This window comes from Alosa pseudoharengus, unplaced genomic scaffold (assembly GCF_046254945.1).
Source record: "Alosa pseudoharengus isolate Yale_2024_CS ecotype anadromous, Long Island Sound unplaced genomic scaffold, YU_APseudo_1.1 YU_APseudo_1.1_scf_19, whole genome shotgun sequence".
Classification (NCBI taxonomy): Eukaryota; Metazoa; Chordata; class Actinopteri; order Clupeiformes; family Clupeidae; genus Alosa; species Alosa pseudoharengus.
Window position 1 is genome coordinate 24,137,460 of NW_027468657.1, and position 68,928 is coordinate 24,206,387.

The 68,928-nt window shown below is 41.9% G+C and overlaps 2 protein-coding genes and 1 pseudogene across 4 annotated transcripts in view; 2 read left to right on the forward strand and 1 right to left on the reverse strand.

Annotated features, from left to right (window-relative positions):
- Window positions 1–8,380: 8,380 nt before the first annotated feature.
- LOC143132900 (E3 SUMO-protein ligase KIAA1586-like) lies at window positions 8,381–10,311 on the reverse strand (annotated as a pseudogene).
- A 23,753-nt stretch (window positions 10,312–34,064) lies between these two features.
- Window positions 34,065–60,631, forward strand: LOC143132510 (cysteinyl leukotriene receptor 1-like). 3 transcript variants are annotated; one of them, XR_012988323.1, is made up of 3 exons: window positions 37,817–38,609; window positions 41,398–42,510; window positions 43,205–43,632. XR_012988323.1 is itself a non-coding variant. In XM_076292073.1 (2 exons), the coding sequence occupies exons 1-2, from the start codon at window positions 34,473–34,475 to the stop codon at window positions 59,418–59,420; spliced, it is 1,221 nt and encodes a 406-aa protein (XP_076148188.1). In that variant the 5' UTR covers window positions 34,065–34,472; the 3' UTR covers window positions 59,421–60,631. The 3 variants fall into 3 exon arrangements, 2 of the variants coding, with proteins under 2 accessions (XP_076148188.1, XP_076148189.1); XM_076292073.1 differs by lacking the exons at window positions 37,817–38,609; window positions 41,398–42,510; window positions 43,205–43,632 and adding exons at window positions 34,065–34,619; window positions 58,347–60,631; XM_076292074.1 differs by lacking the exons at window positions 41,398–42,510; window positions 43,205–43,632 and adding an exon at window positions 58,347–60,631.
- A 1,757-nt stretch (window positions 60,632–62,388) lies between these two features.
- LOC143132511 (fibronectin type-III domain-containing protein 3A-like) overlaps window positions 62,389–68,928 on the forward strand; it is a 30,859-nt gene continuing 24,319 nt past the window's right edge. The window contains exons 1-2 of the mRNA XM_076292076.1: window positions 62,389–63,089; window positions 67,758–67,863. Coding sequence (XP_076148191.1) covers window positions 67,777–67,863 — 87 coding nt within the window. The 5' untranslated portion in view covers window positions 62,389–63,089; window positions 67,758–67,776. The remainder of the gene's footprint in view (window positions 63,090–67,757; window positions 67,864–68,928) is intronic.

Consider the following 68,928-nt stretch of genomic DNA (forward strand, 5'->3'; position numbering starts at 1 on the left):
CCCAATTATTGCACCCCAGAAGAACTTCCCCCTAGGAGAGATCTTATTTCTTTCCTGAAGCACAACTCGAATAGGTTTGTTGGTATCTAGCTTTCTAATATCTATGGCGCCAGCGAATTCTACGTCATTTTGACGTCACATTGTTGCGCTACCGGTCGGGAATGTTGAGTATGTAAGGGTGCATTCAGAGCACCTCGGAATGACAAGGACCGCCCCCATGGCTAGTTTGTTTTTCCGACAGCAAGTGTTCATGTGCTTTGCCAACGGAATGTGTGACAAACACGGATGCCACAACAAAGGTTAAAACATACACTCACTAATCCTAAACAAACAACTGTATTTGCTTCAACTATAGTGTAAGATGCTCGTGAAAGAAAGATATGCAGCTTTCAAGTGATAAAAAGGGCAAATTCCCAAGTTCACATTAAAACTGTTGGACATGAAAGGCCACATGGACTACAAACGAACTACAACGTGACGACAAAAGTGATGACGAGCCCCTAACTGGGCAACTCTGTTAGCAAAATCTAGCCCCAGTTTCCGACCTCTGACTCACACATTAAGTGACGTGAATGACGCGGAATGATGATGTTTTCACTCGGAGAAAGGTTTTTACGAAGCCCATGAACGCTAGGTAAGACACATAAAGCCAGGGCTCGAATTGTTTGTCTTTAAGGGGATCTCACAATCTCATAAAAAAAGTTGCCACACCCTGCATATTAAATAGCCTGGGCGCAAGTGGCGCTTTTGCACCATATACGCGCACGATAGGCCTAGGCTATGACTTGACCCACGAACACAACAGACATGAAAGAAAAGAAATGGATTCCTTTGAATTGATTCAACATATTATTGTTTGTAATAGTCAATATTTCATTTCAGTGTCATTCTCAATTTCACAATGAAATAAAGTGTAACTCTTTTTAACCAGACCACCGTCTCAGATATCCTCAGTGTCAAACACAATAATGATGTAGCCTAGTCTTTTCACGAAAAACTGGCAGAAATGAATAAAGCCATGCACAGCCAAACTATGTTCTAGTCTAATAATGTATACGTGATAACAACAACGCCCAGTCGTCTGGTGTTTTGAACTGTGGAAATATACGAACAATTTTGAAATTTGCACGTCTGTGCTGGGCTTTACGGAGACAAAACAGACCAAACTGCCCTGCTATCAGCTGGCTGGGGCCTGCATCCAGGAATCCATGACGCTGATGTCCAATGTCCACTCTTAATCCATGACTGAACAGACGGCACAGGGTTAAATTTTACAGGGTTAGATGATACATCCAGTACGCCTCCCTCTGAAGAAGCTTCCTGTCTATATCTCCTCCTCTACGTGTTCTATACCAGTGCATGCAACCATGTTCTATGCCAGTGTGACCAATCTTTGATTTTCTGTACGTTTCCTGGATCACGCACCCACAAGAAAACAAACGGGAGAGTGCAGTGTTTGCAAAAAAAGAATAACATAGCTAAAGTTATCTAACCAGGGGTGTGTTTCCCAGTTGGCTGGCAATGGGAAATTGCATTGCAACCAACAAAGTTGCTAACTATGGTTGCCGGTTCGAACCCCGACAAGTAGGAACGGCTGAAGTGCCCTTGAGCAAGACACCTAACCCCTCACTGCGCCGCTGTTGTAGCAGGCAGCTCACTGCGCCGGGAGTGTGTGCTTCACCTCACTGTGTATTCACTGTGTGCTGAGTGTGTTTCACTAATTCGCAGATTGGGATAAATGCAGAGACTAAATTTCCCTCACGGAATCAAAAGAGTGTATTATATACTTATATACTTATACTTAAAGAAGCCCTATGCAAGTCTGGTTATTCCTTCGCTGTTTCTGGGTTTTCGCCTGATTTGGGCTCGCATTTTTCACTACATAGCTCCCCCTGCAGCTTCGGTAGCAAGTGACTGCTACGCTAAACCCCCACTAGCTAGCGAGCTAGCCATCAAGAAACCAAGCCAGGGCCGTAGTCACCATAGACATTTTGGTCACGTCCCCCCCAATATTCAGATGTGACCAAAATGTCCCCCCCAATATTTGTACATAGAAAAATAAAGAAAGAAAAAAACGCTAAAGGCTACTACAGGAAACCAACAAGTCCCACCATCTGAAATGCAATCAAACGTAAATAACGCACAAATTAGTGACCTATTGATGGTTTCAGAGAGAGTAGCCTACACTGTGAGTGGTTTGTCCTGGTGGTTTTGCGTTTTTCGTTAGAGGCGTGTGCTAGCAAAAGCTTCCTGCACCCTACTGCGGTGCGGGCTGTCAATAATATCGCAAAAGATACCGGTACAATTCTCACAAAACTTGTTGGAAAGGTGTAGCACTGTCTAAGGAAACCCCATTCATTTTTGAAGCTGATCAGACTCAAAGGGAATTTTGAAGCATTTTCCATAGCCTACTGTAGCCTATTTTCTCGCAATGATAGCGAAAGTGAAATGTAGTGTCCTTTTATTTTAATTTGTGCGTGCCTGTGTCATTCATTTCTTTCACATGTCTTACAACATAAATAATGCATTCATATGCTAGTAGTAATGTCAGAAATGAACCGGTTTATAAGCCTCTTAGAAATGGTTGTTGCATCTTGCATGTTACATTTAGATGCGCACTCAATTGCGCATCCATGCAGTCAAAACGTACTCAATGTGGCGACGGCACAAAAGTTGAAAAAACTTTTACAATGGCGGTGATAGCCAACAGTTAATGTGAATCACGGACAATAACCAAAGAAAGGAATTTCCACCTCCATTCACCAAATAAAGGTTGTGTTTCTACATGTTAACACAAAACTTAATTTCTGTCAGAAACCAGCTTATAATGCATAGGGTAACTTGAGGTGAGTCAGACAGAAGAGGGACCTGTCTTAGTAGCCTATCTTGAATCCCATCCCTTTTAAACTAGGCTACCTTAAAATTGTGTGATTAGCCACCAGAGTAATAAAATCAAAATACAAAAAATGATTGGGCTATAGGTCCAAACCTATGAGTAAGCATTCGGTGTAATATAGAGGTTATCAAAGATACTCTAGTCTGTATTTTCTTTTAAAATATACATTTTGGAGACAAATGGAGTCATACCACAGGTCTATGTCCAGGGATGGATTATTGAATGGACCTACTGGGCCCAAGAGCTCAGGGGGCCCTGAAGCCTAAGACTGTGTGAAGTTGCTTCTCCGCCCTTCTCTTCTATTTCCACAAAACTCACAAGTCGTCATAATATAAAGGGTCAATTTTTTTTAATCTTCCGGGGGGGTATGCCCCTGGGCCCCCCTATTTTAACTGGGGAGGTTTTTTTTTGCATCTATGCCCAGGGGGTCATAATCCATCCGTGCCTATGTCCGTCAAAAGTTTGGTATATCCTAATTGACTGACTTAACTAATGACTTGTTTGTGATTTTAATAATATTTTTGCATGGCAGGAAATGTATTGAAATTCTGTTATTGAAATTCAGACCGCACGACAGATTTGGTCCCCCCCAATGTTGACATCATGGCTACGGCCTTGAACCAAGCTAAACACATACAGGGCTCACAATAAAACGGTCGAGCAAACACATTGTTCAAGAGACTATCAAACCACATTACAAAAACGAAGTTCACCCAAGGGTAGACTACTTACAATTTCAGCAGCAACAAAGCCAAGTCGGAGTCCGTTTTGCAGTCTTCTTAGAAACTACAATCTGACTACATTTTCGAGGCCTTCCGCCGAGTCACATCCGGATTTCTTCGGTCCGGGACCAGAAAGTTGCATATTCGTTTTTTCCGCGGAGAAGCACTAGGGGGAGACGAAGCACCCACCAAATGACCCAAAAAGTGTTGTAGAACCATCAGAACGACTCAACCTGCATAATTAAGGTAATTTTTGCTCAAATTGTTGCATAGGGCTTCTTTAAAGGTCCAGTATGTAGGAAATAATAGAAAATAAACTGTAACCATTCCAAAAATGATCACCATATGTTGTCAGAGAGTGAGGAAACACGATGAATTGAAGTAATGGCTTATTTGACAACATTACTCTAACCCGTGAAACCCCGTAAAACCCATAAAAAAAAAATCAGTTACGGGGCGGAATCTCTTGGAATTTTTGTTTATGTTTTGAACTATTAATTCTAGAATAGCGTATTAATAATGGGCTAGCGCGTCCTCCTATTTGGGTTGCCAAATTAGCAAAGGCCAACTGTCAACAGCTGTCTGTTGTAGTCATGAACGCCTACAAGAGGCAGGCAAATTTCCAAAATTAAAACAAGAAACAAATTAAGTGGACATCGGAGGAGCTTCCTGAGATGGTGACGTATTCGTCAAACGAAGAATATCAAGTCTGACGCAGAGCTGGCCATATTTCTCCACAACAGGTAGCCTATGCTAAACTTCATCTGCATCGCTAACTTCAGCTAAATATGTTACGTTGGTTAGAGAGGTATTTTTTGTTTTCACTGTTTCCGTAATGTGTAGCTGGGTCATGGTTGGAGAAACGTTAAAGCAGCTGCAGGTCAACTAACGTTAGCTAAGTCTTCATTACATCTGGCAACCCAGAAGAGGCTCGAGTCTGGTAGTCTTGAGAACGTTCACCAGTGTTTTGATTTTGGCCTACAGAACGTTCGTTAACAATCCTACAAATCGCACCTTTAAGAACACCCTTTTCCTATTTGCTGGAGGGAGTGGCACACAACATGTTCACAAAACTATTACCATGACACGAGGTCCTGAAGACAATGACTATAGAAAAAAAGCCATATTTGCTAATGTTTTAACATAAACAGGAAATTGATTTGCCACTACAAAGAATCCAAAAGTGAGTCGTGCATAGAACCTATTACATTAAGGAAATACTAAGTGGTGAAGAAACGTGAAAAAGCAAGCAAATAATTTACTCTACTCTACTCTTAGTTTTTCTTCAATTATTTTTTTCTAGATTTAATGTCACCAGCCAAGGGCCAATGACTTTGAGTACCAACGGATCTCAGTTACACAGAGGTAAAGTTTATTAAAAAATAACATTTTCATTAACATGTAATAAAACACGGGTTGCCAATCTAGACAGGAGGGTAAAGGTGCCTACATACTTGCCATTCCCGACCTGTAGTGCGACAATGTGACGTCACGGGAGCACCGTAACCATTTATACTCTCGCGTGGTGGTCACGCCATTAGTTGCAATATTCTCCTGAACAGAGATGTTGCTGTTGTGAAAAGGTTATCGCTACCTACTTTACACAGTAGAAGAAGCTGTCAGTAGCATTGGCGTCAATGGCAGTAAAAGCCATAGAGACAGTAAAAGATAAAAGCTAGCCTCTGTCATGATACTTCAGACTAGTGATGGCGAGATGAAACTTCTTGAAATCTTGAAGCTTTCCAGCCAGATGTGTTGAAAAGTGGTTCATTTCTCGAGGCTTCGAATGCACCCTAGGACCCCTACTGGTCAATAAAAATACAACCCAAGAAAAATTCTGAATACAAAAACAACACAAAAAGGTCTGCAAATGCTTCATACATTCGTAAGTTCATAAGTAGGGGATACAAGCGATTCCCATAAATATTTCCTCTCTTTGTAACAAATGAAGTAGAAGGTGATCTGCGAAAATGCATTATCTCGAGGTAAGGATCGATCCCAGGTCGCATGATTTCTAGTCCAAAACCTTACCCAGTGTCCCATCCTACAAGGACTACTAGTTGAGAAAAAAGCTGCATTAAAACGTTGGGTAAAAATGACAGAAGAGAGCAAAGTGCTTTTGTAACTGAGTGTTTTTGATTAACAGAGGACAGTAAAAATGCTTTGGTAACTGGGTAGTATTTTTGATGAGGGACAGTGAAACCAACCAACGACTGACAACAACCCACGAGTAGGCTACGTATCCGAGTATGGGACATATAGTCAAAACGTCCCGCCTAAAATGAACCACAACTAGAAGCAGTGGAGTCAAAGGAGGCTTTGAAAGTCACGTCTGACTTCAATTCACCAATACAACTCAAGCCTCGATACGGGGCTTTACTGGGCTTGACATTCTCGACACATGATTCGGAGCCTCGGTATCAACCGTAACATCATTGCTGCAACTTTGGTTGCTGCAACTCACAACTACCATCATTACTATCTAGTTGCCAAGGTGTATGCAGATAGATAGACAGACAGATAGATAGATAGATACTTTATTCATCCCGATGGATATTTTAATAATTTAAACATTTTAGCTAGCTGGCTAGTTAACTAGCAGCTGGCTGAATTTGTAAATTCCTAAAGTGGAAAGAGATTTTGTTCAGGTCTTAGCAGATATCCTTTGGTTGAAAATAAATATTTTCTATTCTTTCCTCTTAATTCCACATGTTGCGACTCTCTCTGGTAACTTTGTAAACTTATGCAGAAAACCATTAAAAATTCACGACTAACAAAACAGTCCTATGAACTGCAACTCTTGCTTGCCCTCGAACTAGTCCATCTTCCGGTTTCTGCTTTGGCGCGCTCACCTGAAAAAAATACAGTGGTGCACGACCTGGCCAAAATCCTGGCATGCCAGCCATTGATATTAGAAAGCTAGATACTGCATTGTCTGTCGAGTTATATTAGGTGGCATCGTAAACGTGGCCGCCATATTTACTGTCTATGGGCAACACTTGCCGGCAATCAGAGACACCTGTCTGATTTCCAGAGTCACATGCTCTTCCATTGGCCTCCAGTGATTGTTGCCCCTACCAAGATGGCGTCGCTATTTACGTACGTTTTGGAGCCAAATGTGGTATCTAGCTTTCTTTTTTTAAATTTTTTTTTTTTTTTATTAAAGACATACAAATATACAACTGAAGATAATACAAAAGTGAAACAGTACGGTTACAATTATACAAAATAAAATTACAAGATGCACAAAACAAAGACAACAATTAATAAGTAAAAAAAAAAAAAAAAAAACAGGGAAAGGAAAAAGACAATTAACAAGGGGAATTAACAAGCACATTATTGTAATGTTTAAGCAATGTTGTAGCTTTTTTGTGTTGTTGTACCAGTGGCTCACAATGTCTGCCCATAACTTAGTAGTTATTGGACAACTGTAAAACAAATGCGTCAAAGTTTCGCTATGACCCTTACAAAATGTACATATATCGTCAGTATCACAATATTTAGAAACAAGAAAATGTACTGGATATATTGTGTGCAAGATTTTAAAGTGCACTTCTTTGACTTTGTTACTTATGCAGTACTTAAAGGGAGTTAACCAGGACTTACGCCAGTTAATGGGCCCAATTATTGCACCCCAGAAGAACTTCCCCCTAGGAGAGATCTTATTTCTTTCCTGAAGCACAACTCGAATAGGTTTGTTGGTATCTAGCTTTCTAATATCTATGGCGCCAGCGAATTCTACGTCATTTTGACGTCACATTGTTGCGCTACCGGTCGGGAATGTTGAGTATGTAAGGGTGCATTCAGAGCACCTCGGAATGACAAGGACCGCCCCCATGGCTAGTTTGTTTTTCCGACAGCAAGTGTTCATGTGCTTTGCCAACGGAATGTGTGACAAACACGGATGCCACAACAAAGGTTAAAACATACACTCACTAATCCTAAACAAACAACTGTATTTGCTTCAACTATAGTGTAAGATGCTCGTGAAAGAAAGATATGCAGCTTTCAAGTGATAAAAAGGGCAAATTCCCAAGTTCACATTAAAACTGTTGGACATGAAAGGCCACATGGACTACAAACGAACTACAACGTGACGACAAAAGTGATGACGAGCCCCTAACTGGGCAACTCTGTTAGCAAAATCTAGCCCCAGTTTCCGACCTCTGACTCACACATTAAGTGACGTGAATGACGCGGAATGATGATGTTTTCACTCGGAGAAAGGTTTTTACGAAGCCCATGAACGCTAGGTAAGACACATAAAGCCAGGGCTCGAATTGTTTGTCTTTAAGGGGATCTCACAATCTCATAAAAAAAGTTGCCACACCCTGCATATTAAATAGCCTGGGCGCAAGTGGCGCTTTTGCACCATATATGCGCACGATAGGCCTAGGCTATGACTTGACCCACGAACACAACAGACATGAAAGAAAAGAAATGGATTCCTTTGAATTGATTCAACATATTATTGTTTGTAATAGTCAATATTTCATTTCAGTGTCATTCTCAATTTCACAATGAAATAAAGTGTAACTCTTTTTAACCAGACCACCGTCTCAGATATCCTCAGTGTCAAACACAATAATGATGTAGCCTAGTCTTTTCACGAAAAACTGGCAGAAATGAATAAAGCCATGCACAGCCAAACTATGTTCTAGTCTAATAATGTATACGTGATAACAACAACGCCCAGTCGTCTGGTGTTTTGAACTGTGGAAATATACGAACAATTTTGAAATTTGCACGTCTGTGCTGGGCTTTACGGAGACAAAACAGACCAAACTGCCCTGCTATCAGCTGGCTGGGGCCTGCATCCAGGAATCCATGACGCTGATGTCCAATGTCCACTCTTAATCCATGACTGAACAGACGGCACAGGGTTAAATTTCTCAATAGGAGGTCCATTCAAGTCTATGAATAACAGAGCAGTGAGGCTCAGGGCACGCAGTCCGTTTCTAGTTTTATCGTCTGTGTCATTGCAAGCAGAGAAACCCCTCTCACACTCCGCTGAGGTCGGGAGTACAGTGCGGCAGGCAACGATAAGAGCCTTGAAGCTTCCAATCTCGGAATTCCTCAATAGCCTCGGGAGAGGATTCACAGATGAGTTTTGAGAACCTCCCCACTTCGCGCTCTCCAAATAGCACTAGGTCTGACCTATGCAGGCCAGAAGTGCTGGTCTAAAGGCTTGAGCATGGCAAAAAGTTAACTGTCAGGAAGACGTGTTCTGAGATTATCAAGGATGGATTGATAAAACTGGGCCTTGTTGATTTTAGGCGGTGTTTCCCTGAGCACAACACCTTTGAACTGACCACTTGTTAGGCCTGCGTTAATCTTTGATTCCGCTTTACCTGCATCTTCTTTCATGACAGTACCTCGATGCTTTGATGAACATGTCTGCTGGCATCCACCAGAGATGTGTCCCTTCTCTGTAGACTCAAGGAGAGCCCCTGCAGTTCATGTAGCACATCTTTCATTACTGCCAAATCGGAGAGGAAACCAGAGGATATCTGGTTGAGTAGGCCACCATACTTCGCCCTCTCCACACCGTTACACGAGCCATCCTCGCTGGCCATTCTAAAGTGCTGTGCCAACACGGGAAAATCCTTCACCACTGTTTTAACAGTCTGGAAACTGCTTGCCACCCAGCAGTTGGTGAAGACTGTGGTCTGCCGATTTTAGAATTTGCATGTTGAGCACTACAGCAGCTTTCTCAAGCTTTCTCAAGAGTTTTTTGTGGATTGGTGGTACAGACTATGAAGCTTTGAAATGAAAATTTCAAAATTATTGCACCCTGTCACAGCCTTTAAAGAGTCAATAACCGCTAATTCTAATCGGTGAGAAAGACAATGCACGCCCTGCAGTTGAGGGAAGTCTTGTTTAAGTTTTTCAACGAGTCCGCTATGCCTACGGGTAAGGACAGCGGCTCCGTCTGTGGCTATACTTGTGAAGTTCCTTTTAAGAAATTCTGTCTCTATTCCCATCTTTTGAAGACACCGCATCGGAAAGAAACGCTGCATCCCCTTTTTCCAACTCAACTATGTCCAGAAAAACGTTCTCTACATCTCCATTTCCTGTAACATCGCACCTCATGTAGATAATAATATAGGAGCGTCCATGCACAGTGCTTTCATCCAGTGTTATGCTGATACGTGAGTCAAGTTTCAAGACAAGTCTCTTTTTCATTTCATCTGCTATATGTTTCACAATAGCAGCACAGGAGTGATCAGTGCGATGAGCTGGGCCCACTGACGCACCATTAACTTCATTAAGTGTCATGATAGTCGTCATTTTGGTGTATGGCAATCTCTCTCTCTTTGGCTACAGTGTCAAACTCAGCTCTACAACTTTGGTGGGCAGAATATTTTTTTTGTTTGAGTTCTGCTATTTCCACTGCTCTTTTATGAGAAAGGCTGTCACGGTGCAGGTAAATCTTCTTATGTAATTACGTAAACTTTTGTAGTGGGCTACTGACAGTCCCATTAACCAATGCATGCGAAAGGTGCACCCCATTCTTTTTTTCCATGGAGCACAAGAGTTTTTGCTGCCTGACAGTGAGCGCACCCAAGACCACTCTCACAGTACACAGCCATGGATTTCTCTCCTTCCACGATAGCCACTGACTGAGCCCCCAGCTCTTAGGAAGGTGCAGGTGCTTATCGGACCCGTACCCCGTCTCCCCAGGCTCTTCATCTCCGTCCAATTCCTCCTCGATGTCCTCGTCATTGGTAAGTACCCCAGCAGCAGCATCATGATGACTGGTTGTAGGCCTAGTAGCCAGGGATGGATTACTGCACGGGCCTACTGGGCCCAGGCCCAGGGGGTCAGGGGGCCCTGAAGCCCAAGCCTTTGCATGGAATCATTGCCTCAATATCAACAAATCAGGATGTAGGCTATGAATCTGATTGAATTCAGTATTGGCCATCCCCAAAATGCACCAGAATACAGGAAATCACATCAAAACCCCCCCTCCCACATATACGACAATAAGTGGGGGGCCCTTAATACATCTGGGCCCAGGGGCCCAAAAGATCATAATCCGCCCATGCTAGTAGCCAAAGCCACAACGTCTTCTGCATCAGTAGAGCTTGGCACCTGGCTAGAATTAGTTGTTGCTAGGGCCATGTTTTCTGATTCTAAATCTGCAACTATTTTTTGTTTTTTGGTGGTAAAACCAAAACTTGTCAGGGCAGAAATTATTATAATGGCATTGTATAACAACCCTCATAGTATATTTTAAATGTTTTAAATGTATTTATTTCTTGCTTTTATTTTTCCCTCCAACTTGCTGAGGCCCCCCTGGCACCCCCTCGCGGCCCCCACTTTGAAAACCACTGGTCCAGAGCACCACTCAGGCCTTTGGGCAGGGAAAAAGGATCAGTTGCACAAGCATCCTAACACACATCAAACAACACTTTCAATGCTCATCTAAGAGTCCATAACTGCAACAGTCCATATAACATCAGTCCTCAGATTATAATCAGTCCCAACACAGCAGATATACCCCCCCCCCCCCCCCCCATTATTTTGATCATATTCACTGACACCGACACTATGCTCGGACATAAATCAGCTGGTTTTAGAAAAAAAAACCTGGGGGGTATTCCAGAAAGCAGGTTTACTGGCTTAACTGGGTATGTTAACCCAGAGTTAGCGGTAAACCTGGGATTTCAGTTCCAGAATGCTCAAATATGAACAGGCTATGTAAGTAACTATGGTAACATGGGCTCTGAACTTAACTGGGTATGTAAACGCAGAGTAAACGGCAAGGCCGTAGTCATGATGTCAACATTCGGGGGGACCAAATCTGTGGTGGGGTCTGAGGGCCATGCAAGAAATATTATTAAAAATCACAAACAAGTCGTTACGACGTTTTTTCCAACTTGTATGCCGTCGCCACATTTGATTCCTACGTTTTGCCTGCATGGATGCACGATCGAGTGCGCATCTAAATAATATGCAAGATGCAACAACCATTTCTAAGAGGCCTTGTTGTAAGACATGTGAAAGAAATGAATGACACAGGCTTGCACAAATTCATCATTTAAAATAAAACTTTTCACTTTCGCTATCATTGTGAGAATAGGTTACAATATGGAAAATGTTCAAAGTTCCCTTTGAGTCTGATCGGCTCCAAAAATGTATGGGATTTCCTTAGCCTGTGCTACACCTTTCCAACAAGTTTTGTGAGAATTGTGAGCTTTTGCGATATTGTTGCCAGCCCTACCTCACCGCAGTATGGTCAGAGAGGGTTAAAGTGGAGCTAGTACAGTAATCAAGGATCTTTGGTAGGGTGCGGTAAATGGAAGCTTTTGATAGCGCACACCACTAACGAAAAACTAGGGTGACCAGATGTGTTCTTTTTCCAGGACATGTCCTCTTTGAGACCTTACAAATCGTCCAGAATTTTGTTATTCTAGAGCCTCAAACGTGTTTACAGCGAAATTGCATTGCGTTTTTCTCTGTTGTTGAGGCAGTGTTTTCTCTTATGTCCTCTTTCTCACAAACTAAAAAGAGGACACAATCAGGTCACCCTAGAAAAACGGAAAACCACCAGGTCAAACCACTCAGGGGTGTAGGCTACTCTGGAACCATCACTAGGTCACTAATTTGTGCGTTATTTATGTTTGATTACATTTCAGATGGTGGTGGTTGTTGGTTTCCTCAATGTGTATTCATCTCCAATATATAGCCTAATCAGTGTTCTTATGCAAATAAGACATCATTGTGTGTAGTTAAAATGATGTCTTATAAAAAGACAAAAACCTTTAACTGACAGTGTTGACAACAAGCTGATAGACAGGGAAACTAATTACATATCAATTTTGACATGGAACCCTCAAGGGAAGGAAAACAAAGTCCAGTCAAAAAACAAGATGTAACAAGTGTTACGACCCGGTGGGTCTTTGTGTGGTGGCTCCGCCCCTATTTGTGCTACTGCTATCTCGTCTGTCTCCTACAGGCTGCTGAGTACAGAGGTGACGCCTCCAGATGTTAATTGTCGTGGCCATAAGAGGGCCGGCTCTGGCATGATGTCGCTCTCTCACTCATTTCCCTGGCCTGCTCTGACGGGAGAGCTCGTTGGGAGCTGCCTCGACTCGCTGCCCTTCTGGGGATCTCGCCTCCTTCTGCGTCTCCGTCATATTATATTTAGTTTATTCATCTACCCCTAGACACACATTGCACAACACTTTACTTTTGTACCTAAACTGACATTCTCTACTTTTATGTTAATAAATATCATTTAAAACGTTACGCTAACGTGTGGTCTCCCCTATGTTGAGTCTGCCTTGAGCCAAGCGGTCTTAACACAAGATTTTTAAGGTAGTGGCAGTCATGAAAAGAGACAAGAATGTGCCTATAGTCCGGCAGCCAAATGCTATAATTTAGGTGAACCTGGTTTTGTCAGTTAAAGTTTTTTTTTTGCTGTTTTTTGCTGTCAAGGGGTAACTCAATAAGATTAGAGAGGGTGCCCGATGATATCCCTTGGGCCTTTCTTGTCCAATGTGTTGAATATAAGACAGGTAGGGTATAAAAAATTGGTATCATGTTTCAACACACTTTAGGTCAATATCACACCGGAAAGGTTCATAGTGATATCTGCTAGTTAATTTTTTTACCCTATTCACCTGTAGTGTCTCACCTTGTATTCAATACATTGAACAAGAAAGGGTTTATATACAAAATTGCCCAAGGGATATCACTGGGCACCCTCCTAAATCTTAGAGATACCCCTGGTCTACAAGATTCTGCAAAAAAAAAAAAAACTTTAAATGACAAAACCAGGTCTGACCCCCATGGCTGCCGGACTACTAGTGTAACCTGCACGACGAAGGACTAGCCTGTGCTTGTGCGGGAACAGTCTATAGTCTGACTCAAAGTTCTGAGAAGCTTAGTATAGGTTATTGCTAGACTGCAGTTCAATGACTCACCCCACTCATAGATTCCTTATAAATACAAAATATATATTTTTTAACATTAAAAATCATTCAGTTCACTCTATGCAATCATATGTTATTCTATTTTAAGGTATTAGTGGAAGTATAAAAAATATAATTACTATTCTGATATATAATAATAAAATGAAATTTTAAACTGTTTCATTTGACTATATTGATATTCTATTTAAAATCTATTTATAATCTATTTAAACCTAATTTGAAACCCCTTATTCTATATATTGATCTATTTTAATCGTAATATGTTGCTATACTATTTACATTTTTAATATTTACATTTAATTACTATTCCTTATTTGATTTATATACGTATGGTGTTAAAACACTTTTTGTTACACAATATAAAAACAAAATCTTAACATATAATTACAATATCAGTATACCAGAAGTGCCGGCAATTAGATAACTTTTGAATAAATAATGAGATAATAATTAAGTAAATAATTCACTTAAGATCCCCAAAATCAAAATAACAAAATAAACATAAATCCAAATTTAAAAAAAGAGTGCACTCAAAGTAAACAATTAAATAAAGAAATAGTGATGGATGTAATTCCGTTCAATGTCACAGTCTGTGTGTGAAGGTGTATTTGCCAACCACAGTCACTGGGGGGCAAGAGGATGATGGCGGGATTTCTAATTCTCAGAATATTGCAAGGGAGAATGGCGATGAGGATGGTCCAGGAGAGGGTATCACAGCAAGGAATAAGAAGTATCCAAGGGCGTAGACACAGGGAGTGGTTGAATTGTACGGAATACTAATTAATTTAATAGATCTCTTTCTTAATCATTTCTATATTACTATCATAGGAATATCATAACCATAGTACATAACTGTAGTCAACCAAGCTTGTAAAATGCTAAAGCTCATAATATTATCTGCATGAATCCATTTATGTTTCAAGTTCTTTGGTTGCTATGGGTTAGGATGGTAACCGCAGAGCCGTTAGCTTAAAGGCTATCCAAGGCCACGTCTACATGACCAAGAGGTGAAAATGAGCGAAAACACTGTAGTGCATATGCCAGGCAAGTATATGTCACTGTGGCGGTGCAGATGCTTCACGATTCAGTATTTTATAGAATATAGAATTCTCTATTTTATACAGTCTAGCATTCTCCGAAGCAGTCGTGTTATGCGAGTAGGCTAAAGCATTCCTGAGCACAATTCAGTTTTCAATTGTAAAACTAATAAAGTTCATTTTTATGGTTTGTGAACGGTGCAGTCCAGTCCTTTATTTGGTGAAGGCAGGTGCAAATAATCTCCATTACTTTCTTTGGTTATAGATTCACATTAGTTGGCTATCACCGCAAGTTCATATGCTAGGCTACTAAACACAATGGATAAAACAGCCTATTGCTAATTAATGTCTATGGCGGGACGAATGAAACAGCTGTTTCATTCGTCCCGACCTCGCAGTAAACCCCATGTATTCTAAGTATGTGTTTATACTACATTTTATGCAGGTGAGACATGGAAAAGTGGTTTTAGAAAGATGTAAATATATTTGGGGCTATCATATTTGGGGTTAGCTGCATTAGGCTATGTAATGACATACAATGTCGGAAATGCTAACGGTTAGCCTGTCGGCTACCTGAAAAGTTTGAGTGTTTAAGCTAACATTTACAGTGGTCTATTTGATAGTGTTTTGGCCCTGACTAAGTTCGTGTGATGTATAAACCACAATCCTTGTTGATACAAGTACCAATATTCGTCAAGAAAGTTTTCAATCACATTAAGATTTTCGCCATAGGCAGTAAAAGACTCCGCCAAGCGAAAATTGTTTGCTGGGATGTTACTGGGGATCCATATGTTTTCTGAGCTGATCTCATGAACACACTTTTTTGGAGCACGAGATTTTTAAAGTCGGGTCCTCCTAGTTTACGATCATGGCCACGGCATGAGAAATTAGTCCTCTGCCCACCAGTGCTAGAATGAACACGAAAGGGAAATAGGAGTAGCCTACAGGAGCATTTGTGACCTTGTGTGCTCCTATGTTGACAACCTATGGTTAACAAGCATTTTAAAGTGCCTTGTCATAGTCTACGCAAGCGGGCATAGTAGACTAGGCAGGATTTTGGAAAATGTGCTTATTTAAAGTCCTGAAGGCAAATCATGTTAATTTTTGGCATACAACATTTTTAGGGGTTTTGAAGGGTGCTGAATTCAAATCTTCTGTATGCCAGGCTCAAAAATGTCCCATAATGCCTCAAAATGGAGAAATCCAATATGGCCGCCGCCAGGTCAAAATCTAATTAATCACTTATCTTTTAGACTGTACAAGGTAAAAACCTGAATGTAATGTGCTTTTATATCACATATAGGGAATTCAATGCCATGCTCAGATTTAAGATCAAGACTAGAGAAAATGCTTGAAATGAATGTACATGGTTAAAATTGTTGTCTCGGATAATGAATAATTCATGAAAAAAGATGAGCATGAAACAGGTTGATGGCTTTCTGAAGAATTTACTTGCAACATGTTTAGAAGCAAGGTTGATTACCATATTTTAATATATATATTTTATATATTTATATTATTTATCTGTATTTATCTATTTATCTGTATTTTAACTATTTATTTAATAATGCATATTTACCTATTTATTTAGTAATTAATCCATTCTCTTCTAATCAATTCTTTAAACTTCTTGGTATGAAGAGGTACTGTAGGTTATACATTTAGGCTATCCTAATCATCCTTATCCTCCTCCTCTCCAGCAGTGTTCTGACTGGTGCTGCTGCAGCTGCATGACTCCATGCATAACATGCCACTTTTCCTGCTGTACTGTAGCGCTGGCTCAGACATCCCTTGACGCAACCACAGGAGGTGATCTCCTTACAAGCTTTTGGAATTGGTGGAAGAGATAGTAGCTGTGGCACTGCTGTGGTAACTGATCATGCACATTTGGATGGCCTGATAAGTGTGTGTTGTGTTTGGGTCACCATCATGCTTTCTTGGCAAGGGACGCCCCCCAGTCGTGCATGAATTGTTTAATTATGCCTATGCACACAAGGGAAGCCCGTTGTCGTTTTTTCTCTGGTAAACGTGCGGGTTCTGTTTCCGAGGGGCCGTCAAGGAAGATGGCAAGAGTAGCCAGGGGGCTTGGGGAGTCCTCAGCAGCCTCACAAGCCTCACTGTTTTCTCCTAGCACAAGGCCTGCAGTTCCCCAACCTGCTCCTTCTACCAGTCCGTGTGAGCTGGAGGAGGAAGATGAGGAGGCCATTGTGGACGTTGAGACTGTTCTTGCGTCTGAGGGAGAGGAGCTACCTTGTGCACTGCCCTGTGTAGCCAGCCCCGTGGGAGGCGAGCTGGCCCGTCTGTTTGAGGAGGTCGTTGGCAGGGCATCCAGGGTTCTTGATATTCCCCTTCCAGAGAAGCCCCTTGCCACTGCGTCTAGGTTCCACAGAGACATGACTGAGCGCCCAGTGGCGGCGCTCATTCCCCTCCTACAAGACTTTAGCGACTTGTTCTGTCGCCAGTTTTCCTCCCCAACTACTTTTTGTAGGTGGTCTGGCCAGGCTAAGGTGCTTTCCAACATGCACAGCGAAGGGCTGATAGGTTGTGGCTCGCTCCCCCCAGTGGATCAAGCTTTGGAGCCCCTCTTTTCCTCTCCCAACTCCCTCTTTGGTGGTCCCTCCTGTCTCAGTGACTATGGAGGCTCTGCTGGGTAAGCTGCATAGGCCCATAGCGATGCAAGCTCGCCTGCCTAACACAGCAGCCATTCTGTCCCTGTATGTTCGACACCTCTCTGGTCTCTTGCAAAGCAGTGCCGGTGATCCCACTCTTTTGATAGAGCTCCAGTCAGCCTCTGTGTACCTCGCTGCAGTGTCTAAGGAGCAGGCAGTGGCATCGGGCCGCTCCTTGGCTCAGTTCTAAGTAGCTAGACGCCATCTCTGGCTGTCTTAATCTCAGCTCCAGCAGGCAGACAGAGAGCGTCTTTTGAGAGTGCCGGTGGAGCCTGGGTCCATGTTCGGCCCACAGGCAACCACCCTGTTGCAGCAGGCGCGTGACAGCTGGCCCTGTGCAGAAGAGGTGACAGGGTCTCTTGGCAGGCGTACCAGGGGCGCTAGGCGCCCTTGAGCATTCATGCCTCAGCCAACACCTACCTTGGGGCATCCGCCTTGGGGGCCGACTGATCTCATGCAGCGGCTTCAGGCATCCCAGGGGCAGGGTAGCCGCCCACAACCTGGCCGGGGGGGCCAGCGTGCTAGTGCCCGTGGCCTCTCCAGGCGCCCTTGTCGTTCCTGACAATCTCCGGGCCAGCCAGCCTCGCCTCTCAGCTCGATGCATTAAGGCTTGGCTGGCCTTAGGAGCAGATCCATGGGTGCTCTCCACCATGAACCACGCTCAGACCTTACGTGCATAGCTGTCCACCCTCCTGGTCAAAAGGGCGATAAGGGAAGTCAGGGTAACACTTTATAATAACTACACACAATTCATCATTTATTAAGCCTTTGTTACTTATTAGTTAATGGTTTGTTCATCATTAGGGTGAGGATACATATTTTATAAACCACTTCCTAATATTATAATTCATGATTAACTCAGGAGTTACAAGTGGTTAGTTAATGATATTTTGTGAGCTTATCTAAAGTGAGGACTTTCTATGCCTTGCAACACATTTTCAAATGAGTTGTAAAGATTACATTCACATTCATTCATTTAGCAGACAAGCGACGTAAACATGTCAATTAAATTGAAGGCCATTGACATAACAATGAAAGCTGGAAATCGAACCCCCAACTTTTCAGGCTATTGCATGCTAGTCCTGCTCCTTATCCACTACACTACCTTGGCCCAGACAGAAACCCCTACAACTATGCAAGAGTTTCTGTTTTCTTCTACTACACACTGTTATTAAACATCTGTAAAGTATTATTAAATGCTGTATTCTTCGTTTGTAAAGCATTATTCCTACATTAATTCTCATCTGTAAATCATGTTTACACACAGTTAAAAATGGTTTGTTCATAGAAAACACGCATATCTATATTATATTTTTGAATTGACTGTTGTAATACCACTGGGCAGAGGTAGTGTAGTGGATAGGGAGCTGGGTTAACATGCAGTAATCCATAAAGTTGGGGGTTCAAACCCCGGCGTCCACTAATGTGGCCTTGCCCTTTAATTTCATTGACATGTGTCGCTTTGGGTGAAAGTGTCGGCTAAATTAATAAATGCATGTGTAAACTTTATAACTCATTTGTAAATGTGTTGCAAGGCATAAAAAGTCCTCACTTTAGATGAGCTCACAAAATATCATTAACTAACCACTTGTAACTCCTGAGTTAATTATGAATTATAGTATTAGGAAGTGGTTTATAAAATATGTATCCTCACCCTAACTAATCATTAGTGCATGTGTATGTTACAACTGTTAAATAATGGAAATATTACTTCATCAAAAACATACTATTGCATCATTTATTAAGTATTAACAATAATGTATAAACATATTTTAGATATAGGCTTATTTACTATGAACAAACTATTTATAACTGTGTGAACAAATGCTTTACTGATGATAAATTAGAAATTACTAATGATGAACAAACCATTAACTAATAAGTAACAAAGGCTTAATAAATGATGAATTGTGTGTAGTTATTATAAAGTGTTACCGAAGTCAGGAGTTCAGACCCCCAAGCGGGGTTCTTCTCCCGTTATTTTCCTGTACCCAAGCACAAAGAGGACCTTTTTTAGACCTCAGGGTACACCTCCAGTCTCTGAGGTGCAGGTTCATCACAGTTCCGAGGGTGCGGCAGGCCATCAATGCAGGGGACTGGTTTGCTACCATCGACCTACAGGATGCTTATTTTCAGATGCCCATGGCCAGGGCATTGGCAGTTCCTGAGGTTTGTGTTCGAGGGTCTCCTCAGTGCCTCCTCAGTGTATAGGTAGAGGGTGTGGCCTCATTCAGGGTTACATATGGGTATTTGTGTGTGTAGGGGTACGGGTAGGGGTGGGATGGGCAAACATGTCATCATAGCACACTGACATCAAAACAATAGGCTCAGGTACAATATTTCATTAGTAGTAATAGCTTAAGAGTTTCAAGCATTTTCTTCAAATACTAAAAAAATAGTTAAAATACAGATAAATAATATAAATAGATAGTTAAAATATGGTAATCAACCTTGCTTCTAAACATGTTTCAAGTAAATTCTTCAGAAAGCCATCAACCTGTTTCATGGTCCTCTTTTTTCATGAATTATTCATTATCCGAGACAACAATTTTAACCATGTACATTCATTTCAAGCATTTTCTCTAGTCTTGATCTTAAATCTGAGCATGGCATTGAATCCCCTATATGTGAAAACCTATAAAAGCATTACATTCAGGTTTTTACCTTGTACAGTCCAAAAGATAAGTAATTAATTAGATTTTGACCTGGCGGCGGCGGCCATATTGGATTTTTCCATTTTGAGGCATTATGGGACATTTTTGAGCCTGGCATACAGAATATTTGAATTCAGCACCCTTCAAAACCCCTAATAATGTTGTATGCCAAAAATTAACATGATTTGCCTTCAGGGTTAATTTATTTAAAAAATTGACCTAGACTATAGGTTACAAATGCTCCACAGCAGCTAAATGAGATTTTTGTGACTTTGCTTTGTGTCATGCTCGGAAAAAAAAAAAAAAACTAGTTCTTCTAAAGTCACTGCAACCTAAAACCTAGAAATGTGAATTCCAGTGAAAACATGACCAAGTTTATTCAATTGAAGCCAGGGAAAAGGGAGTGGGAACAGCTGCAAAAAGACATGAAAATACTAGTCTGGGTTAGGAAAGTACAAAAATATTTATTATGTTCTCTTGTTGTACTTTTTTTTTTTTTTTTAAATGATCACAACTAACAGACAGAGGTTCCATAGGGGAGGCACGATTGAGAAAAATGAGCAAGGCAGGGGCTTACCTGGGGGAGGCAGACTACTGATAATGTGCCCTAGAGCCAAATGTGCATCTTTACTGCACCACAACAGGTGACTGACTAGCCTCCTGCATGCGAGAACCCTGCCTGCCAAATTAAACATTTAAAAGTTGTTGCCCCAGACTCTATGGAATGACAAACACTGAATAACTAAGATAATAAAGTAAGGTACAACAATAGGGTACAAGTACAATGCAGGCAGCTAGTGTGAGCAAAGCTAAACAGAAACAAAACAAAACTAAGATGAGACAGCAGCACGACCTACACTGAGGACAACGCGGATGGAAAGGCCGTGCTACCTGGAAGACAAACAAAACATACATCAAACCTGATACCATTTCCCAAGACATCCACATTTATTTTAGAGCTATACATAGTGATGTGCCCAATGAAGCCAGGCTTCGGAGCTTGTGTCGAGCAGAAAGGGGCGTGCCAGATGAAGCCCCGGTTCGAGGCTTGTGTCGTTTCCATAAAAATCACGTGACTGATGACAAACGAGGCCTCAGTTTGTGAGTGTGACGTCTGAAGCTTTGTTTAGGACCCCGTGACTGCTTCGGAATCTGACTCAAAGGCTTTGAATTGCGCAAACCAGGGCACCCGCTCTAGTGTCAGAATGAGTTGTGTTGTATTGCAAGAGTCAGGCGAAATTTGTGGGTAGCCCTGTTTTATATAGGATGCTTTCTCTGTTTGGGAATTTACATTCTTTTCCTTCCGGAAAATGTCCATAATCCATAATATCATGCACATAGAAATAAAGAAGAAATTGCCTAGGCCTAGCCTAAAGCTTTGCCATTTAGAACAATGACATTAAAACGTGTCTGTGTTGCAATCTTGTCTCAACTTTCTATGTAGGTTTAATTAGGCGCCTGGTCGTTTCCTTTTCACTCTCGTCCATAGCGTGTTGAGGTTGATAATACTTTGTCCTGGTTCAGAAGCTAAGTAGTGTCTACTGCGGGCGTTAAGTGGATGGAAGACTGATTGGATCATTGACTGGGATAACACATGATTTCTCGCCTCCACGGAAACACCAATCTTCACGTGATAATGAGTGACGGCATTATGTTGCCTAATCGTATTTTATTGTATTGAATTGAGACAAACAGAAATGCAAATTTCTTGCAACACTTTTAATGTAATGAATGAGTACATTTTGAAGCTTTGGCATTGTGTTGAACGTTGTAGGCATTCTTTTCAATAGTCCGTGGCTGCGATAATTTATGCAAACCACCAGATGTCGCTGTGTTTTCCTTGTCTTCCATGTTTCGAAGCTTCGGCACATTAGGCTACTCGGCACATTAGGGAAATGTGTCGAGTAGCGCTCGAGGCTTCATTTACCCATCACTAGCTATACATACCAATTTGCAATTTACAAAATCTCTATACCAATGACAACAGATGAAGACAGCATATCCATCCATCTACAGGGCTACAGATAGAAAAGGAGTTAAGCTACACCAAGCACATGGTTAGTCTACAACATTATGGCAGCAACATACCTGACGGTCGGTAGACCCCAGAGTTCCTTAGTGCATGGTTGGCCTAATTGAATAATTGGCCCCACCCACTCATTAGCAGAGGGCCAGGGAGAGGCCAGGAGGAAAGAGCAAGCAGGCAGACAAGGTCAAATGAACAGAAATTATTAATTCCTTAAATTTCCCCTGGGGTCAATAAAGTATCTTTCTATCTATCTATCTATCTATCTATCACATTGACCATACCCAACAAGGGATGTGTTCATGTTCTAGACCAATGTGCAGCACTAACGAGACAGCTGCTGCCCTGGTGGCATCCATGTTCTTTCCAAAAAGACTACAAACCCCAGCATTCGCGCTAGCAACTCATTCGTACATGTCGTACGGGTGGGCGTTCGAGGATTTACATTACAAAAGGAAAAGGCCATTGATATTATGACCAAAAGGGGGCGTGTCTCAGTGAAATGTCACAAGACAGCTGGGATATTTCACACTTTCCAACTCGGCAGGGGGTGTACAATGTATCTGGAAGGATTACAGATACAACTCCCGCCAGCGCATAGAGTACCAAAGCCATGACACCGCAGCGTTGTCAAGGCAGTAATTTTACTGGATCTAAACAAACCAATCTAATCATAGAGTTGATCATAGTGGTGGCTTTCTTAATCTATTTAAATATTTGTAAAACTTTTATAGACGTAAAAGTTGCATAAAATCCGTCTTGGTTGTTCACACTGATTCAGAACCACATATGGAAGTGGTCTAAATCTGATTTGAAAAAAAATAGATCTGGGCAAGATTTGAGTGTTCACACTACTTCTGAAGAAGTCTGACCTGGTCACTTGACCCCAAATAAATCAGATTTGGGCCACTTTTGCCTTTAGTCTGAACGTAGAGTAAGAAGTGGAAAGGGGGTATCCAAGGTGCTGACCATAATATTATAACCCTGATTTATTCAGGGTTACAACAAAGCAGTTAGCAGTTTTTTTATGTATAATAATTATGACCGCCGCTAGAGAAGCTAGCGAGGTCATATAGGGATTGTCAGAGTTTTTTTTTTTTTTTCCCGTCATCTACTTCCTGAAATTTTGGTCAACGATACCCGGGGCACCGAAACACCGGGGCACATGAAATTTGGTGGGTATGTAGCCCCACTAGACTTTTACGGAAAAAATTCGTTTGGTCCCCGGGGGCCACTCCCCCTCCGCGCTTGGCCCCCCGAAACCCAAAAAATTCAGTTTTTCCTAAATAACTACCTGAACCGTGGCACCGAGGATGAAGACATTTTTATGGTATGTTGGTCTCAAGGGCCCACATCAACCTAGCCCATAATCACTCATTTGTGATTTGCACCCCCCCGGTAAAAAATGAAAATGCAATATCATTCTGCTTTAATCGCCCCTCTCTTCAGTAAAGACGTTCAGAACTGCACCAAATTTTATGTGTATGATTAACCTGACATTCTCTGGGGGTATGCCAAGTTTCGTAGAATTTCATCGATGGAGGGGGTCTAAAAAATTAAGTTATGTGTATATTTAGTGACTGTACACTCATTGGCTTGTAGATGGTGGTGCACACATATACACACGCACACACACACACACACAGGCACGTATACCATCAGTATCGGCAATTAGAACGGCCGATACATAATTACAAATTCAGTAGGATTAAAGGAAAACCAAATATTCATCATAATAATAATTTGGCTGCATTTCCAGTATTGGCATCACGTAGTCGTTTGTCCACTAGATGGCGCATCGTTGCAGTGAGACGTAATTTTGTTGGAAGTTAATCTAAAGTGGGTTGGAAAGACACTATGCTTAGTGAGTTAGCCACAACACGTTCGCTACGTGATGGTTTTTTAATGGAAAATAATAGGCTACCTGAAAGATAACCTGTCTATGATGCATCCTAAACACCGGGCTGGGACATTTCTGCTCAAAGTCTCAAAAAGCATCTGAGTCAACGTTCATTCCCAAACACCCATAGGCTACTTCAATCCTCTATTTTCAAAGGCGATTCAAGTAAGAAAGAGCATGGCTCAAAGTAAAGTAACTGAAACTACATAAATTCGTCAAAATTTGTGTCAACTCGCAGCAATGTAGATTTATTAACGCACCCGTGATGATCTACATCTCTACACCAGATGTTTTAGAGCGCATGTTGAGATGTATTCAGGGCAGGGCTGTACATATTTGTTGCACGTGCTACAAAAATCATTCTTTGCGATGGATGATTTAGTACCAACGTTACACCGGTCAGATACAGTTTTGCCTATGGCTATTCCGTGAGACTGAGGCGCTTTTTGTTTGTTCGAAGTGCGTGTTTAGGGTGTTAGAGGGGAGTCGATGTGCTTTGATTCCAGCTTGGTAGTTGTAGTCTATGCTATTAAAAAACACGTGTGTGTGTGAAGTATCCAAACAATGATAACGCTTTCATTATGGCTGCTTTAGCCACAGACCTTGGGCTACTGTACAGTGGGTTGGGTTCCATTTAGAAGTGTCCACTTCATTCGCCCTTTCCGTGATTCGCCAAGAGGTGGCAGCTTGATACTGTAAGGTGTAAGCCATTGGTTCCAAAGGAGATTTTATTTGGGTCGCCAGCATAGCCTAGTGACAAGTGTTGTGTAATAGGCCTAGCATAGGGCCTACCTTATATAGCTTATAGTTTGTTAACAGTCACGGTTTTGTCATAACTCCCTCTATGAATTTTTGCATTTAGAATAGCTCTGAAACCGGGGGGCGAACACGTCGCAGGGGGGGGGGGGGGCGCAGGTGCGTGGATATCTCAATCGCAAAATTAAACAATATTTCTATTGGACTAGGCTGGGTGAAAATCAAAAGATTGCGCTTAACCATGGACCTCATAGTTGCAAAATGCAAGGGAACATGAATCAGCATATTATTTGCACAAACAATAACGGACAGTAGCTCTTCAACTTTGCCCGTTAAAATGTGTATGAACAGTCTCGCAACGCATTTCATGAAGGCCCTTTTGGACATGTCAGTTATTTGCACCACTGGGTAAAACGGCATTTTGTTTTAGACTACTGGTATTTCATTTGTGCATTGACAATAAAGCTGAATATCATTTGAACTATGACTAAACTTATGCATATGTAGAAGAAGAAACATTCACAAAAATCCATGATATGACCTCTCTTCTTGATAGCTGTTGAAAACTGCATGGAACTGACAGGGATTGTTTTGTTTAATAATAAATAAACTAGATGTACTGCGGTACATCTAGTTTATTTATTATTAAACAAAACAATGACCGCTGCTCAGTCCTGTACAGCCGTTCCGCGAAAATAAATCACACTTCAATTTGTCTCCATATTTTACTCCATCCCCCACTCTTGAAACTTTTGTGTATGCTTGTTTGGCATGCCTGAGTGTGTGTGTGCGGCTGCACAGAAAGTAGCCTACTGGTGCTGAAAAGTTGAATAGATTGTAGAATAGCCAAAGAAGATGTAGCATTGTTATAAAACCTTTAAAATCTCTAAACAATCACAAGTAGGGCAGTTCATCACAGTTCATCCATTGCAACTGATTGATGAAAGGTCATTTACACCTGTAGGCTACATTGTATTTGGGAAAAGCAAAAGGTATCAGCATAATGTTATTTATGTATTTATTTATTTGTTTGTTTGTTTGTTTGTTTATGAACAAAAACATCTCTGTCAGTTCCATGCCGTTTTCAACAGCTATCAAAAACAAAGGTCAGTTTTGGATGGATGGATTTTTTGTGAATGTTTCTTCTTCTACATAAGATTTTAGTCATTTTTAGTTCATGTAATACTTCATTGTCAATGCACAAATTAAGTAACAGTAGTCTGAAACGTTATTGTTAATGCACAAATTAAGTAACAGTAGTCTGAAACGAAATGCTGTTTTACATGATGTAACCAGTGGTGCAAATAACTGACATGGCCTTGATGAAATGCGTCGCTAGACTGTTCATACACATTTTAACGGGCCAAAGTTGAAGAACTGTTGTCCGTTATTGTTCGTGCAAATATAGGCTGATTCATGTTCCCTTGCATTGTGTAACTGAGGTCCATGGCTAGTCTGGCTTTCACCAGACCAAGCTCAATCTTTTAAGAAATCAAAAAATAAATAGTGGGCAGATCAGGCTGGGTTCACCCAGCCTAGTCCATGGCACCCGATATTGTTTAATTTTCCGATTGAGATATCCACGCTCTGGCTATTCTAAATGCAAAAATGCATCAGGGAGTTATGACAAAACTGTAACTAACAAACTAGATCCTAATAGAAAGCTGTTAGCTTCCCTAAGCTACAGGTAGGCTTATAAGGTAGGCCTATTTATGACCGCCGCTAGCGAAGCTAGCGAAGCGGTCATATAGGGATTGTCAAAGTTTTTTTTTTTTTTTTTTTTCCCGTCATCTACTTCCTGAATTTTTGGTCAACGATACCCGGGACACCGAACCACCGGGGCACATGAAATTTGGTGGGTATGTAGCCCCACTAGACTTTTACGGAAAAATTTCGTTTCGTCCCCGGGGTCCACTCCCCCCCCGTGCTGGGCCCCCCGAACCGCAAAAAAAGCAGTTTTTCCTAAATAACTACCTGAACCGTGGCACCGAGGATGAAGAATCTTTTATGGTATGTTGGTCTCAAGGGCCCACATCAATCTGGCCCATAATCACTCATTTGTGATTTGCACCCCCCCGGTAAAAAATGAAAATGCAATATTATTCTGCTTTAATCGTCCCTATCTTCAGTTAAGATGTTCAGAACTGCACCAAATTTTGTATGATTGACCTGGCATTCTCTGGGGGTATGCCAAGTTTCGTAGAATTTCATCCATGGGGGGGTCTTTAAAAAAATAGATTATGTGTACATTTAGTGACTGTACACTCATTGGCCTGTAGATGGCGGTGCACACATATACACATGCACACACACACAGGCACCCACATACTATCGGTATTAGAACGGCTGATACATAATTACAAATTCAGTAGGATTAAAAGAAAGCCAAAATAAATATTCATCATCATCATCATCATGGCTGCATTTCCAGTATTGGCGATAAGTAGTCGTTTGTCCACTAGATGGCGCATCGTTGCAGTGAGACGTAATTTTGTTGGAAGTTAAACGTGGGTTGGAATAACAATGGCCGCTTCCTACAAGGACTATAGTTTACCGCAGAGAATGTCTAATAAGGATAGGATGATGTTCACATGAAATGTAATTCCCATTTCTTCTTGAAGCCGAAATAAATCTGAGGATGTTTATCGGACATGCTTGGTTTTTACTGCAGGTACGTTAATCTTATAATATCAATAAGGACCTAGGCAATGTTACCGTTAGCGTTGGTTGAGTGATGGAGGCCAATTTGATTGATTGCATTTGTAGAAAACTATAAATGCGGTTATACCAAGCAAATTGATAGCAGCACTGTAATTGTATCTTTCGACTGTCATTTGTTGCACGTGCTACAAAAATCATTCTGTGCAATGGAAGATTTACCAACGTTACACCGATCTGATACAGTTTTGCCTACATGCGTGAGACTGAGACGCCTGTTTATTTTGTTTGAAGTGCGTGCAGGGTGTGAGAGGGGAATCGATGTGCTTTGATTCCAGCTTGGTAGTTGTAGTCTGTGAAATTAAAAAGCACGTGTGTGTGAAGTATCCAAACAATGACACCTTCATTTCATTATGGCTGCTTTAGCAACACACCATAAGCTACTGTGTAGGCTAGTGGGTCCCATTTAGAGGTGGCTACTTCATTCGCGCTTTCCTTGACTCATGGAGCTGCGTGAATTTTATTACAACTTTTCGCCACGATATGGCAATTTAAGTCCGCTTGATACTGTAAGGCTTAAGCCATTGGTTTCCAAAGGAGATTTTATTTGTGTCGCCAGCATAGCTTATTGACAATTTATGTTGTAAATAGGCCTACCTTATAAGCCTACCTGTAGCTTAAGGAAGCTAACAGCTTTCTATTAGGATCTAGTTTGTTAGTTACAGTTTTGTCATAACTCCCTGATGCATTTTTGCATTTAGAATAGCCAGAGCGTGAACAATATCGGGTGCCTATGGACTAGGCTCGCTTGGTGAACCCAGCCTGATCTGCCCGCTATTTATTTTTTGATTTCTTAAAAGATTGAGCTTGGTCTGGTAAAAGCCAGACTAGCCATGGACCTCAGTTACACAATGCAAGGGAACATGAATCAGCCTATATTTGCACGAACAATAATGGACAACAGCTCTTCAACTTTGGCCCGTTAAAATGTGTATGAACAGTCTAGCGACGCATTTCATCAAGGCCCATTTGGACATGTCAGTTATTTGCACCACTAGTAAAACAGCATTTCGTTTCAGACTACTGTTACTTAATTTGTGCATTAACAATAACGTTTCAGACTACTGTTACTTAATTTGTGCATTGACAATAAAGTATTACATGAACTAAAGATGACTAAAATCTTATGTAGAAGAAGAAACATTCACAAAAAAATCCATCCATCCAAAAATGACCTTTGTTTTTGATAGCTGTTGAAAACGGCTGAGATGTTTTTGTAAATAAATAAATAAATAAATAAACAAATAAATAAATAAATAACATTATGCTGATACCTTTTGCTTTTCCCAAATACAATGTAGCCTACAGGTGTAAGTGACCTTTCATCAATCCAGTTGCAATGGATGAACTGTGATGAACTGCCCTACTTGTGATTGTTTAGAGATTTTAAAGGTTTTATAGCAATGCTACATCTTCTTTGGCTATTCTACAATCTATTCACCTTTTCAGCACCAGTAGGCTACTTTCTGTGCAGCCGCACACACACACTCAGGCATGCCAAACAAGCATACACAAAAGTTTCAAGAGTGGGGGATGGAGTAAAATATGGAGACAAATTGAAGTGTGCTTTATTTTCGCGGAACGGATGTACAGGACTGAGCGGCGGTCATATTTTGTACCGCTATGCGGTACATCTAGTTACAACATAAATTGTCAATAGGCTATGCTGGCGACACAAATAAAATCTCCTTTGGAAACCAATGGTTTACGCCTTACAGTATCAAGCGGACTTAAACTGCCATATTGTGGCGAAACGTTGTAATAAAATTCATGCAGCTCCATGAGTTAAGGAAAGCGCGAATGAAGTAGCCACTTCTAAATGGGACTCACTACACAGTAGCTTAAGGTGTGTTGCTAAAGCAACCATAATGAAATGATGGTGTCATTGTTTGGATACTTCACACACACGTGCTTTTTAATTTCACAGACTACAACTACCAAGCTGGAATCAAAGCACATCGATTCCCCTCTCACACACCCTGCACGCACTTAAAACGAAATAAACAGGCGTCTTAGTCTCACGCATGTATAGGCAAAACTGTATCAGTAGCCTAACGTTGGTAAATCTTCCATTGCACAGAGTGATTTTTGTAGCACGTGCAACAAATGACAGTCGAAAGATACAATTACAGTGCTGCTATCAATTTGCTTGGTATATCCGCATTTCTAGTTTTCTACAAATGCAATCAATCAAATTGGCCTCCATCGCTCAACCAATGCTAACGGTAACATTACCTAAGTCCTTATTGATATTATAAGATTAACGTACCTGCAGTAAAAACCAAGCATGTCCGATAAACATCCTCAGATTTATGTCGGCTTCAAGAAGAAATGGGAATTACATGTGAACATTGTCCTATCCTTATTAGACGTTCTCTGCGGTAAATTACAGTCCTTGTAGGAAGCGTCCATTGTTTTTTTCAACCCACTTTTAACTTCCAACAAAATTACGTCTCACTGCAACGATGCGCCATCTAGTGGACAAACGACTACTTATCGCCAATACTGGAAATGCAGCCATGATGATGGTGATGAATATTTATTATGGCTTTCTTTTAATCCTACTGAATTTGTAATTATGTATCGGCCGTTCTAATACCGATAGTATGTGGGTGCCTGTGTGTGTGTGCATGTGTATATGTGTGCACCACCATCTACATATGTATATATATATATCATGTTAGGTAGCCTAATATAATATCATATAATATAATATAAAATAGCCTAATATAGCATCAAAACCTCCACCCACTCACGGGAAAGAAAGCAGTTTGAGCCAGACTGTTTATTTATTGTCTTAACCTAGCCTAAGCAATTGACTTTCAATGTAGACATAGAGACAGGAACGTAGAAATGCCCTGCAGTGAATAAATTATTATTATTGTTATTATTATTATTATTATTACTACTACTACTAGCCTACTATTCTCATTAGGCCTATATTATTATGACCGCCGCTAGCGAAGCCGTCATCTACTTCCTGAAATTTTGGTCAACGATACCCGGGCACCGAAACACCGGGGCACATGAAATTTGGTGGGTATGTAGCCCCACTAGACTTTTACGGAAAAATTTCGTTTGGTCCCCGGGGGCCACTCCCCCTCCGCGCTGGGCCCCCCGAAACCCAAAAAATGCAGTTTTTCCTAAATAACTACCTGAACCGTGGCACCGAGGATGAAGAAATTTTTATGGTATGTTGGTCTCAAGGGCCCACATCAACTTAGCCCATAATCACTCATTTGTGATTTGCACCCCCCCGGTAAAAAATGAAAATGCAATATCATTCTGCTTTAATCGCCCCTCTCTTCAGTAAAGACGTTCAGAACTGCACCAAATTTTATGTGTATGATTAACCTGACATTCTCTGGGGGTATGCCAAGAATTGTCGTAGAATTTCATCCATGGGGTGGTCTAAAAAATTAAGTTATGTGTACATTTAGTGACTCTACACTCATTGGCCTGTAGATGGTGGTGCACACATATACACATGCACACACACACACAGGCACCCACATACTATCGGTATTAGAACGGCTGATACATAATTACAAATTCAGTAGGATTAAAAGAAAGCCAAAATAAATATTCATCATCATCATCATGGCTGCATTTCCAGTATTGGCGATAAGTAGTCGTTTGTCCACTAGATGGCGCATCGTTGCAGTGAGACGTAATTTTGTTGGAAGTTAATCTAAAGTGGGTTAGAAAGACACTATGCTTCCTACAAGGACAAGACTGTAGGCTACAGTAGTTTACCGCAGAGAACGTCTAAGGGTAGGATGATTTCTGCATGAAATGTAATTCCCATTTCCTCTTGAAGCCGAAATAAATCTGAGAATGTTTATCGGACATGCTTGTTTTTTACTGCAGGTAGGCTACGTTAATCCTATCAATAGCAGAACGTAGGTAAAATAATGTTACCGTTAGCATGGTTGAGTGATGGAGGCCAATTTGATTATTGATGTATTTGTAGAAAACCATAAATGCGTTTATAGGCTACCAAGCAAATCGATAACAGCACTAATTGTATCTTTCGACTGTCATCTCATTTGCTTATGACCATAACCTAGGCTACTAACAGGAGCTAAGTGAGTTAGCCACAACACGTTCGCTACGTGATGGTTTTTTAATGGAAAATATATAGGCCTAGGCTACCTGAAAGATAACCTGTCTATGATCCCGTGATGATCTACATCTCCATTTAAACCAGATGTTTTAGAGCGCACGTTGAGATGTATTCAGGGCAGGGCTGTACCTACACATATTTGTTGCACGTGCTACAAAAATCATTCTTTGCGATGGATGATTTAGTACCAACGTTACACCGGTCAGATACAGTTTTGCCTATGGCTATTCCGTGAGACTGAGGCGCTTTTTGTTTGTTCGAAGTGCGTGTTTAGGGTGTGAGAGGGGAGTCGATGTGCTTTGATTCCAGCTTGGTAGTTGTAGTCTATGCGATTAAAAAACACGTGTGTGTGAAGTATCCAAACAATGATAACGCTTTCATTATGGCTGCTTTAGCCACAGACCTTGAGTTACTGTACAGTGGGTTGGGTTCCATTTAGAAGTGTCCACTTCATTCGCCCTTTCCGTGATTCACAGCTACGTGAAATGTATTACTACTGATATGCAAAACTATTAACTTTTCGCCAAGAGGTGGCAGCTTGATACTGTAAGGTGTAAGCCATTGGTTCCAACGGAGATTTTATTTGGGTCGCCAGCATAGCCTGGTGACAATTTGTGTTGTGTAATAGGCCTAGCATAGGGCCTACCTTATATAGCTTATAGTTTGTTAACAGTCACGGTTTTGTCATGCAATGTCTATGCATTTTTGCATTTAGAATAGCTCTAAAACCGGGGGGGCGAACACGTCGCAGGGGGGGCGCCAGTGCGTGGATATCTCAATCGCAAAATTAAACAATATTTCTATCGGGCGCCTACCATGGACTAGGCTGGGTGAAAATCAAAAGATTGCGTCAAAAGATTGCGTCAAAAGATTGAGCTTAACCATGGACCTCATGGTTGCAAAATGCAAGGGAACATGAATCAGCATATTATTTGCACAAACAATAACGGAGAGTAGCTCTTCAACTTTGCCCGTTAAAATGTGTATGAACAGTCTCGCAACGCATTTCATGAAGGCCCTTTTGGACATGTCAGTTATTTGCACCACTGGGTAAAACGGCATTTTGTTTTAGACTACTGGTATTTAATTTGTGCATTGACAATAAAGCTGAATATAATTTGAACTAGATGACTAAACCTATGCATATGTAGAAGAAGAAACATTCACAAAAATCCATGACATGACCTCTCTTCTTGATAGCTGTTGAAAACTGCATGGAACTGACAGGGATTGTTTTAGTTTAATAATAAATAAATAAATACATTATGCTGCTACCTTCTGCTTTTCCCAAATACAATGTAGCCTACAGGTGTACCTTTCATCAGTCCAGTTGCAATGGATGGACTATGATGAACTGCCCTACTTGTGATTGTTTAGAGATTTTAAAGGTTTTATAACAATGTTACAGATTTTTTGGCCCAGAAACAAATCTATTCACCTTTGCAGCGCCAGTAGGCTACTTTGTGTGCGGAATGTGTGCAAACACACATTCCAAACAAGCATACACAAAAGTTTCAAGAGTGGGGGATGGAGTAGAAGATGGAGACAAATTCATTAATATGATTTATTTTCGCGGAATGGATGTGCAGGACTGAGCGGCGGTCATATTTTGTACCGCTACGCGGTACATCTAGTTATCACCTTGACACGAGTAGAAACTAGGCTACTTGCTCGTCTACAGATCCACTCATGACAATGTAGCCGGCTGATTCGACTGACTCGCACTCATAACAACATAATGTAACCGGTCCGCTCGGCTGATCCAAATCACCCAGGTAGGCTAGCCTACTCAAGCAACTCCATACAGAGCTTGCAATGTTTCGGACTGTCTTCGCGACCTAATTGCATTTTAAAGTAGGCTATGCGTGCAGAATATATGTTATTTCAGAAGTGAAAGCATGGCTTTTGTTGTGGATTTTCTTTTAACCTTGACGAGGAGTTACTCGCTCCTCTAAAGATCCACTCATGACAACGTAGCCGGCTGATTCGGCTGACTCGCACTCACAACGTAACCGGCCCGCTTGGCTGATCCGACTGGCTAGCCTACTCTCCATACAGAGCTTGCAATGTTTCGGACTGTCTTCGCGACCTAATTGCATTTTAAAGTAGGCTATGCATGCAGAACATATGTTATTTCAGAAGTGAAAGCATGGCTTTTGTTGTGGATTTGTTTTTCACCTTGACGAGGAGTTACTCTAAAGATCACTCATGACAATGTAGCCGGCTGATTCGGCTGACTCGCACTCATAACAACCTAACCGGCCCGCCCAGCTGATTCGACTGACCCGGGTAGATAGGCTACTCAAGCAGCTCCATGAGCGTGCAGTGCACGACCTAATTGCATTTTAATATACTACATCTATACACCAAATCGAATTATGTCTAGGCTACATGCAGAACATTGAATGTTATTTCAGAAGTGAAAGAAATGGCTTTTGTTGTGGAATTGCTTTTCACCTCGAGGAGGAGCTACTCGCTCTCGCAGATCCACTCATGACAACGTAGCCGGCTAATTCGACTGACTCGTACTCAACGTAGCCTAACCGGCCGGCTGATCCGACTAACCCGGATTGCTACTCAGCCGCTCCAATCTGAGTCCCATGGTCTGTGCGTCTGCAATGTTTCCGGCTCTGCGGGAAGTTAACCAGTTATCTCGGACTGCCTGCTCACTCAGTTGCAGTTGATTTGTGGAGTTGTGGTTGCCTACGAAATTGTTACATTTTTGGCAGACGATGGCTAGGGCTAGGAGGCTAGCTAATGTTGCAAGAGGTTTGTGTGGCCCTGTTTATCGTTTTAGATTGAATTGTAGTAGGACTCAACTGATCCGAGTTAATGATACTAGAGACTCGCGACTCATGGGTTAATTTAAAGACACGGGTGAAAGATCCGAGTGAGTCACGACTCGAACACCTTTACTCTCCTGAGTAACTAACCGAAACTAACTGTTTCTGAATCTGATATGCACCGTTTTCGAAGACGGCTATAACCAAATAAGCCTTGTCAAAGGGTCGGAGATTTGTATAATGAATGCGCAGTGACGTTGAGAGGCCGTTGCTATCAGATGGACACTGCATAACATCCGTTTCACACTCAACCAGCAAACCGCGCCCCTCGGAGAATATACTGTCAACTCCGATGGTTGCTGAAATTGTGAGATACATGTCTTCCAATGGGGTAAGAACTTCAGGAATTTCATAGGCGTAGGGGTACCACCTTAAAATTAACTCACCTCGCTTAGACGTTGATTGATGTCGTGTAGGCTACTTTGGATTGAAACATCTCAGAAATATTACTGAATGTTTAAGATATAGGAGAGAGTGGGGACATTGCAACACTTTTTGCATTTCCTTGTTTCTCAGAGACTGTTTGTATTGGACAGACATATATATGTATATATGTATTAAACCCACTTATGTCAGCTACCCACCAACACTGCTGTAACATGAATACATACGATAGCATATGCACAATTTATACTTGAATAGACAAAGGCAAGTGTTGTAACTGAACTGGCTAGAGAACAAGTGATCTGAGTTTAAATATTTGCATGATTTATTATGGGGCAATCCGCTGCAGGCTTTTACTTTTACACAACTAGCCTACTCTAGGCTATATGTCGAAACCCACCGATGCAAACGAAGTATTTTTGGAATGGTCAGGGAAATATGTAACATGGTTGGCTTAGACAGTCCTAATATCGTAATTAAGATGCTACTGAAAGACTGTGCGCTTACACTGTAAAAAATGGAAAAGTCAGGTCTACATAAAACAGTCTAGTTTTGAATCAAACACAACGTTTTCAGGGCTCTAGAGCAGTGGTCCCCACATTTTTTCTTCCGAGGGCCAGCTTACTATGCCTGGCTGTAAGAGAGGGCCAGAGACTCGGAGTATATCAGTAACCATAAATAGATTAGTGCTGTGAACAACAGCAGTCTACCTTAGTTGAATATTCCATTACATTTAATCTATAGGCTATTGCAATTTAATGCCATTGTTAGCTGTGTTTATATTGCCATCATGCCATATCAGTGTAAAATGTAACTCAAATTAAATAATACTAATAAAAAGACTTTTGCATTCCCAAAAGTATTAGCAGGTAGTCCCAAAAGTATATTTCATTAAAAATGTGTGAACTCTGAACATTTTAAGTTCTGAAGTGGTCTGAAATGACCACCATTCTAACTTTCACTCACCTGAACTTGTGAACATTGTATGAACATTTGAACAAATAAAAAGTCCCAGAAATATGACTTGAATATAAGTTAGTTAGTTATTAACAATTCATTGATAAACTTTTAGAATACTTTGAGCACTGATGCAGTCAGCATAGGCCTCTTACATTGTTTGCAGGTAGGACTACATTTCATTCCGTTTTTGATGGCAAACGCGAAACAGCGCCAAAACAACCACCAGTGGACAAAAAGAGTATTACATGTGTACTGTTAACCCTTAAAGGTGTAGGTTTTTGAACATTCTAAGTTCCGCAACAATTGAAGGTTCTAAAATTCTATGTTGAATTCAATGAACCCAGATATTCTTTAGAACGTTCATTTCCCAACATTCCCATCACACCGGTGTGACGGTACTCCTTTAAGGGTTAAGACTCGCCAAAGAGAATGAATGGGGGAAATTGCGGAGGTTATAGTTTGACGATGTCGTACTCCCGTGCGGGCCGGTTGCTACGGACATGTTTTGGGGGGCCACCCCAAATGAGGTGGCGGGCCGTAGTTTGGGGACCACTGCTCTAGAGTGTGCCCACAATTGTCAAGGGTGCGACTAAAATGTTTCCTTTGCACAGGTTCACCCTTTATAAGGGTGACTTAACTCGCATCTGCTGTCTCTCCACGAACTAAGCGTTTGTTGTGTGACTAGTGTTGCACTACAAAAGTATCGCAATACCCTGAAATTAGAAACGTCACAATACCTCATCGACAGGCCTACTTTTAAGAATGACAATGTTGTTTTGGAATAGGATATTTCATGTCAGTGTGCGCAAGCTTCTAGATCCTGTAGCCTTACTAACACACACACGCATTTTTCAACCTGCTGCTTTCATTTGGTACTGCTGGTAGCCTGGGTGTTCCCATGCTGCCTTGCGCGCGATTTGATTCACGATGAACGTTTGGTTCCCAGACCACGTCTCATTGAGAAGTGGTGGCGCTAGCCAGGCTATACTGCTGGTGCACCTAAATAATAAAGTTAGGCGCACCAGTGCAACCAATTCAAAAAGTTAGTCTGGGGCCCTGCTTATTGTGTTCAAATAGTCATTCCAATTAAGCAATACATTTATGTTATGGTAAGCATAGTCCCTACAAACCCTCATTTCCTTTTTTCACAGTATATAGCCTATACCTTTATCTCGCTCACCTTATCAAGTGTTCACTCGCAAATTCGCGTTCACCCAGATGCCGTTTTGCGAAACTAAAAAATCTCCACTGAGTGCAATTGTGAATTCACCTAGGCCTAATATAGTTTGATGTTGTCTTGGGAAGTTATTACTTGTTCATCAGCTATTTAGGCTAGCATTATATTTTCCATGTGTCGCTGATGGTTAAAGTTTTCATAACAGGCGCTGAAGCGCAGAGTCGCACCTATTGCTTTAGTTGGGATAATATAATCATTGCAGCCTCACAGCAGAGACACCATCTGAAAGAAACTGAGTGCAACTGAAATTCTTTAAAAGCAATCAGTAATTTACATCAATCAGCAGGAAATAATTGAACATTGAATGTATTTTTTTTTTAAATAAAACAAAACATGTACACTTAAAACGAATGTGTTATCCCTGTCTGGACACAGACATGTGTTAAAAAATGATGCAAGTTGTGTTGTTTTCAACAAAATTGGTGTTATTTTCAACACATATTGTGTAACAAATAAAAAAGGAAACAACACAAACTGTGTTGTCCCTATCTAGACACAGAGATGTGTTGAAAACAATGCAAGCTGTGTTGTTTTCAACACATTGGTTTTAAGAGTGTAGGCTATTGTGAGTTAAGGGATCGATAGCACACTGACAAAATAGTCTATAAGCCACAGGGGGTCGTCACTACCACTTGGGGGGGCAAATTCTCACTATATTTTTCTGAAAGCTACATATCTGTGGAGTATAAAATGGTATGATAGCAAGTTGGATCTTGTAGCTTTGTGGCTGTACAGGCCTTCAAAGTTGACCTCTGATTTGAAAAAAAAAAGGAAATTCCGCCTATTCATGGGTTTCATCAGGTCCCTTTCCACAGGTGCATACAATCATGCACCTTGATTATGAATGCAGACTGCATGGTGCTTGATTAATACACCTGTGTAAAGGGACCTGATGAAACCCATGAATTGGCTTTTTTTTGTTAAAACACCATAAGAGCCCAGAAAACAATCCAAATCTTATTATTACTGATGCATATGTGGTGTTTGATGTTGGCATACATATTTTGACTCATTATGTGATTTTGCTCTTCATTTTGGTTGATAAAATTCAAGATTTATGTGCAAAAAAAAGCTAATTTGAGTTTTCAGAGCAACATGTTATGGCAATACCTGAATGCAGACCTTATTGATCATTACTATTCTACCTTCCTTACTTTCAATTGCGAGTTGAAATTAATGTTAAATGATGACATACATACACTGTAAAAAATACAACTTGCCTTTAGTACTGCCCAGGGCTTAATTTGAGCCGGAACACGCCGGAACATGTTCTGGCACCTCCGACATTGGATCCGGAACCTTTTTTATAAGTCAATATAAAAAATAAATCGCCTAAACGAAAAATAAATAATTTACTGTTTTTGTAGTGTTCAATGTTGATATCTATCTTATAGTCTTTAGAAATAGGGGAAAGACCAAACAGGATACAACAAGCTAATCGAGAATTTGAAAGTGCTTTATCCACAATATTGGTCACAGGAGGGTGACGCGCTGTTCGGGGAGAGAGAAGTTGAGACGCTCTGCCAGCAGTTTTGCATAGATAGCCCGCGGAATGTCATCAGGGCTCACCATCTCCTCCCCATTTGCCTTGTCGGCCCGCCGCTTGCCTGGTTCAACCCCTTTCCTTACGTGAGGTCATGGATTTCTAAAGGACATAGGTGTAGAAAAAGAAGCAGGGTAATAGAGGCCGGGAGTTTGGATGCTGTATAGGCCATTTTGGACAAGTAGGCCTAGGCTACGGTAAGAAATCGCGCTTCCACGCTGTATCTAGTTGATCATTGATTACTGGGTGTGGGTGGTCATCATTGCAATATATAGCATACGTTAGTGCCGAGGCTATTAGCCCCGTTGGACTGTTTTGTTGGTTCCCCTGTATCTCCTGTTTTTCCGGTCTGTGTGCGCGCTTGGGCGTGTCAAAGTCAAAGTCAAAGTCAAAAGTCAAAGTCAGCTTTATTGTCAATTTCTTCACATGTTCCAGACATACAAAGAGATCGAAATTACGTTTCTCACTATCCCACGGTGGAGACAAGACATATTTTACCAATTTTAAGTCCACAGACAAACATAACATTCAAGTAAACAAAAAAAGTAAGTAAATAAGTAAATAAGAGGGCACATATAATGAAAAAATAAGAGCAGCAAAATTTGGTTGAAATTGTGCATAGACAGTCAATAAAATAAAATACTAGTGCAAAGTCAGGCCAATAAGAGGCTGAGGTAGTTCTGTTTGACCTAAGTAAGAAATAAAGTGGCATAGTGGTGCAAGTTATGTAAGAGCAGCAGAAGTGTTGTGTTTTCAGGACAACAGCAACAAGTTGCAAAGTGTACAAGTGTGCAAGTGGAGTGGTGCAGGCGGCCATTGTGGGTCCAATGTCCAGGATGTTATGTAGCTGAGGGTGGAGGGGGGAGAGGAGGGAGAGAGTTCAGCATCCTAACAGCTTGGTGTATGAAGCTGTTGGTGAGTAGTCTGGTAGTGCGGGAGCGCAGGCTTCTGTACCTCTTCCCAGAGGGCAGTAGATCAAACAGATTGTGAGCGGGGTGACTTGCATCACTCACAATTTTGGTCGCCTTGCGGGTGAGGTGGGTGGTGTAAATGTCCTTCAGGGAGGGGAGTGAAGCACCAATAATCCTTCCAGCTGTGTTCACTATGCGCTGCAGGGCTTTCCTGTTGTATTCAGTGCAGCTTCCGCCCCACACAGCGATACAGCTGGAGAGGATGCTCTCAATGGTGCCTCGGTAGAATGTGGTCATGATGGCTGGTGGAGCACTTGCTCGCCTGAGTTTCCGCAGGAAGTACAGGCGGCGCTGAGCTCTCTTCACCAGTGATGCTGTGTTGGTGGTCCAGGAGAGGTCTTCACTGATGTGCACCCCCAGGAATTTGGTGCTGCTCGCTCTCTCCACCACAGCACCGTCGATGGTCAGTGGCAGGTGTTGGGTGTGACCTCTCCGGAAGTCAACAACAATCTCTTTGGTCTTGCTGACGTTCAGCAGGAGGTTGTTGTCCCTGCACCACGTGGTCAGATGGTCGACCTCCAACCTGTATTGAGTCTCGTCGCCCTTGGTGATGAGACCCACCAGAGTTGTGTCGTCAGCAAATTTCACTATGTGATTGTTGCTGTAGGTTGCAGTGCAGTCATGCGTCAGCAGGGTGAAGAGCAGCGGACTGAGCACGCAGCCTTGGGGGGCCCCTGTGCTCAGTGTGATGCTGCTTGAGGTATTGTTGCCAACACGTACTACTTGAGGCCTCTGACAGAGGAAGTCCAGTAGCCAGTTGCAGAGGTAGGTACTGAGTCCCAGTTTGTCAAGTTTGCAGATGAGTTGTTGTGGTATTATGGTGTTGAATGCAGAACTGAAGTCTATAAACAGCAATCTCACATATGAGTCTCTTTTTTCCAGGTGGGTGAGGGCTGGGTGGAGGGCAGAGCAGATTGCATCCTCTGTAGACCGTTTGGCTCGGTATGCAAACTGGAAGGGGTCCAGGGTGGGGGGGAGAATGGATTTGATATGTGACATGACAAGCCGCTCAAAGCACTTCATGATGATGGGTGTCAGTGCCACAGGGCGGTAGTCATTGAAGCAGGATGGAGCAGTTTTCTTCGGCACAGGTATGATGGTGGCAGCTTTGAAACAAGATGGGACGATGGCTTGCTTCAGGGAAGTGTTAAAGATGTCTGTGAAGACATCCTTAAGCTCCCCTGCGCAGTCCTTCAGCGCACGACCAGGGATGTTGTCTGGACCTGTTGCCTTACGGGTGTTGATAGCAGCAAGTGTCCTCTTCACGCTGTCGGCAGAGAGGCACAGGGGCTGCTCATGTAGAGGGGGATGTGTGTGTGTCTGTGTGTGCGCGCGTGAGTGTTTGTGTCTCCCGCTCCCTCTCTGTGTCATATTATGTGTCAGTTCCGATGTGTTTTGATTGGGGGGAGGTGTCCGGGGGGATAGGGGTTCAGATAGGTATTCAGATGTGTCAATCAGAAATTACTAATTATTCCACGCTGTATCTAGTTGATTATTGATTACTGGGTGGTCATCATTGCAATATATAGCATATAGCCTATGGGTTTTTTTTTTACATTTTACACCCATGCAGTGCAGTGTGTTGCAAGTTCTGAAGTTAATAAACATTGCCCTGGTGTACACACCGCGTTGTTTAGTTTTTTTTAGTCAGAACTATGTACGCAGGTATGTTTGTTGTTGGTCCATAACCTCAAATCCCAGTTTTGAGTCGCCGGATCCACCCCCCATTTGCGCTCCGGCACCTCCCACTTTACAAATTAAGCACTGGTACTGCCAAATAACTTTTCTGACTAAACAGAACTCAAATAATCAAATAGTGTAGTAAAACTCATTATAACAAGTTTTCACAACTAATTTGAGAATTTCACCTAACAAACTTAAGAAACTGAGTTGACTCAACTTGTATAATTAAGTATCTATAAGAGAGAAGTTTCCCAAAGTTCACTGAACTTTTTAGTCAAGTTGGCGCAAGCGCATTGTTTCCTAACGTATCAAGGCGACCTGTGGGCTGCAGTTTGAATTTGTCAGGAGGACAGAAGCCAGACACCTTACCTACCTGTATGCAGCGTGGAGCAAATTACAACAGCATTGTCAAAGGTAAGTAAGGCATTTAGTTTTATCCAATTGTTATGATAGTCAGTCTTTCTCGGTGTCGTGTTGCTTTAGCTAAGCTGATCTGACTGCCCACATTCCGTTAGCAGCTATCACTAGCTAACGTTAGTGATGTCTAGTTATGACTGAATGTTAGAAGCTTGCAATGTTCTGGGAAGACATAGTGCTAACCGATAGCTGCTAATGCTGAACAAGGATGTTCCTAAAACATTCACTTTCAGGAACAACTTTGTGTAAAATGGATGTCAGCAAGGAACGTTCTTGGAAATAGTGTGGTGTTGAAATAGTAGCTATTAGGCTAAGCTAGCCTGCTAGCTAATCTTAGTGGCTAAATTCCACAACTAGTGATAGCATACAGCTCAATTAGCTGCTACAGCTCAATTATCAAGGCAATGCAATAGTATAATTGTCTGGTTAGCTATTTTCCTGTTTTGCTGAAAACATGTATGTTCCTAAAATATTAACCTTTATAGAAAGACCTTTGTATTGGATGCCAGCGAGGATAGCTATCTCACTGTGGAGTAAGCTAAACCCCTGATTAAACCTCACTCCCGCCCAAAGTTTTTAGCAATGTCTTCCAACTGCTGCCACTCGATCTGCAGAGGCGCTGCATATAGGTTGAAAAAAATTAAATGGCAATGTAATTTTTAATGCAACATATGTCAATAGAATGCAGGCACATAAAACAATGGCAACCCCACATTCGCCGATCGCGCTCCCTTAAAAAATGCTTGATCAGAGCCAACAAATGGACAAGTTATAGCTTCATCACTACGTAAATGTCCTCCAAGACGTTTAAAAAAAGTCCACTGCACTACAAACCTATATAAAAAAAAAAAACAATTTTCTACTCTTGTTTGTTGTTGCAGACTCTTCTGTTGCTATGCAATGTAAGGAGTGTCCATTTTCTCACCCAGAGAGACCCTCCTGACCCATTACAGGCTTTATCACGGTCACTAGGGAAAAAGCTGGCTCTGCCTCCACCCCCAGTGCGTGTGCATCTTTAAGAGTTCAGGTAAGCTTACATTAAAATTTTATTTGGCACGGTACCAGGCAAAAGACAAATCACCTCAGTTCGAAACTACATTCAGTTGTCAATAGTGTACATTCCAATGTGATTGCAGTGCAGTGGACTTTTTTAAACATCTTGGAGGACATTTACGTCGTGGTGAAGCTATAACTTGTCCATTTGTAGGCTGCGACCATAGCATTGGCAATGTACAAAACTTTGCGACACACAAAAGTAGGAAGCACAAACACTTCATAATTAGGGAACTCGGAAATGCAGTAGGTGCACCAGTTAGTGATGAACTCAACGTGTTTTAAAATGTATGCAAATTATCGCATATTTAATTAGATACTGCCTAATTTGCATATGTAAACACTAAATTACAGAAAACTTGTAATACTTTTTTTTCTCATATTAATGTAAGTAATACATTAATATGAGTATAAGTAATACAACTGGGAAAGTTTCATAGTGATATCTGCTAGTTAAAAATGTTACCCTATTCACCTGTAGTGTCTCGCTTTAAGTAAAAAAAGAATTAAGAAGACATCTGAGCTGCACCGGCGTTCCTCTCCTTCTCTTTACATTTTCTGTCCTGGCCTGGTTGCACCAGATGGTCGCTAAAAGGCACGTACGTGCGGAGAACTTTTATTTTATTTTTTGCAAATTTAGTGATGTAGTTCTGTGCTTTTCCACCAAGGATGCAGATGCTGAGGAGGACTAGAGGCATGAAAATTGGAATCTTGACCGTCATTGAAGACGACCACACCATGAAAGCACCGGACACTGTCACCAATATCGCCATCGTCCTGGAAGAGACTGTTGTTCTACAGGACATCAAGGATCTTCCATCTGCACTGGCCTACCTATGCGGACTCCTGCATGACATGGGGTGCCAATACTTATAACCCCTGTATTTTAAGGAAGAACATTTATTTACAAAGAAAATTGGTGTTCTTATATGTTGGATATTCCCTCATTTTTTAACTTAAGGCATTAAGATCAATTTCCAAAAGATGATTTAATATTCTTCTTTTTAGTCAGCGTTTGCAGAGGTGCCAATAATTCTGGAGGGTACTGTAGGTCAGGGGTGTTCACACTGGCTAAAAATAAAAACATTGTTTGATCTATTTGGATTTTTGAGTTGTTATTTACACTTGTTTTTGGTTAGAGTCAATGTATTAGTTGGCATTAATATATATTTTCAAGTTGGGAGCATTTGTTGATTCAACTTGCTTATTTAAGTTCTTTACTGTCAAGTAGAACTTACTCAAAAAAGCTAGTGTATTGTGTTGACTTGTTTTTTTAAGTTGGAAGAACTTTTGATTCAACTTGAATTTTTGAGTTGTCTACCTAATATAAGTCCACCTTACTTACAATACTAAGTTGGCATTACTAGATATTTCAAGTTAAAAGCACTTGATTCAACTTGAATTTTTGAGTTGCTAACCTACTGTAAGTCCACCTTACTCACAATACTAAGTTGGCATTACTAGATATTTCAAGTTGGGAGCATTTGTTGATTTAACTTGATTATTTGAGTTCTTCACTGTCAAGTTGAAATTACTCAAAAAAGCTAGTGAAATGTGTTGACTTGTTTTTTTAAGTAAACGCAGAGAGTTTTTTTTTACAGTGTAGGTCTGCAGTACAAATGTTTTTTAAATTGTAGCTGAAACGAGTACAAAGGATCTTTAATCTATTCATTGAATTCATCATCGTCAGAACAGGAGCACAGAGAATGCCATCTCTATGGCACTTCACTCTGCCCTGTCCCACCTTGACAATAGCAACACATATGTAAGAATGCTGTTCATTGACTTCAGCTCAGCGTTCAACACCATCATCCCCTCCAAACTGATCACCGCTCAGCTGATGTTGTTACGGAGGTGTGATCCACCTGTCAGTTTTTTGACAGGTGGACCACACCTCCTGCTGTCAGTCAGCCGCCCCCCAGGACGGCACTCCAGGTATGGGAGAGCATATATGCTCCCTCATCTCTGTTCATCGTCTTTAGGCTCCGCTTTCTTATTTCAATCGCCTCCTTTATCCAGCGGTGGTATCGGTTGACTCTGGCATGCAGGAGGTGTGGTCCACCTGTCAAAAAACGGACAGGTGGATCACACCTCCGTAACAACATCAGCTGATAAAAACGCGTCATACTACTCCACCGTGTGACCTTCTGATGAAGACGGAAGTATACGTCGAAACATGTCAAGGTAAAGAAAAAACATCTACCAATATATGTACACATGTATGTGATGAAAGAAAAACCAAACTTAGATAATCGCACCTCCTCAACCATCGAACACCAGTGTACCACAGGGATGTGTGCTGAGCCCTCTCCTCTACTCCCTCTTCACCTACGACTGCACACCTGTACATGGCTCGAACACCATTGTCAAGTTTGCAGATGACACTACAGTGATTGGGCTCATCAGCAAAAACGATGAGATGGCCTACAGGGAGGAGGTCCAGCACCTAACATCGTGGTGCACTGATAACAACCTGGCTCTCAACACCAAGAAGACCAAAGAGCTCATTGTGGACTTCAGGAAGTCTAAAGCTAGCACACACACACCCATTCTCATCAACAGGACTGAGGTGGAGCATGTCACCAGCTTCAAGTTTCTGGGTGTCCACATCCCTGAGGACCTCTCTTGGACCCTCAACACCTCTACCCTGATCAAAAAGGCTCACCAGCGTCTCTTCTTTCTGAGGTCCATCTGTCTCCTCAGATCCTGGTGAACGTCTACCGCTGCAACATCGAGAGCATCCTCACCAACTGTGTCACAGTTTGGTATGGCAACTGCTCTGCCCATGACCGGAAAGCACTGCAGAGGGTCGTGAAAACTGCCCAACACATCACCAGTTCCTCACTCCCCTCCATCGAGGCCATCCAGGGCAAGCGATGCTTGCGTAAGGTGTGCAGCATCATCAAAGACTGTTCTCACCCCAACCACAGACTGTTCACCCCACTCTCCTCCGGGATGCGTTACAGGTCTCTCCACATCCGGACCAGCAGGTTCAGAGGAAGCTTCTTTCCTGCGGCTGCCACCCTACTGAACACTAGCTCTGCATCCCGGTGACATCCAACCAACTAAGCCCCCATCACCCCCTGCCCCGCCCCCGCCTGATGCCTCCTTGTCTGTGCCTATTGAGGTGTCCACGACCATGGCAACCTTGACAGGGACAACAAGGAGGCGGACATCCCCTAGCACCCCCCCCCCCCCACACACACACACACACACACACACACACACACACACAACTGCACTACCCTTTCCCACCCATCTATTTATTTACAAATGTACATACTGTAATTACACTTATACTGTACATAGCCATATTCTACTGTTTTTCATCCTGCACATACACTTATTGTTAATACTATTGTAATGTTACTGTTTCTGCACTACAATGGTACTGTTACCACACTCCACACAGCTGTACTGTACATATCTGTCTATATGGTTCATACTAAATATCCATATTTATTCAGTTTTTCTGTAATATATTCTGTTAATACACTCCATATATCTATATTGTTCTTACTACTACTACTATAATGGTACCGCCACTACATTGCACATACCTGTACATGTTGTTCATACATTGTTCATATTACAGTACATAGCCATATTTATTCTGCTCTTATAAGGTAACTGCTAATACACTGCACATATTTATATTTAATTTATGCTACTCTAAACCACCTTCTGCAAAACAACTGTATACTACTGTCTACACTGCACTATATTTCTTGTCCTGTCTATGCACCACCTGCCTATACTGTGTATATCACATTGCACTTTTCTGCTTTTTTGCACTTCTGGTTAGACGCAAACTCCATTTTGTTGTCTCTGTACTTGTTCTCTGCACAATGACAATAAAGTTAAATCTAATCTAATTTAATCTGCCTCTGCTTTGCCTCTTTACGGATCATGCTATGAATAGCAGCAGCAATGTCTGCATAAGTTGAGACATTGTTATTGACCTTCTGAACCAGAGACATTCCATCAATGATTGTTGCTGTATTATATTCATTTGGAAGATTATCTGATAGTGATGCAAGTTTCTGCAAATGCTTTGCAAGTGCTGCTTTAGAGGTTTTCCTTGGGGTGCCCTCAGGTGTCGCTAATGACCATGGTTAAGGTCCAAGAGAGTGACAAAAGACTTATTTCATGTCCAGTCTTTAACATGATGGCCTTGCCATGTGCCTGTATTTTCTTTTTTGACTCGTAAATGTCTTTAATTTTTGCTTTGTCAATGCATCATGGAATTTGTGCTTAGGTGTATCTGACTCCAGCCTCTATGTCATGATCTTTGCCTGTAGTATGAGCCTGAATCAGATCATCCCTAACCTCTTGTGTTGCTTTGCCTGCTGTAGATATGCAAATGAACTCATGTTCCTCTGAAAATGGATTGATCCAATTTCAGTTTCTGTCTCATCAGATCTAACTGTGTAGAATTTTTAAAACTGTTGTAAATGTATGTACTTGTAGATCAAGTCTTGGAAAATAGTTATTATTTCTTTTCAATGGAAATTATTTTAACATCAGATGAAAGACAATTTTAAGTATGATAATAATAATAATAATAATAATAATAATAATAATAATAATAATAATAATAATAATACATAATGATAACAATGTGTAAAGTATGAATATTTTCACCAACCAGTTCATCTACATCTCATTCCCACATTCTTACTAGTCAAAAGTACAACTGAAATGTATAATGTAGATCATTTCAGCACCTGTGATGCAATTACCATAATTTCCCAACTATTAGCTGCAGCTTTTACATTGATTTTGCAAAATTTCTTCAGCTATGAGGTTAATACACAGGGGCAGTTAATATGGTATATGGTTTTGTTTCTTTTAACTTGCATAAAACACTGTCCTGTGGCTTATACACAATACGGCTAATACACAGGAAATTACTGTATGTATTTCATGTGACCTGGGCATTATAAAATTATAATATTTATGTTAAGCTGGGTACATGTGGTGATGTGAACAATTTTCATATGGTATTCCTTGAATGTAAAGGTAATATGTGATTGGTAATCATGATTTTTTGATCTCTTGGAATATCTCTTATGGGTAGTTTCAATAAAATACTAATTTACTGAATTTTGGGGTGTTTCCGAATAGTACATTTACAAATAGTAAATAGCATAGCAATGCAGACCTATGTAATAATTTGTATTTCAAGTCTACTGGGAGGTAGGAGGGTATAAATACATTGATTAATGAGGGAGTGGGCATTTCAATTAGTGCTACAACACGTTGTGTCTCTGAAAACGTAGATTTGCTTATTATTACACATAAATCTTGAATTTTATCAACCAAAATGAAGGGCAAAATCACATAATGAGTCAAAATATGTATGCCAACATCAAACACCAAATATGCATCAGTAATAATGAGGTTTGGATTATTTTCTGGGCTCTTATGAGTGGTTTAACAAAAAAAAGCCAATAGGCGGAATTTTCTTTTTTCAAATCAGAGGTCAACTTTGAAGGCCTGTACAGCCACAAAGCTACAAGATCCAACTTGCTATCATACCATTTTATACTCCAGAGATATGTAGCTTTCAGAAAAATATAGTGAGAATTTGCCCCCCCCAAGTGGTAGTGACACGCCCCTTTTTGGGCCTGTGGCTCATGGACTAAAAGCAGATGCCCTGAAGTCTCTGTCTACTGTAGCCTATATTCAGGTGAATTAAATATGTTGGCATAACGTGAGGGATAGATGTATTTCTTTACAAAAGAAATATCTAATAATAATAATAATGGATTGAAAAGAGGTAGGCCTAATAATAGACTACATGATTGAATAGAGACCACATATAACAAAATGGACAACATATCCACATCAGTCCTTATCAACACAAGTGATTTTGATAGGTCAAGATTATTGGGCTCTAAAACAGATTGTGTATATTATAAAGATTCAGTTTGCACACATTGGATCAAATTGGATGACAGGATTTATCGGCTGGCAGGTAGCCTGTCTCATTTTTTATTGGCTGGGAGGTACTCAAAAAAATTCTTCAAGGTTGTCAGGACTGCATTTCCCACCTCAATTTTCAATGCTTGAATGCTGTGGCACACATATTCAGAATGTTTCATGTCAAGACTTGAGGTCTTTAATCTCAAAACTAGAAATGTAATTCCAAGGAATTACAAGTAGGCCTACAGGACAATGCAGAACGCTCCCAGGGGCAATCTGTGCGTTCGGTTCTGGGAAGTCAAGTCAAGTCAATTTTTATTTCTATAGCGCATTTACAGACAGCTGAACCGCACAGTGCTTCACAAAAAGGTGCTTAAGCGCAATAAACAAAAGAATGACCTAAGGCAAAAAGAAAACGGAGTGTCTATTTACACCCTTGGTATGAATAGCCTTGGCCAAACAGCTGAGCTATTCACACCCTGTGACATTGCTCACATGCACAAAAAAAATGGCTGACATTCGTTTTTTCGTCAGCAGAAAGTGAAGAATTCTGAAAGGTTTCAGCACTAATATCTGTTCAAATTAAGTTTTAGATTGAAAAGTTGTGTTTTATTTTCATAATCTTTGTTCAGTGAACACATACAACCATCAGTTTGTTAGTTAACAGAAATTAATTTGTGAATATGAAGCTCAGGCCTACAAACTACAAGTTTACCTGCAAACACCCCACAAGTTGTGGAAGTGATAGTGCAGTGGTCACATACATGGTTTAGTACATGGGAGACCGGGGTTCGGTTCCTGCATGGTTTATTTTGGCAGAGTGAGCGTGAACGTGTACCAACGTCTCTGGAGAGAAGGCACGCAATTTGAACAAGAAATCGGTTCTGAAACGGATGTTTTGATTGCAACAATTAGCTAGTTCACGCACCGAGGTGAAAATAGCATACATTACTACATACACCAGGGTACGAATAGCATCCACTTCTAATTATACATTGATGCAAACAGCATACCTTATTCAGAGTGTATTACACAGCTGAGCCCTGTGACAACAAAAACTGTTTTTTTTATGTATTATTATTACATTGTGTGATCAATATGCCAGAGTAAATGCACAGGGGTGCAAAATTGGGCTGCAAAGTCTGAAAAGTCCAGAACAGATTTTGACCCGCGGGTCCAGCGGGTTCGGGTGAGACTTCCAGGTAAAATCGCAGGTCACGGGTGGGAAAATTTGATAGATAGGCTAGCAACTTCTGGGTTAACATATATTCATGTGCGTGTGCGGTAGGCTAAATGTTAGTGATGCTGCTCTGGCCTAAGTTCTTGTTTTTGTTTTTCCTGACAGCATGTGCCTTTGTTTACCTTGAACTGTCATGTGATGTACCCATGTGGTTTTGTTTGAGTTTGCCATGTGCTTCTGACTCCGCCCCTCTCTTTGTTTGAATTCCCGCCATTTTGTAGACTCACCTGTTCTTTGTTTGCCTGATTAGTTTGTGGGTATTTAAATCCTGAGGTCTTCTCAGTCTGTGCTAGATCGTGCCAGCTTGCTTCCTGAGCTGAGTCAATGTCACCGTAAGTTTTTTGACCTCGTATTTTGAAGCCTACCTGTTTTGGACCTATTTTGTGAACTCTGCCTTGGATTATTTTTTTTGCGTTTGCCTATTGCCTGCTTCTTGAGTTTGAAGGCTGCAATTTGTGTTCCATGGGGAATTGATGCCTGTGTCTTTCTAATTAAAAGAAAACGTTATCACTGATCTGAGCTGTCTGCGATTGAGTCCTTAAGAACTGAAAACCTAACAGTACGATCTAGCCAACATGGACCCAGCAGACTCAGGTCAGTTGAAGGCATTCATTGAGCAACATGGCATCCTACTGGGAAGACAACAGAACCAGCTGGATGTGATTTCGAAGACTGTGGAGGCCATGACGGCTGGGTTCACAGACCTGGCAGCCCAGGTACAACAGCTTCAACTGGCTCAAGCCCCTGCGCCTTCACCACCTCCTCCTGCACCTGCCGCTCCACACCCTGTTCTCCCTGTCTCAGAACCTCGTCTGCCACCCCCGCAGCATTACTCAGGGCAACCTGGAACCTGCCGGTCCTTCCTCACCCAATGTAAGCTAATCTTCCAGCTGCAACCCACTACTTTCCCCTCCGACAGGTCCAAGGTGGCCTATGTCATAACCCAGTTGTCTGGGCGAGCAAGAGAGTGGGGCTCAGCTGTCTGGGAGGCCAGGGCACAGTTTTGCAACAACTTCATCACTTTTGAAGAGGAGATGAAGAAAGTTTTTGACCGTTCCAAACATGGTAAAGACGCTGCATGTGAGTTGGTCCATATTCGACAGGGAAGTCGCTCAGTATCGGACTACTAAGGTTAAACACTAAAGTTAAATTCCCCTCTGTCTCACATGCACACCAGAGTTGGTTGGATACAAAAATACCCCATTGAAGGAGACAAAGCCTATCCATATAATAAAAAATAAATAAACAGTTGTTTGAACTAATTATCCAGACTATAGCTTTAATTAGCATATATTTCATAAAACACCTATGTAGGCCTACCTGGACAGGGAGATCGGTGCTCAATGTCTCTCTCAGCCAAGGGATCCTTGGGCTGAAAAAGGTTGAAGACCCCTGTTCTACCAGATGGTAGGAGGGTGAAGAGACTGTGGCTGGGATGACTGGGGTCAGTGAGGATCCACTTGGTCTCATACAGTGCTGGCAGGTCCTGAATACAGTCCTTGCATGACCTAACCACCCTTTGCAAAGCTTTTTGCGGTCATGGGCGGTGCTGTTACCATACCAAGCTGTGATGTTGCCAGTCAGGATACTCTCAATGGTACAGCGGTAAAAGTTGGTCAGTATTTCTGGACTGGACTTTCCTGGACTTTTTGTTTGTGACTGAGACGTGGTTTACAGTAGCACTGGATGTAGACCTTTTTACTCCATAAATTCTCAAGTCTTCTGGTCGTGGAGGTAGCTAGCTTAGCCACCATCTTCAATGACACTTTCAAATGTCGATGTTTACCCACCAATGCCTACTCCTCTTTTGAGGTGCAGCTTCTGATGGTAAATGTGTCTACTCCTGTCCTATATGCTCTGGTGTACAGGAACTAAGAAAAGGGAACACCGATCCCGCCTTGATTAATGTAACTCCTTATACACTGGTCTGACCCAGGACAACATTTCAAAGCTTCAATTGGTCCAAAATGCTGCAGCTAGACTTTTAACAGGAACTAATGTGGCAAGTGGTATGAGAAATTTAGTATAATGTAGTGATGACTACGCCACCTAGGGGGAGGGTTCACCCCTAGGAAATAGTTTAAGCCAATGCTAACCCTTTGAGTTCAATTTAGGTCACACAGGTTCAAACACAGGAGAAGCTAGAAACTTAGATTCCAAAAATATACATTTTATTGACAGATCTTAGTTACAATTATAAAAAAAACCTAACTGTGAGGAAATGTCTCCCCTGAAATTGAAAATGAGCAATTCCCCTGAAAGATACCAGTATGAGAGACACAACACACATACACACACATACCGTACATACGGTGACCAGCGAGGCTGCACGTCAGCTGGCACACAAGGTCTATGGGCAATCTCAAGAAAAGGGAAAACGGAGCAGGGCGAGGGCTTACCACGACCGGCAGGACTACAGGAGGGGAAAGCGGTCCAGAAGACACCCACACATCACACGTGAGAATCACACTGCACTCGCACTGCAATCACACTGCACTCCAAAGCTAAGGATTGACACCCGAGGTGTGCTACAGGAAACGTGAACGGACCTCACCACCTGAGGGTGAGCCTGCCGCTCGCTTGGACCACACCGCACCTGTCCAAAGGAGAACAAGGGAGAGAGGGGGAGAGACTATGGTTAGAACTGTGGGTAGCACAATCACACTAACTTAGCATTAGCCGGTATGGTTATACTTAGCTTTTGAGCTGTGGGGCTGGAGGCTGGAATGGCCGTCCCACAGATGTTGAAGGCCCCAGAGGTCAAGCTGGAGCAGTGCAACCGCCCTGGTCACGGCGATGGGGGGGAATAACGTTACTGCACACAAGTACGCTCACACACCACTAACAACCACACACATGCACATGCACAGCAGTTCCCACAATGCAACACTACAATTAAGGGGCTGTAAGATACTAGTCCGGTGGACAGCCCATAGAGCCCGTATGTTTTTAGGGGTTACTGGAGATGCTGAGTCCATATCTGACATTTTCAAGATTCAAAATCACTATTTAAACTTTGTTTGGTCACATTTTACTCTCATTAAGCTGAGTTTTTTGGTACAATTTAGACAGATTTTTGGAGGATAGGGCTGTAGCGATATACAGTAGAGCTGTAACGATACACCAACCTAACAATTCGATTCGTATCACGATTTTTGACCCACGATTTGATAAGAACCTCGATTTTTCTTTTTTTGGAGGGGGGGCTAGACATTTAAATAGCCCACCTTAGAATACCAGAGGATTACAATGTAATATATCTGTATTATTTTATATCCTGATATAAAAAGAGAGAATACTGAATGTCTGATATTTATTACAGCACACTTTATGCAGATTAGCCTATAGCTTAGGCCTACTATTTCTATTACAACTCTACCACATTCAGCTGTCTGGTTGAAGACTGGAAATATTGTAAATAAAGTAGCATAGTTGGCTAGCTTATCCTAGTCTACTGATTGGACTGTTCAGTTTCCTTATGTGTGTTTAAGGTAATACTGTTCTCCTTGGGACAAGCCTTTTGGGAAACATGGTATTGAGATGATCATTCAGTTCTCCCAGAATCCCCAGCGCGAAACATCGTGGGAATCTCAAGCACAGTCCAGCACGCTGGCGTTGCACAGCCCCCCTAGCAAGCCATTGCCATCCTCGGCGCGGGCGTTCCCACATTCAGTCCAGCAATTAGTCTCTGGCACTGCCACACAGCAGGTGGGGTGCACACACCGCAAGAGCCCTACTCACCCTGGGGAACCACAACCACCAGCAGCCCAATGCGGGGAGTGCTAGCAGTCACCTGGTCTGTCGCCTCTCGTCCCCAGCTCCCTTCAGAGAACGCCCTCAGGTCGCACTTTCGCAGTTTGCACCAGCCTCCACTGCCACAGACTCCCCGGCGCTGAGCACCGTAACTGGCACTGCACCTCCGATGCTCCACTCAGGGCAGTCGGGGCAGCAGACTCCAGTTCCATCGCAGCCGGACCACACTGCGCAATCAGGCTACAGCTACAGACGTTGGCGTCCCTCCTCTGCTGCCTTGTCGCAGAGCTGTCCTCCGCTGTTCCGGCCGCTACACACCGCCATGATCGCGCCAATGCCTAGACCTTCTCTCTGGCTCGTGCCATCGGATTTCACACAACAAACTTTTTTCCCCCTTATTTTTCTAAAGAGCACCGGCGAACAGGCCGACTCGAACAGGCTCCGCCAACCGTCCGTCCTCAAGGCACCACTTCTTTGCCGCTCCACCTCTGCTCTGCTCCGCAGCCAGGGCCACCGCCAACTCCAGCCTAAAGCTGTCCGGCGGGGGCAGGGGCTCAAGGTCTGAAGGCTTCTGTAAGCTTTTCAGTACCCCTTACAAGGGTTCTCTTCGGATCCTTTTGCTTGGGCCTCCTCCTAGCGGTGAACATGGACAGATTATGAACTTTCGGGCCCCTGGGCCCAGATGTATTAAGGGCCCCCCCAGTGGCGGAGCTAGGGGGTGGCTTAGGGGGCTTAAGCCCCGAATCTTTTTTCAAAAGCCCCGAATCTTTTTTTAAAAATTCCCTTAAATTCCCGACAACTCTTATTTCCAATATAACTTCCTCTTGGTTTATCTATAAATGTCACAAAATGCTCTATTACTGAGGAAATATATCCCTTATTTTCAAAGCCCAATATTGAAAAATAATTTGACTTTCTACACGATCTATGCCAGGTCTCTGGGCTATGGTGATTTCAATGGTGATTGATTTGTTTAGATCCAGTGATAATCCAAATTATTCCTAAACACTGAACATTTTTATCCTCCAAAAATCCGTCTAAATCGCCCCCAAAAACTCAGCAAAATCAGCTTAATGAGAGTAAAAACGTGACCAAACCAAGTTTAAATAGTGATTTTGAATCTTGAAAATGTCAGATATGGACTCAGCATCTCCAGTAACCCCTAAAAACATACTAACATGGTCCATTTTGGCCAAGCAGCTCTTATAATATGATCAATATAGGTGATTATGCAAAGTTATGCTAATTAGCTAAATTACACACATTGCCCAACATATGCAAATTAGCATCCGGCAGTTTCTGCATGCTGGGAACCCATACTATATATTTCCATCATAAAACTTTGGTGTACTCAACATTTCCGGGTTCACCTTTCTGTCCACTGGACTATACAGGTGAGTTAACCCCGCAAATACTCAAATGTGCATGCAGCACAAAGCAGCTCTAAACATGCATTAACAGGGAACAAAAAGGAAAGGCACCGGAAAAGAACATAATAAACCACATGCAAATACACAGAGAAAAGCAAGCAATCAATCAGACATGCAAAGCATGCACCACACGGCCAGACAGCCTTAAACATGCATTATGCAGATAAGTCAAAATTAATCCCATGCACAATCAATCCCAACTGGTACGACAAACAATACCAGGACAGGACCAACAACCAGTAGGTTACACAATAACCCCAGCGTCAAACCGAGGGTTGAAGATGACGCAATAAACTTCATAAGAGACAGAACAGCAGCCGCGTGTGGCGTGGAGACACTTGGTGATGCCGGCCGACTTCGTATATCTGTGGAAATCAACAAGTGTATACAGACTACCATCACGGACAATAAAGACAGCAAATTAGCCTTTAACAGTTTAATATATTGTCCACATACATACCAAGTTAAAAAGATTTCGTTCCTGACCATCAAGTTGAGGGAGAGGGAGGGGGAAGCTGCGTTAGCTCCGACAACACTGCTAATAACACATTAGAGGCAATTAGGATTGCCGTGTGCAAACGGAGATCAATTAGACTACGAAAAGGGTTTAAAATAAACCCTACCTCTACCTGCTTTAGGGCAGACACCAGGCTCAACAGTGCTACACCGGCCTCAACGCCGACAGAACAGACCAAGCTCTACAACACGGAAGTGGAGATATACTGGATGTAAGAGCAATCGTGCACGCTTAGATCAGCCAGCACAGATAAACGTCAGGTAGCTTACCTTACTCGTGAGAGCATTCACTTGATGGCGGCTTCACCAGCCAAGTTGTGATCCACGCCAAACTACTATGCGCCCCGGAAGACGGGAAAGAGAGAAAGTAGCACATCCAGGTAGCAATTTGCGTTCCTAGATAAATCTGCCTAGGTCCGCCCCGTAATTAGGATGAACGCAGCCACACCAATCCAGCACAGGGGGAGAAGCAAAGGAGCCAAATAATAGGGCATAGCCCAATCTGCTACACTAAGAAAAGGGAACACCCATCCCGCCTTGATTACTGTAACTCCTTATAAACTGGTCTGACCCAGGCCAACATTTCAAAGCTTCAATTGGTCCAAAATGCTGTAGCTAGACTTTTAACAGGAACTAAGAAAAGGGAACACCCATCCCGCCTTGATTACTGTAACAATAGACATAATATACATAGACGCCGCATCGACCGCTACTCCCTACTAGCGCTGACGAGACGTGGGGCCGCCATCTTGGATCGGTCTACCACTCCACTCAGTGTAATCTGTTTGGCTGGTGCAATGAGCTGTCAGCGCATTTAATTAATCATACCTCACTGAATAACAGATTTTCACGCATTTTTTTTTTTTGCTGCAAAGGTCATACATGTAGCTATGATACAGGCCACATGGTTCGGCATATTTTAATATTCATAGTGGGTTTAACAGTAATAGAATATTCTGATATATGATAAAGTGACCTGACGTCTGATATCAAAACTGGGAACATAATCCATGTTTGACAGCATAGACAAAACTAGTTTGATACAAGTTTAATGAGTTAATTAAATATAGTTCACAGTTGACAGAAAAGTTCCATCAACAGCATTATTCACAGTTCACAGAAAGGTTCCATAAACATTTAAGTGAGATTAGTGCTATTCAGACATCTGAGGGGTATTCCAAGTAGGCCTATGTGGTTTAGTGACAAACTTGGGTAAATTGACTCAGAATAAGTTGTAAACTTCCCAGTAGAAAAGCTGTATGATACAGGAAACATGGTTGTGTGTATTTTAATATTCATAGTGGGCTAACAGTAATAGAATATTATGATATATTATAAAGTGATGACATCCAATATAAAAACTGGGAACATCCATGTTTGACAGCATAGACAAAAACTGGTTTGATACAAGAGTGAGCACGCGCACAGGTCTTTTATGATTGATTGCATGATGGTGTCTTGCTAATTCACTGAAGAAAGACTTATGATTATGGATAGAAAGTAGCCTAGAAATCTAGACGCACCCTAGCGGCAGCATATTACATTTGCTTCCTGGGCTAGTCTAGCAACTCTCCGTTGGCTTGTGAGCTCGGAAAATTAAACTTCTATCAGGCCAATCAAATCATGTATAGAGTCGTTAGGCGGGCTTAACATAATGATTGATGGCAGAGTTGCAACGGTTTAGTTTGAATTCCCTGCTACTTGAAAACAAAGAAGATGGATGTTGCTGTTGGCAAACAGTGTGACACGAGTTAAGCTTGTTTTAAGTTGGCACTGCGAACGGTGAGTGCCCAGACCCTACATTTTAATGTGGGTCTGGCTCGTCAGGCTAGATAGAAAGGACATTCTGAAAAGGAAAGGATTAAGGCAATGAGGAGCAAGGCTATAGCAGTAGAAGACTCATGTTGCTCTATCAGCAGATGAGAAGGACCTGAGAGTGCCACTGACGACATGACTGCTTCATAGGCTGCTCACAGGATGGTGAAGAAAAAAGCTACACCTAGCTAGCTAGTTGAACCCAGTGACTCTATGCTTTTGTGAGAAGACACACCATTCATGAAAGTAAGAATATCCCTGGCAGACCTTTACAAAATATGACACCATACACACCTTTTCGCAATATGGCAAAGTTTGAGAACCAGTGCCTCCACTTAGTCTGGTTGGATAGGCTATATCTAACGGCGTGATGTCCACACGAAATGCAATATCTGTTTATAAAAACAAAGCAAAGTGTTTTTCTTTTAGTTTGTGGGTTAACATATGGCCATGTCAATTAACCTTGTGAGTTAAACTGTTTTCATGTCTGGATAACGGGAGAGCGTTCAGGAGTCAAACAACGGATCATGCATGCTATTCTGTGACTGAAAGTGCGCAGAAATTGTGCCTTTGGGCAATTCCATGGAAAATTATGTTTTTTGTAACATCCATAATACCAATAAAATGTGATGGTATGGTATGATGTGAATGATTACATGAAATTTGAGCATTTGCTATATTTGGCTGAAGAATATACATGAGAAAAAATGCACAAAAAATTAATGTTATCATTGACATCATATAAATGCCAAGGCATTTCACTGGCGTTATGGATGTGATAAAAAGTCTATTTTCTGTGGAATTGCCCCTTGACTCCCGCAAAGTCTGTTGGCGTTTTGCGTGTCGGCTGCTGTTGATTTCCTAAAGTGTTACAATGCATAAATTACTACTTTCTCAAAAATCTTATGGCAACAATTCATGTGCTGTTTTGCTTTTGTTTGTTTTGTTTTATATTGGGCGTTGGTATTGGGCATTTAATTGTTTGAGCACCCACCGACGGAAACATAAATCGGCGCCTGTCCCTAACCCTAATCATGGCATGAATCTGTTTTTTAGCGAGGCTTGAGGACTGTGCCTTTAACGTAAAGCTGTAAACCATCACACTGATCATCATTTTCTGTCCATTAGATGGGTCTGGCCAATGATGACATGTCTTTGTTGAGAACTACATGTCCATCCATTGATGACTTCCGCAACCAAGTATATTCCACTGCCTACTCCATCATCACCGTTTTTGGCCTGGTGGGGAACGGTTTCACCCTGCTCGTCCTTCTGAGGACGTTCCAGCAGCGCTCTCCCTTTTACGTCTACATGCTGAACTTGGCCGTGTCGGACCTCCTTTGTGTGAGCATGCTGCCGCTGCGAGTCGACTACTTCTTCAACAAAGGTCAGTGGAATCACGGTGACTTCCTATGCCGCGTCAGCTCCTATTCTCTCTACGTCAACCTCTACTGCAGCATCTTCTTCATGACGGGCATAAGCTTCACGCGCTTCCTTGCCATCGTCTTCCCTGTGCGGAGCCTCGATCTGGCAATCGAGCGTAAGGCGGGCACTGTCTGCATCGGTATTTGGGTGTTCATCTGCGTCTGCTGCTCACCATTCCTGATTCAGGGCGAGTATGTGGATGAGGAAACCAACAAGACGAAGTGTTACGAGCCGCCCGAGTACAGTGACAAGCTGCTCCTCAAACTGGGTCTCAACTACTTCTCCCTGGTGGTGGGTTTCATAATACCCTTCCTGATGATCATGTTGTTCTATGTTGCCATGATGAGGGTGCTTATGGATCGCATCAACCCCTCACGGGGGAAACAGCGTGCCACGCGCATGAAGGCCATCCGCATGATAATCATCGTCATGGTCACGTTCCTGGTCTGCTTCATGCCGTACCACATCCAACGTACAGTGCACCTGCACTTCATGAGCCGCAACGACACCACCTGCGAAGAGGTCATCACCATGCAGAAGTCCGTGGTCGTCACCCTCTGCCTGGCTGCCTCCAACTCTTGTTTCGACCCGCTGCTCTACTTCTTCTCCGGGGAGAACTTTCGCGTCCGTCTCTCCACTTTCCGCTGTAAGTCCAGTGCCGCCCAGAGTGTCCTGCGGAAGTGCCACTCAGAGCAGCCAGCTACTCCATCCAACAACATCCAGCTGCTGAAGCAGGGTGACCAGCAGGCCTGCAATGGGCCCAGCAAGGTCACATAAAAGGCCATTGGGAGATTGAAAGAGAGCAGGTGTACACACCAAGGCTTCTCTGACCACTGAAGGATGATGCTTTTACGATTAAACTGAGTAGGATGAATGTTCAATTTAGCATGCGACATATAGACATTATTGTGTGGTTAAGCACATAAAGCCTCTTTCACTCTTTTTATTATTATTTACAAATTATTCAAGCTATTTATATTTAAGTTGACTTTTAAATTAAGTCAACAATAGAAATTCAATAAAGTTCACTATAGGCTACATAAAATCATGGAACATTTTGCGAACATAAACATTTCTCACATCTGCACAATGGACAGTAGTAAATACCAGTACATTGAACTGCCATCAGCCAGAAAGACATACAACACAGTTGAGGAATAAAGCCTAAACTGTGTGACATCTGCAGGTGTGCTAATTAATGCTACTTGACTGAGTAATCAGTTTCTCATTGAGAGCATAGAGAAACTATCGAAAGGGTCAAGGATTCTTCAGTTTTTTCAATGGATTTCTCCTCAATAGTTACCCTACCATCCAACATTTAACTGCCTCTACCCACAAGCACATGCCAAAGTTCACTACAAAAACACAACCCATGTCCAACATTGCATCAGTATTTTACTGCAAACCAATTCTGTAAAATGTACACCTTTTGTTTTGGTTGACTATGAGTGTTACAAAGCACAACCTAACAACACATTTCCCAAATTACATTGGTATTAAGTTGTGTTAATTCATTATTTCAAGTTAGTTGGACTGTTCGGGCTTACAGCTTATGCTGCATTGCTTGGCAACAAGAGATGCCAAGATTGTAACTTTTTGTGGGCTAATTGATTAGTTTGTAGTAGAACTGTAGTTTAAAAGCAACATGACACCCTTGATCATGGGGATCATGCACTCAACACGATCCCGCCATTCCACTCACGCAAACTGCCTCAACACCCCCAGGACCAAATTCAAAACAACGGGTGATTGAGCCTTCTTCTCCGCTGGCCCTCGTCTGTGGAATGCCATCCCAGACACTTTAAGGACTCCACAGTCTATGAACAGTTTTAAACATGGTCTTAAAACATTTATTTTTAGCAGAGTTTATGATTTTTAATTAATCTGACCAGTTGCTGATTTTAACCCTGATGGCTGCTTTTATTCTATAGCACCCTGAGGTTCCTTGTGAATGTAAAGTGTGTTATAAATAAAATGTATTATTATTATTATTATGGAGTTGGTAAAGGATATACCCACGGCTGTGGTAACCTGCGGCAATTGGCCTCCAAACCACAGCACAGTGGGTAGGCTATATCCTTGTGCCATATTGCTTAATTAGGCCTAGTCAGAGAAAGTATGTTCATCCAAAATGATCTTGTGTATTTGTGTACCAGGTTTTGCTCAGAGTTTTTGTGTTACACAATGTACAGTGGGTTGCATAAGTGTATTTAATCTCTTAGAAATTGATCTTAATGTCTTAATTAAAAAGAATTAGGAAATATTTTACCTTTAAGGACACCAATTCATTCACAAAGAATTTTTTTTTCATTAAGGCATTAAGATCAATTTCCAAAAGATCATTTTTTTATTCCTCTTTTTAGTCAACTTTAGCATGGGGGTGTAAACTTATGCAACCCACTGTAACTCCGTAGGAGTCTTATTGCTGTGTAACACGCTCTGGAAATTCAGAATTTCGTCGCCGTTTTAAAAAAAAAAAAAAACATAGTCCAGTCCATACAACTTCATTTCAATTTTGAAAGAAATACTGGACTAAGTTTTTTTTTTAAATTGACGAAATTGTGAATTTCCAGAGCGTGTTACAACACACTCAGCAATAAGACTCCTACGGACTTTCCCCTCAAGGTGGCGGCAAAGATGGCAACATTTGTGTAAAGGTACTGGCTTGATGAAATTCATTCTGGACTCTCTATTCGACCACATAAAGACCTCGGGATACTTCGGTTTGGCTTTAGGGACCCTCTACTCACTACCACGTAAGTGTTATGTTGTTTGGAACTGTAGAAGAGGTACAAAAATATCGTTTTGTAGCGGCGCAATTGAAATGCCCCGCTCACTTCCAGGCTACGAGTTGTGACTGAAAACGGTACAATCGAACTTTCTCAAAACACATCCGAATGACATAATTTTGATGTCAACTCAACGTATGTACCCCCAATCATCCGGAAATCGATCTAAAGTGCATTTTACTCCGGATAATTCCTTTAACATTGGTGTTATACATACTAAGTATGTACATCTGAAAGCCTACTCTGTCACATGTCACCTGTATAACACAATTCCGTTAAAATTACATAATATTTCATAAAAACTTAACAATTTCTATGAAATCACTTGATCAAATTGGCTAACTATGGCCTGAATCAATTTTATAAACCGAAAGAGAAATGCTGGACTAATTCTAGACATTTCATTCATGTGCAACCAATGTACACAATAAAATCAAAGTAAATCCAGCAGGGGTTTTATAGTGTAAGTTCAACTAAAAAGCTTTCAAGATGCGGGGCGGGTTTAGGGTGTTTTAAATAACATTCTTATCACAAATTAAAACCATTAGGTAACTGCAAGGGACATGAGAAAACAGGTGCCATCCTTTATCTTGAGATCAGTTGCACAGTAGCATTAGGCCATCTACTGACCAATGTGCACAGTCACATCCTGTTTTTCCCCATGTATTACAAACAACGTAAAGTCTCCAACAGCGCCATGGCCATGCGTAACAACATGTTAACTATTGAGGTATTAGTGGGAGAAAGCGTGTGTGCCATACTTTTTAATCTAAAGCACTGTCATCCTAACCTATAAATAGCCATCAAATACAACATGCTGCATAGAAATAGACCACTCTAAAAACGACTCGAACATTTGCATTATTAATCTACTGCCTCTCAGCATCGCCGCTTGCGTATAGGCCCCATTGTTTAACATCCTTAAACAATATCAAAGGCAGGAATGCTTGGCTTCAGGGGGTTAAAGGAGAAGTCGTGGCGAAAGGCCAGCGCTGGGCAGGTCGGCCTTGTTGTATCCACCACCAAGTGGGAACTGCGAATTGCTACAAGCCAAGCCCACCGCCAAAACAAAACAAACAAACACAACAAACTTTCAATTAAACGTGGCAGTAGGGCTATGCTAATGCCCTAATGTAGTGTGTGGGGTTATATTAAATGTAGCCCTTGCCCTCTAATTTATCTGTTGACGCAGGTGTAGAGACCCAGCCATAACTCATTTCCTCTCTCTCCAGCCCCTATGAATATTGGTTGCAATCCAATGGCGTGCGTACATTTTAATATGATCTGAATGGCATTGCAATAGTCGTGGTGGCTGTCCGTGAGAGCAAAAAACTTTTCCTGTCTTGACAGTGGGATGACCCGCTGGGTCAGCCAATCTTACGGCATTTAGGAACCATTGCGCATGTTCCCTGGATTCCTTGATGGCGGTGTGGTGGAATCGTGGGTTCAACTCAAAGCAGCACTCCCGTTAAAGTCTAGCCAGCAGTGAATCGTGCAGCCCCACAGCACACGTCAGATTGAGCGAAGGGCACCGAAATTCGAAGAATCGAAGAGGAGCGAGTGGATAAATCGTTTTCCTGTCGCTCCTCCTGAGCTATATCACATGAGAGCTCCGCCGTGCCAACTCGCCGCTCCTTTTCTTCACTCCGGCATTTCGGTAATTGAGCAGCACATTTTCTACATTTGCGTATTTTATTCACACATAGGAAATGTCTAGTCGCTGTCTTTAGGAGGGGAAATACACTCCATTTACTCTTGTCTGATAGTAGTATAATATGAAACGCAGCACGACACAAAGTAGGCAGCTATGTCCTCTTTCATGTTACTTTTGCGTAATATAGTCATATGTGGTGTAATTTTCTACCCTAAGCAATGCCGTCCACTAATAACTCGTCTCTGTGGCTTTCTCATGACGTAAGGGGCAAACCAGTTAGATGTGCATGATGTTTCGCGACAAGTAGCATGCGCTTGTTGGATGTTATTAGTTGAATGTCATTATAACGTTGGTTAGATTATTATCAAACGAATTTTAGTCTGCTTATTCTGCTGATCCCCGGGGCCAGTGCTAGGGATGGCCCGATGTGCTCGATGTAGACTACGTGGCACCGAGGTTGGTAAACACTCAAACAGGCATCAATGATGGAAGCTTTTCATCAGATTGGGTGCTACTGACCGGCAGAATTCTAACCAAACAATCAGCTATACTTGACTGATTAAAGTTCACTAGCGCTAAGTTGTCTGTATGAGTGACTAACTTCGCCTAAATGCCCATGATGACAGTCAACCCTGGTGTGCATTCAATATAAATATTTGCGAGTGTGCAGAGTAGCCTAGTTTGGTTTATGCTCAGCTGACAAAAGATAAGCACACTTTTCATGTCCTTGTCGCCGCATCGAGCTGACGTCTAGCCCAATGGCGTAGGCGACTATGTAGCCATGATTGGCCTATGGCCTGTTGAAACGGAAGTCGAGGTGGTGTTTAAAGATGCACTCCATCCCTCGATTAACCCCTTAAAATAGTTCCTAACAAATGCGTTATTCATAAGTTCACACAAATTCACATAATGTCTCAATGGCCTTGAATCAGCTTCATGCATCTGTAGCCTATTCCCTCTGCCTCATCAGTTGTGGGAAGCTGCCCCTGCCCCGACGCCGTGTAGTAGGCCAACGCTGCCAACTCAGTTTGACAACGTTCATAGCTAAAAATGTAATGATAGCCTAATATAAGATACGCTGACACGTTAGCTTGCATTCTCCTACCATTCTCCTGACAGCTATTTTTCCAAAAGTAATTTGGAAAATCCTACCCTGCAAGTCAGTCTCGGTTCCATCCATTTTAGCGCTCTTGATAGTAACACCCAAGATAAAAAATTATCATGGATACTGTAGGCTACGTTAACAAGGTTTGAAATGTTGTTTTTCATTTAAACCAGGTAATTCTACTACTCAACATCTTACAGTCTCCTCGTCAAAAATGATATAGGCTACCTACACCCTAAATGATGCTGATAATATGGCAGGAGGCAGTTAGCTGTTTAAACAGGCCCAGTCTGTGCACCAACACTGGAAGATGTTAGGCTGATTCACTGACCTAAGGCGGGACCTTTTTGCCGTGGGTTTTGTTTATCCTTATGGGCATGGCGTTCTGTCCTTTTGTGAGGCCACGGATTTGGTTTCTGCAGGCTTCCACGCCCTGCGTTATTAGCTGAAAGAGCTGTTCCGTCCGCAAGCCTCCAGGCCTTTTCTCGCCAGAATGACCTATTCTTCTCCTGCCTGACTCTTCCTTCCAGTCTGGCTTCCGTTGCCATGGGCACGCTGAGCTGTGACGAGACACCTGTCCTCTCTTTCGCACACTGTTTTGACAGAAGAACTTGCACCAGATGTAGCCTAGGCCTACGGCCGGTTAGAATTAAAATGTATACAAAACGGATTAGGGGCAGGGCTACAACAATTAATTGTAATCAAAATTAAAAATACATTATACAGTAGGCTAATTCTCCTTCAAACTTTACTAGGCCTATTTTCAGTTTGACTTAGGCCTATCTCCTTGCAGTAAAATATCTTTATCTTTTTTTATGTGTGGACAAAACAAGTTATTTGAGGACATAATCTTGGGTTTTGGGAAACACTGAAACAGTTTTTTCACTATTTTCTGACATTATATCAATCAAATAACGAGTCGATGAATCAAGAAAATAACTGAAAATGGTCACTAGTTGCAGGCCTAAAATGGCCTACTCATTGATAGCAAAAATTCACTTTGGGACAGCAACAGTATTAAGCTAAGAGTGATTCTCTTTCATCAAAAAGTGTTATTTACAACCCTAAAGGTTTTATGTTGGGCAACAGCACTGGGTGTTAGCCCACCTACTTAACCTGCCAATAGCCTTTAAGTGTGAGTGTGGTACAAGTTGTAACAAAGTCATGGATTCCTGCAGCCAGCAGAGCAAGTACTTGACAAATGTAGACCCCCCTCTAGTTCCCATGATTAAAGGCCTCTTCTGAGTAAGCACTTACAAATAGCCTTGTTAGCTGTAAATCTGTCCTCACTTGCTAGAGGTGATTTTGTGATCTCTTACAGTACCTCTATCTTGCTGAACACTACCTGGAGTCTTTAAGTAACCTAAGCTACCACAAGATACCACAGTTATTGGGTTCAAATGTAAGGTCATAATAATCAGGGCAAGCATGATAGGTTGCATTCCATCAGTCATTAGCATAGGGGCTGTTCAAAGGTTTTTGTTTAGTCTGACAGTTGGTCTTTATATTTATGTTGTTTGTTAGTGTGTGTATGTATGTGTGCTTTTTAGGCAAACACTGTGTTTATGAAAAAATGTGTGTGTGTGTGTGTTTGTGTGTGTGAGACAGTGGTGACTGTGGCTCAGGGCAGCTTCAGTGTGGCAGCTGTTTGACAAAATGACACACACACACACACACACACACATATAGAGAGAGACACAGAGAAAGAGAAAGTAAAGAGGCATTGTGCCACACAGAATGCTGGAGCTGAGAGTAGGGGTGCCAGGCACTGTCAGAGGATTCTCCCAGAATGCCTTTGGGCAGTGCCGGCAGGGGATAGAGAGAAAGAGCGAGACTGAAAAACAGACCTCGAGACAGATTTGTTGCTGTCACTGTTGTTGCGCTGTACACCTGGGTCTGTCTTGTGTTGGACATTAAGGTTTGCCACATTAATGAAAAAACTACCCAGGAAGTTCCTGCAAGCCAGTGTCACAGATGAAAACATTTCAGTTTACTTCAGTGCACAGGACACAGATTGCTGGGTGTACCATTAAATGCAGTTAGAGAAGTGATACTTCCTGTGTCATAGTAAAACTACACATAGCAATATTAATACACAAACATCAATCCTTTATGTGTATTCTCATGTGTTGATTCACAGTAGGGCTTCAACAGTTATTCAATTTGCTGATTAGTTATCAACAGTTAAATTAATTGTCAACTATTTTGGTAATTATGAATCAGTTTGTGTAGTTTTTGAAGGAAACAACCTCAATTCTCTGATTTTACCTCCTTAAACTTAAATGTGAAAAAAGAGAAAGAATCAAGGAAAATACAAGCCAGTCGGTCAGTGAAACATTATGCTACCTTATGATGTAAAAGTGAAAAGCACAGGCTTAGTCAGCTGTGCTAACACACAGTGTTGCTAACAACAGAGCTGACCCTGGCATTCACACTGACCCAGTGCCAGTAGCATCTGGGCTAGTTTCCATGGTTAATAGCCTGTTGATATCAGAAGCAGTCATTCTTACCTCAGACACTGAGCCTTGGCTTTGAGTGAGTGAGTGAGTGAGTGTGTGTGTGTCATTTCCTGAAATTTTTATGCATTTATGGATAGCATGTTGGCATTAGACCCCCCCCCCCCCCACTTTACTCCAGGAGGTTGAGGTAAGAACTAAAGTTCCTGGGGGTGAGTGGTCATTTACTCCAGGAGGTTGAGGCTGTCCTGTGCTGTTACTGAAGAAGCACTATCACCCAACTGAGCTTAGACTCAGACCGCAACTTTGTGTGTGTGTGTGTGTGTGTTTTGTTGAATGGTTATCTGTGCTGCCTGTTGATTTCCAGTGCTGTGTTTTGTGTGTTGCATGCATTCCCCCTGTTTGCACACTTCCTGTTTACAGCACAAGCTGTGTGTGTGTGTGTGTGTGTGTGTTTGTGTGGTGTGTGTGTTATTAATTCCAGATGGATGAATGGAAACACTGCCATATGACTTCTAAAGAATCAGCATCTACACACACACACTTACACACATGCACACACACATGTACACACACACACACACACACACACACACACACACTCTCACACAGATTGTGTGTGCACACATGCAAGAACCAGCTCTTCTACTTCCAGACACTCTGACCACAGATGTCAACACCAGACACAGATGCCAAATGTGAAATAGGCGACAGACTCTTTCACTGTCACTGAAACACACACAAAGTCTGATGCTCTGTTTCTGTTTACTAATGAAAGTTCAGTTAAGTAATATTCAGAACATTAGTCATTAATTATTTATGTATTAGTTGTGTATTACTGTAATCAGGAGTACAAAAAATGGGAACCGTGGTCATAGCATCAGTATTACAATATTGCCATTTTGAAGCACAACACCTTTCTCTCCCTTTTGTGCTCTTTGTACATGGAGGTAAGATGTTTAAGGTCATAGATAAGTAGCCAAGTTATGGAAGCTTCATTGATGTGGTAGCCTATGTTTTTTTTACTTGACATCATGGAAGGGTTTTTAAAAGTCTCTCTCTCAAAACTCTGTCTGTCTGTCTTTCTGCCTGTGTCTCTGTCTCCTTCAGGAGCTGGTGTATGTGAGGGATGATGATGGACCAGACTCTGGAGGCGCCGCCCCTGCTTCCTGAGGTGGGCTTCCCACACATGCTCAGTACGGACTGCATGCAACAGGTGAGGAGAACATGCCGATGATAATACATTTACGTCACCCATAATGCCTCATGGTTTGCTAATGCAAAGTGGTGATTTGGTTGCCAGCTTTGCATTGTCTGCCTGATGTGTTGCTGTGGTTTACTGTCTCTCAGTATTTTCTTGCTCTGTATGTGTGTACTCTTAACTGTATTCTGTATGTATCTTAGATACCGGTTTCCTACATTTCCTTCAGGATCAATCTTATCTATCTAGTCTTGCCCAGCAATTAGCTTAGCGGCAAACTTTATGCTGTTTATAGCGATTTATGCTTTGGGTTTAGCTGTCAGCTTAGCATCTGCACAGTGCTAATGAATGGCTTAGTGGTTAGGTTACTAAAGCTGTATGTTACTTGAGTGGTTAGCTCAACTCTCAGCGTTTGCACAGTGGTCAATGGTGGCTTAGTGGTTAGCTTTAGCTCTGACAGAGGTGGGCAACCCACAACTTCTGAAAGTGAAAAGTCCTGCCATGTTTTGGTCCTACCTGTGCACAGTGGATTTTACTAATTACCTGGCTGAAAAATCACGCTAGTTGGAATCAGCTGGTTTTGAATGGTTGGACCATAAATATGTGGTAGAACTTTTACTCAGTGAACCCATGCTCTGCTCTTAGTGTTGGCATTGTGGTCAGTTGCTGCTTTTGTGATGAGTTTAAAAGCTCTTTATACTGGGTTAGAAGTTAGCCTAGCTTTTAATGTGTAGGACATTGGTGCCCTGGTATTGGAGATGTTTGGGAGACTTGCGAAAGGGCAGGAGCAAGCAGCCGAAGAGCTGCTGTCATATGACTGACACACTAAGACCTTTAAATGTCAATATAGGGCAAATGTTTCATGGTTTATTAGCATACATCATGACTGAAAGCTTCCACTGAAGTGTGTGTGTGTGTGTGGGTCATGATGACTAACATTCCCACATTCCCCATTTCTAGATATGAAGTTCAATTGTGTGTGTGTGTGTGTGTGTGTGTGTGTGTGTGTGTGTATTGTGACATTGTCTTTTCTCTGTTGAGAAAGTATGTGAACAAGCAGGCAGCTGTGTGTGGCCATTT

Excerpts from the sequence above, each read along its gene's own strand:
- LOC143132510 (XM_076292073.1), top strand. The coding sequence starts at position 34,473 with ATGCGCAGTGACGTTGAGAGGCCGTTGCTATCAGATGGACACTGCATA. Across the intron at positions 34,620-58,346 it reads GATACATGTCTTCCAATGGG|ATGGGTCTGGCCAATGATGA; the intron begins GTAAGAACTTCA and ends TCTGTCCATTAG.